This window comes from Vicugna pacos, unplaced genomic scaffold (genome assembly GCF_048564905.1).
Source record: "Vicugna pacos unplaced genomic scaffold, VicPac4 scaffold_20, whole genome shotgun sequence".
NCBI lineage: Eukaryota > Metazoa > Chordata > Mammalia > Artiodactyla > Camelidae > Vicugna > Vicugna pacos.
The window spans coordinates 395,132-467,220 of NW_027328741.1; positions in this window are offsets into that span (position 1 = coordinate 395,132).

Genomic DNA, 72,089 nt, shown 5'->3' on the forward strand with positions numbered 1-72,089 from the left:
TGGAAGTAACAGACCTCTCTTCGGCAAGTGTCCTGTGCCAAAGGCTGGGTGAGTGGGGTTTTACATGTCTCTGTACAAGGGAGCGCGTGAGTGCAGGTTGCACTTCTTCTCTGCCAACTGGGCATCGATGAATCAACACTATCCAGATACATTTCACAGAAATGTGATATTTGCTTAGCTCTTGGTTTCTATACAGCCGTGGTGGGAGGGGTTGACAAAGAAAACTGTTTTGACATTGTGTTGATATCTCATTTGCAGTGTTTAAGAATTTTAACAGAATTCATTTCCATGTTTTGGGAGTTATACGAAAATGAAGTTATTTTTTGAAACACACTAAATCGACCTAGAAGCCAGACTTGTCAATTTTGGTAACATTGTGTCAGCTCTACGGAAAACCTAGACAGATATAATGCAAACTAGCAGTCCAAACTGTTAAAGGGATCATGTCAGCTCTATACGGTTGAAGCCTCCGAGACCAACAGGAACCATGAAATAAATATTGGAAACATTATATAACCCCCAAACTTGGATACACTTGGGCATGTGGTGCCATTTAGCCCTATTTGTCACCTACTGGCCAATGTTGGCATTTCAATGGGTAACATACCTCTCTAGGAAAATACAAGAGGAAACAAACCAAATATATACATTTAGGTTTGAATCCAAAAGCACCTAGAGGCATTATAGCTAGGAGAACCCTGCTGCACTTATGCTTGTCTATGGAGAACCAGGTGTTCTTCTATCAGTGATGAGAATAGTTAATCTTCCGATCATGTTGGCTAAAGCCATTTAACGCAACCAAGTCTGCACCCACATGATATAGTGCCCCCGGGGGCTTGACTCAAGTGAAAGACGATCCACATAAGCTGTGTCTTTAATGTCATTGGCGACTTTTACTGTACACTTCACTTTCTGACTTGTACTATTTACCTATACTGTCTTGAAAAACTGAGGCCTAATACAGATTCAAGGTCAGTCAAAGATTCCCCTCACTTACCACACTCCCTTCACCCCAGGGAAGACATAAACACAACATTTGCTGAATCTAGCGGAAGGCCATCGTTTCTAGGTGTGAGCTAATTATTCAATTCCTATCTATTTCAGCCGAGACTATTTGACCTTTAAGGAGTTCACTGTTGTTCACAGAGTGTGAAGCTGGAGGAACTCTGATTCTAGGAGGGACTTGCCCTTCTCCTAATGGATTCATTGCCTCTCAGGTACTGAACCTTCAAAATGGATGCGTGAGTGGAGGGGAGGGAAGGGCAAGTGCTTGCTAGCTAGGCCCAAACCTGGGAAAAGGCTTACCTGGGCTTGGTGAATTTTGGTCTGAATGGCTTGGGAAGGCCCCTTGGGACGTGTGGATTCTCACGACCTCTTCCAAGAACAGGAGCGTTTTGATCATCTCTGCCATCTCTTCTCTTGCACACGTCAGGGACCTTGGACCCGTTCTTGGAGAAGAGAATTGAGGAACTTCCTCAAGTCCACGTTGGCACTCCGTATGTTTCTGCCAGTATCAGCGAGGTTCAATATGTCTCCTGAATGTCTTTTGAGCCTGGTATCCTCTACAGCTGTCTCCACGCCAGTATTCTCCATTGTAGCAGAACGTCTCTCATCCATGTGTTCGCATCTCTCCTCAATCCGTGCAGCCAGCTTTTCGGCCAGCTTCTCTTCGTGACTCCCCTAAAGTCGACTTCACCAGGACTGGGCAAGTCTGAAAGTACCTCGGAGCCTCACCAGTAAGCTGATGACAGGCAGATCTTCCACTGTCTGCCCTTTCAGGTTCTGGAAACTGACCTGTGAACTCAGGTCTTTGGGCAGCAGAAGTATCTCGAACTTACACAGCTTCCCGGAACAAACACCTAAGCCAAGCTCCACAGAGGCCTGCAGACCCTCCATCACACTGATCCACCCACAGAACTCGGCCCGGTTACCTAGGATCCAACAGCCACAACAAGCCTCGTGGAACACACCAACATTCCACCTGGAATCCAACCGGTAACTGCCATCCCCAATGGCTGCTGCATCTTGTCAGTGTTGGGGGAGGGGCTGCATCCGACGAGAGGTTCCTAAAGTAAATGTGGTTCTGCCCACTAGCGTCCCATGGGCCTTTCTTCTTCCCTCTTTCCTTTTGTTCAGATCTGTATGCACAGTACCAATGGAGAGAAGTGTGTCCCTTTTCAGTTGAAGGTTTCACACGTCTTTAAACTTTCTAAGAGTTCACAGTACACAGAGACCCATAAAGGAGACTTATGTTCCTATAATATCCGTACAACCGGAATACATATGCGTCGCATGATTTCTGCTGAAAAACCCACACTCTCAGGACATGGATCTATTGGTTTCATGGGGGCTGAATTTCCAAGAAATGAAACCAACCCCAATGTGCACTTTACTGTCTGTCTCTTTTGCTCTTAGTACACTTTGGCAGAGCTACTTGCCTTTGTTATAGGCTTCTTACAATTCTTCTCTACGTAGCATACAATATGGCATTCCTTCTTTCTGTTGGAAGACATACAAGACTACATCACGGACTAGGAATCCATTGGATTCCAAATCGGCATTTGGGTGAGGTCACGATATGCTCTTATGAATCTATATTTACGAATATGAATGCACGCCTCTGATTTCCGAATACAAGTGTGCTGAGTACATGCAAGCCGCAATACTGGGTCGATGCGTGCTGAATGATCCTTGACATCACCTTGAGTATTTTCTTTTGAATAATCATGTTTCCCATGGTATATGTCAGCCAGCCGTACCATTTTGGTGCATGTTTGTTGGTTTGATTCTTTGTTGGTCTGCTTCTCGCTTGTTTTGCAAACACGTCAGGACATGCATCTCTCCTTTCGCTTCAAACAGAGAGTCAAATAAGCTGATTCACTTAAGAGAGTGCTTCCAATCACCTATGATTTCCTGCTTCCCTCTCCAATCTTTAAGGTTTTGATGTCCTCCTTGCCTTCTTCTTGTTTCTTCTTTGCCACTCATGCTCTTCTTGCATTTCCAATAATGGTTTTCTTCTTTCCATTTCATCTTGCTGCTTTTCTATTCCGGGGAGTATTCTCAACCTTCCTTTTAGAAGAAGTTTTGAACTGCTGAATTCTTTTATGATTTGCCGGTCTGTGAATTGCTCTAGCTCTGCCGTTATTAGAAATGGTGCTCATGTGGCATAGGCTACCCTAGGTGGCAGCATTTGGCCATTCAGGATATGGTCTGTGTCCTGGCACTCCTCCCTGTCCTGCAATATTGCTGCCGAGTTATAAGTTGAAACCCCTCTGGAGGTTCCCTTGTGACTATGTTGTTTCCTCCAGGTGCATTTTAAATCACTGTGATATTCGTGAACTTTGTTGATTGGAATCATACAGCTGCTTGTAGGTCTATTGGGATTCCACCTCCTTTGGATGCTGTGTAATTCCTGAATTCGCATAGATGATTTTTTCTTGGCTTTCAACAAGTTTCAGTCTGATATTTCTACAGATAAATTTTCAGACACATTTTATTTCTTTATCTTTTGCTTTTCCATCTGGGACTCTTATGAATTCTAGTCTTTCATGCCCTGTCTTAACCCAGGATACAACAGCAATATTTTCATTGTTTTGCACTTGCTTTCCTATGTCCGAATCTGACCGAGGGATTTCTGTTCCCCGGACTTCACAGTCATTCACGCGTCCCTCTGCATTATCTAGTCTGCTAAGGACTGAATATTAGCCCTGATATTATCACATCCACTGAGTTTTCTGATATCTTTTGGCTCGTCTTTAGACTTTCTCTTCCCCTTTTCTGGTATTCTGCCTTTTGTGATTCTGAGACCCTTTTGTTCTTCAGTGTTTTCCTGACCTCCATTTTCAACACTTGGACTGCATAGCGTTTTGCAGTCTAGTTGTTTGAAAGCTTATCTTTTGGGCCTTCAATATCTTTGGAACTGAAAATGGTACTTCCTATTTCTTTTACTGTACTTCTTCATCTCTTCTGGTCAGGTAATATCAGGTATCTAATGTAGATTTTTAGGGCTATGTTAAGTGAAAATTTTAGACTCTTGTCTCTACGCAATTCCAAGGGATTTCTGTGAGGACAATTTCTCCTAGACATTGATGCCATATTCTGTTCCTGTGTGTGTTGTCTGGTATATCTCCAATTGCTGTTGTTGAATTTGTTGTGATGAACAACCCATACTATTTCGATTAGCATAACTTCATTTTGATTACGCTTATCTTACAATTCTGAAAGTGCGCAGGACACGGCCTCTTGTGGAAATGAGGATTCTAAAGGTTCTCAGCTCTGCATTCTGCTCTATGTCATTTTGGAGTGTTTCCAAAACAGCAAACTGAGAGTGCGCTTGTGCTTTGTAGTGCCACGGGAAAGTCCCAATGAAAGCAGTTCTTCCCAGAGCTTCTCTGTCTACTGAAACACCAGTGGAAGCACATCCATGGATGTCACACATCAGGGCCTGCTGGAATGATCCCGCAGACCGACCTTGGTGTCCTCGCTGCCGTACCGTGCCGGTGCCATCCAAAATGTAGCATCCGATTTTGGGAGATAGTGCTGAAGGAAATGCTTCCTCTTCTCACGCTGTGGACTTGGACCACTATAACTTGTCCTATCATCCTTGTGGCACGGGTGCACGAAGGCCACCACAGAGCTGTTGCGCATCCTGTGCCTCAAACCAAACCATAATCCCAGCCCAGGTTATGAATGTAGCAGATCCTAAGGCTTTTCATTCTGATTTCAAACCCAAGGCCCCCTGGATCCCTCAGACCAGATGCACGATAGCTCTGATTCAGCCCCACACGTGCTCTATTGGCAAAATGCCCAATTGGTCCCTGGTCCTGCAGATGCACTGGGTGTGGCCATGGGACAGATCGGTAATCTCAAACGCGCGACCAGTGTGGTTGATTTATCATTGGTAAACTGTTCGGTTTGCTCTCTTGATTAGACCCACCACATCCCACAACGCACTCCAGATCCCTGAGACTCAGCGTATGCCATCAACCGAAGCCCTATACCTCACTTACCGATGCCCCTGCTAAATGTAGTTTGGCATCACGGATCTTGGTCTCAGAATCAACTGTGGGGATATTTTGCGCTGGTTTCTTTGAGTTCTGTCAGCCAAGCATCTGCTGTGCACTCTTGTAAATCTCAGCACATCACCTTCAATCTCATGTCTCCAGTCCGCTTGGGAGGGTGCGTCCAAGTTAAAAAGGGTTTCACCCTTGTTGGTCAGACCCTGCACTGGTTTCCATTCCCTGCTTTGCCTTCTCCTGCTTCCAGGTGTCCTGAGGCCTAATCCTGTCTTTGAAAGTAACAGACCTCTCTTCAGCAAGTGTCCTGTGCCAAAGGCTGGGTGAGTGGAGTTTTACATTTCTCTGTACAAGGGAGCACGTGAGTGCAGGTTGCACTTCTTCTCTGCCAACTGGGCATCGATGAATCAACACTATCCAGATACATTTCACAGAAATGTGATATTTGCTTAGCTCTTGGTTTCTATACAGCCGTGGTGGGAGGGGTTGTCCAAAGAAACCTGTTTTGACATTGGGTTGATATCACATTTTCAGTCTTTAAGAATTTTAACAGAATTCATTTCCATGTTTTGGGAGTTATACGAAAATGAAGTTATTTTTTGAAACACACTCAATCGACCTAGAAGCCAGACTTGTCAATTTTGGTAACATTGTGTCAGCTCTACGGAAAACCTAGACAGATAGAATGCAAACTAGCAGTCCAAACTGTTAAAGGGGTCATGTCAGCTCTTTACGGTTGAAGCCTCCGAGACCAACAGGAACCATGAAATAACTATTGGAAACATGAAATAACCCCCAACCTTGGATACACTATGGCATATGGTGCCCTTTAGTCCTATTTGACACCTACTGGCCAATGTTGGCATTTCAAGGGGTAACATCCCTCTCTAGGAAAATACAAGAGAAAACAAACCAAATATATACATTTTGGTTTGAATCCAAAAGCACCTAGAGGCATTATAGCTAGGAGATCCCTGCTGCAGTTATGCTTGTCTATGGAGAACCAGGTGTTCTTCTATCAGTGATGAGAACAGTTAATCTTCCGATCATGTTGGGTAAAGCCATTTAACGCAACCAAATCTGCCATCACATGATATAGTGCCCCCGGGGGCTTGACTCAAGTGAAAGACTATCCACATAAGCTGTGTCTTTAATGTCATTGGCGACTTTTACAGTACACTTCACTTTCTGACTTGTACTATTTACCTATACTGTCTTGAAAAACTGAGGCCTAATACAGATTCAAGTTCAGTCAAAGATTCCCCTCACTTACCACACTCCCTTCACCCCAGGGAAGACATAAACACAACATTTGCTGAATCTAGCGGAAGGCCATCGTTTCTAGGTGTGAGCTAAGTATTCAATTCCTATCTATTTCAGCCGAGACTATTTGACCTTTAAGGAGTTCACTGTTGTTCACAGAGTGTGAAGCTTGAGGAACTCTGATTCTAGGAGGGACTTGCCCTTCTCCTAATGGCTTCATTGCTGCTCAGGTACTGAACCTTCAAAATGGATGCGTGAGTGGAGGGGAGGGAAGGGCAAGTGCTTGCTAGCTAGGCCCAAACCTGGGAAAAGGCTTACCTGGGCTTGGTGAATTTTGGTCTGAATGGCTTGGGAAGGCCCCTTGGGACGTGTGGATTCTCACGACCTCTTCCAAGAACAGGAGCGTTTTGATCATCTCTGCCATCTCTTCTCTTGCACACGTCAGGGACCTTGGACCCGTTCTTGGAGAAGAGAATTGAGGAACTTCCTCAAGTCCACGTTGGCACTCCGTATGTTTCTGCCAGTATCAGCGAGGTTCAATATGTCTCCTGAATGTCTTTTGAGCCTGGTATCCTCTACAGCTGTCTCCACGCCAGTATTCTCCATTGTAGCAGAACATCTCTCATCCATGTGTTCGCATCTCTCCTCAATCCGTGCAGCCAGCTTTTCGGCCAGCTTCTCTTCGTGACTCCCCTAAAGTCGACTTCACCAGGACTGGGCAAGTCTGAAAGTACCTCGGAGCCTCACCAGTAAGCTGATGACAGGCAGATCTTCCACTGTCTGCCCTTTCAGGTTCTGGAAACTGACCTGTGAACTCAGGTCTTTGGGCAGCAGAAGTATCTCGAACTTACACAGCTTCCCGGACCAAACACCTAAGCCAAGCTCCAAAGAGGCCTGCAGCCCCTCCATCACACTGATCCACCCACAGAACTCGGCCCGGTTACCTAGGATCCAACAGCCACAACAAGCCTCGTGGAACACACCAACATTCCACCTGGAATCCAACTGGTAACTGCCATCCCCAATGGCTGCTTCATCTTGTCAGTGTTGGGGGAGGGGCTGCATCCGACGAGAGGTTACTAAAGTAAATGTGGTTCTGCCCACTAGCGTCCCATGGGACTTTCTTCTTCCCTCTTTCCTTTTGTTCAGATCTGTATGCACAGTACCAATGGAGAGAAGTGTGTCCCTTTTCAGTTGAAGGTTTCACACGTCTTTAAACTTTCTAAGAGTTCACAGTACACAGAGACCCAGTAAAGGAGACTTCTGTTCCTATAATATCCGTACAACCGGAATACATATGCATCGCATGATTTCTGCTGAAAAACCCACACTCTCAGGACATGGATCTATTGGTTTCATGGGGGCTGAATTTCCAAGAAATGAAACCAACCCCAATGTGCACTTTACTGTCTGTCTCTTTTGCTCTTAGTACACTTTGGCAGAGCTAGTTGCCTTTGTTATAGGTTTCTTACAATTCTTCTCTACGTATCGTAGAATATGGCATTCCTTCGTCCTGTTGGAAGACATACAAGACTACATCACGGACTAGGAATCCATTGGATTCCAAATCGGCATTTGGGTGAGGTCACGATATGCTCTTATGAATCTATATTTACGAATATGAATGCACGCCTCTGATTTCCGAATACAAGTGTGCTGAGTACATGCAAGCCGCAATACTGGGTCGATGCGTGCTGAATGATCCTTGACATCACCTTGAGTATTTTCTTTTGAATAATCATGTTTCCCATGGTATATGTCAGCCAACCGTACCATTTTGGTGCATGTTTGTTGGTTTGATTCTTTGTTGGTCTGCTTCTCGCTTGTTTTGCAAACACGTCAGGACATGCATCTCTCTTTCGCTTCAAACAGAGAGTCAAATAAGCTGATTCACTTAAGAGAGTGCTTCCAATCACCTATGATTTCCTGCTTCCCTCTCCAATCTTTAAGGTTTTGATGCCCTCCTTGCCTTCTTCTTGTTTCTTCTTTGCCACTCATGCTCTTCTTGCATTTCCAATAATGGTTTTCTTCTTTCCATTTCATCTTGCTGCTTTTCTATTCCGGGGAGTATTCTCAACCTTCCTTTTAGAAGAAGTTTTGAACTGCTGAATTCTTTTATGATTTGCCGGTCTGTGGATTGCTCTAGCTCTGCCGTTATTAGAAACGGTGGTCATGTGGCATAGGCTACCCTAGGTGGCAGCCTTTGGCCATTCAGGATATGGTCTGTGTCCTGGCACTCCTCCCTATCCTGCAATATTGCTGCCGAGTTATAAGCTGAAACCCCTCTGGAGATTCCCTTGTAACTATGTTGTTTCCTCCAGGTGCATTTTAAATCACTGTGATATTCGTGAACTTTGTTGATTGGAATCATACAGCTGCTTGTAAGTCTATTGGGATTCCACCTCCTTTGGATGCTGTGTAATTCCTGAATTCGCATAGATGATTTTTTCTTGGCTTTCAACAAGTTTCAGTCTGATATTTCTACAGATAAATTTTCAGACATATTTTATTTCTTTATCTCTTGCTTTTCCATCTGGGACTCTTATGAATTCTAGTCTTTCATGCCCTGTCTTAACCCAGGATACAACAGCAATATTTTCATTGTTTTGCACTTGCTTTCCTATGTCCGAATCTGACCGAGGGATTTCTGTTCCCCTGTCTTCACAGTCATTCACGCGTCCCTCTGCATTATCTAGTCTGCTATGGACTGAATTTTAGCCCTGATATTATCACATCCACTGAGTTTTCTGATGTCTTTTGGCTCGTCTTTAGACTTTCTCTTCCCCTATTCTGGTATTCTGCCTTTTGTGATTCTGAGACCCTTTTGTTCTTCAGTGTTTTCCTGACCTCCATTTTCAACACTTGGTCTGCATAGCATTTTGCAGTCTAGTTGTTTGAAAGCTTATCTTTTGGGCCTTCAATATCTTTGGAACTGTAAATGGTACTTCCTATTTCTTTTACTGTACTTCTTCATCTCTACTGGTCAGGTAATATCAGGTATCTAATGTAGATTTTTAGGGCTATGTTAAGTGAAAATTTTAGACTCTTGTCTCTACGCAATTCCAAGGGATTTCTGTGAGGACAATTTCTCCTAGACATTGATGCCATATTCTCTTCCTGTGTGTGTTGTCTGGTATATCTCCAATTGCTGGTGTTGCATTTGTTGTGATGAACAACCCATACTATTTCGATTAGCATAACTTCATTATGATTACGCTTATCTCACAATTCTGAAAGTGCGCAGGACACGGCCTCTTGTGGAAATGAGGATTCTAAAGGTTCTCAGCTCTTCATTCTGCTCTATGTCATTTTGGAGTGTTTCCAAAACAGCAAACTGAGAGTGCGCTTGTGCTTTGTAGTGCCACGGGAAAGTCCCAATGAAAGCAGTTCTTCCCAGAGCTTCTCTGTCTACTGAAACACCAGTGGAAGCACATCCATGGATGTCACACATCAGGGCCTGCTGGAATGATCCCGCAGACCGACCTTGGTGTCCTCGCTGCCGTACCGTGCCGGTGCCATCCAAAATGTAGCATCCGATTTTGGGAGATAGTGCTGAAGGAAATGCTTCCTCTTCTCACGCTGTGGACTTGGACCACTATAACTTGTCCTATCATCCTTGTGGCACGGGTGCACGAAGGCCACCACAGAGCTGTTGCGCATCCTGTGCCTCAAACCAAACCATAATCCCAGCCCAGGTTATGAATGTAGCAGATCCTAAGGCTTTTCATTCTGATTTCAAACCCAAGGCCCCCTGGATCCCTCAGACCAGATGCACGATAGCTCTGATTCAGCCCCACACGTGCTCTATTGGCAAAATGCCCAATTGGTCCCTGGTCCTGCAGATGCACTGGGTGTGGCCATGGGACAGATCGGTAATCTCAAACGCGCGACCAGTGTGGTTGATTTATCATTGGTAAACTGTTCGGTTTGCTCTCTTGATTAGACCCACCACATCCCACAACGCACTCCAGATCCCTGAGACTCAGCGTATGCCATCAACCGAAGCCCTATACCTCACTTACCGATGCCCCTGCTAAATGTAGTTTGGCATCACGGATCTTGGTCTCAGAATCAACTGTGGGGATATTTTGCGCTGGTTTCTTTGAGTTCTGTCAGCCAAGCATCTGCTGTGCACTCTTGTAAATCTCAGCACATCACCTTCAATCTCAAGTCTCCAGTCCGCTTGGGAGGGTGCGTCCAAGTTAAAAAGGGTTTCACCCTTGTTGGTCAGACCCTGCACTGGTTTCCATTCCCTGCTTTGCCTTCTCCTGCTTCCAGGTGTCCTGAGGCCTAATCCTGTCTTTGAAAGTAACAGACCTCTCTTCAGCAAGTGTCCTGTGCCAAAGGCTGGGTGAGTGGAGTTTTACATTTCTCTGTACAAGGGAGCGCGTGAGTGCAGGTTGCACTTCTTCTCTGCCAACTGGGCATCGATGAATCAACACTATCCAGATACATTTCACAGAAATGTGATATTTGCTTAGCTCTTGGTTTCTATACAGCCGTGGTGGGAGGGGTTGTCCAAAGAAACCTGTTTTGACATTGGGTTGATATCTCATTTTCAGTCTTTAAGAATTTTAACAGAATTCATTTCCATGTTTTGGGAGTTATACGAAAATGAAGTTATTTTTTGAAACACACTAAATCGACCTAGAAGCCAGACTTGTCAATTTTGGTAACATTGTGTCAGCTCTACGGAAAACCTAGACAGATAGAATGCAAACTAGCAGTCCAAACTGTTAAAGGGGTCATGTCAGCTCTTTACGGTTGAAGCCTCCGAGACCAACAGGAACCATGAAATAACTATTGGAAACATGAAATAACCCCCAACCTTGGATACACTATGGCATATGGTGCCCTTTAGTCCTATTTGACACCTACTGGCCAATGTTGGCATTTCAAGGGGTAACATCCCTCTCTAGGAAAATACAAGAGAAAACAAACCAAATATATACATTTTGGTTTGAATCCAAAAGCACCTAGAGGCATTATAGCTAGGAGATCCCTGCTGCAGTTATGCTTGTCTATGGAGAACCAGGTGTTCTTCTATCAGTGATGAGAACAGTTAATATTCCGATCATGTTGGGTAAAGCCATTTAACGCAACCAAATCTGCCATCACATGATATAGTGCCCCCGGGGGCTTGACTCAAGTGAAAGACGATCCACATAAGCTGTGTCTTTAATGTCATTGGCGACTTTTACAGTACACTTCACTTTCTGACTTGTACTATTTACCTATACAGTCTTGAAAAACTGAGGCCTAATACAGATTCAAGTTCAGTCAAAGATTCCCCTCACTTACCACACTCCCTTCACCCCAGGGAAGACATAAACACAACATTTGCTGAATCTAGCGGAAGGCCATCGTTTCTAGGTGTGAGCTAAGTATTCAATTCCTATCTATTTCAGCCGAGACTATTTGACCTTTAAGGAGTTCACTGTTGTTCACAGAGTGTGAAGCTTGAGGAACTCTGATTCTAGGAGGGACTTGCCCTTCTCCTAATGGCTTCATTGCTGCTCAGGTACTGAACCTTCAAAATGGATGCGTGAGTGGAGGGGAGGGAAGGGCAAGTGCTTGCTAGCTAGGCCCAAACCTGGGAAAAGGCTTACCTGGGCTTGGTGAATTTTGGTCTGAATGGCTTGGGAAGGCCCCTTGGGACGTGTGGATTCTCACGACCTCTTCCAAGAACAGGAGCGTTTTGATCATCTCTGCCATCTCTTCTCTTGCACACGTCAGGGACCTTGGACCCGTTCTTGGAGAAGAGAATTGAGGAACTTCCTCAAGTCCACGTTGGCACTCCGTATGTTTCTGCCAGTATCAGCGAGGTTCAATATGTCTCCTGAATGTCTTTTGAGCCTGGTATCCTCTACAGCTGTCTCCACGCCAGTATTCTCCATTGTAGCAGAACATCTCTCATCCATGTGTTCGCATCTCTCCTCAATCCGTGCAGCCAGCTTTTCGGCCAGCTTCTCTTCGTGACTCCCCTAAAGTCGACTTCACCAGGACTGGGCAAGTCTGAAAGTACCTCGGAGCCTCACCAGTAAGCTGATGACAGGCAGATCTTCCACTGTCTGCCCTTTCAGGTTCTGGAAACTGACCTGTGAACTCAGGTCTTTGGGCAGCAGAAGTATCTCGAACTTACACAGCTTCCCGGACCAAACACCTAAGCCAAGCTCCAAAGAGGCCTGCAGCCCCTCCATCACACTGATCCACCCACAGAACTCGGCCCGGTTACCTAGGATCCAACAGCCACAACAAGCCTCGTGGAACACACCAACATTCCACCTGGAATCCAACTGGTAACTGCCATCCCCAATGGCTGCTTCATCTTGTCAGTGTTGGGGGAGGGGCTGCATCCGACGAGAGGTTACTAAAGTAAATGTGGTTCTGCCCACTAGCGTCCCATGGGACTTTCTTCTTCCCTCTTTCCTTTTGTTCAGATCTGTATGCACAGTACCAATGGAGAGAAGTGTGTCCCTTTTCAGTTGAAGGTTTCACACGTCTTTAAACTTTCTAAGAGTTCACAGTACACAGAGACCCAGTAAAGGAGACTTCTGTTCCTATAATATCCGTACAACCGGAATACATATGCATCGCATGATTTCTGCTGAAAAACCCACACTCTCAGGACATGGATCTATTGGTTTCATGGGGGCTGAATTTCCAAGAAATGAAACCAACCCCAATGTGCACTTTACTGTCTGTCTCTTTTGCTCTTAGTACACTTTGGCAGAGCTAGTTGCCTTTGTTATAGGTTTCTTACAATTCTTCTCTACGTATCGTAGAATATGGCATTCCTTCGTCCTGTTGGAAGACATACAAGACTACATCACGGACTAGGAATCCATTGGATTCCAAATCGGCATTTGGGTGAGGTCACGATATGCTCTTATGAATCTATATTTACGAATATGAATGCACGCCTCTGATTTCCGAATACAAGTGTGCTGAGTACATGCAAGCCGCAATACTGGGTCGATGCGTGCTGAATGATCCTTGACATCACCTTGAGTATTTTCTTTTGAATAATCATGTTTCCCATGGTATATGTCAGCCAACCGTACCATTTTGGTGCATGTTTGTTGGTTTGATTCTTTGTTGGTCTGCTTCTCGCTTGTTTTGCAAACACGTCAGGACATGCATCTCTCCTTTCGCTTCAAACAGAGAGTCAAATAAGCTGATTCACTTAAGAGAGTGCTTCCAATCACCTATGATTTCCTGCTTCCCTCTCCAATCTTTAAGGTTTTGATGCCCTCCTTGCCTTCTTCTTGTTTCTTCTTTGCCACTCATGCTCTTCTTGCATTTCCAATAATGGTTTTCTTCTTTCCATTTCATCTTGCTGCTTTTCTATTCCGGGGAGTATTCTCAACCTTCCTTTTAGAAGAAGTTTTGAACTGCTGAATTCTTTTATGATTTGCCGGTCTGTGGATTGCTCTAGCTCTGCCGTTATTAGAAACGGTGGTCATGTGGCATAGGCTACCCTAGGTGGCAGCCTTTGGCCATTCAGGATATGGTCTGTGTCCTGGCACTCCTCCCTATCCTGCAATATTGCTGCCGAGTTATAAGCTGAAACCCCTCTGGAGATTCCCTTGTAACTATGTTGTTTCCTCCAGGTGCATTTTAAATCACTGTGATATTCGTGAACTTTGTTGATTGGAATCATACAGCTGCTTGTAGGTCTATTGGGATTCCACCTCCTTTGGATGCTGTGTAATTCCTGAATTCGCATAGATGATTTTTTCTTGGCTTTCAACAAGTTTCAGTCTGATATTTCTACAGATAAATTTTCAGACATATTTTATTTCTTTATCTCTTGCTTTTCCATCTGGGACTCTTATGAATTCTAGTCTTTCATGCCCTGTCTTAACCCAGGATACAACAGCAATATTTTCATTGTTTTGCACTTGCTTTCCTATGTCCGAATCTGACCGAGGGATTTCTGTTCCCCTGTCTTCACAGTCATTCACGCGTCCCTCTGCATTATCTAGTCTGCTATGGACTGAATTTTAGCCCTGATATTATCACATCCACTGAGTTTTCTGATGTCTTTTGGCTCGTCTTTAGACTTTCTCTTCCCCTTTTCTGGTATTCTGCCTTTTGTGATTCTGAGACCCTTTTGTTCTTCAGTGTTTTCCTGACCTCCATTTTCAACACTTGGTCTGCATAGCATTTTGCAGTCTAGTTGTTTGAAAGCTTATCTTTTGGGCCTTCAATATCTTTGGAACTGTAAATGGTACTTCCTATTTCTTTTACTGTACTTCTTCATCTCTACTGGTCAGGTAATATCAGGTATCTAATGTAGATTTTTAGGGCTATGTTAAGTGAAAATTTTAGACTCTTGTCTCTACGCAATTCCAAGGGATTTCTGTGAGGACAATTTCTCCTAGACATTGATGCCATATTCTCTTCCTGTGTGTGTTGTCTGGTATATCTCCAATTGCTGGTGTTGCATTTGTTGTGATGAACAACCCATACTATTTCGATTAGCATAACTTCATTATGATTACGCTTATCTCACAATTCTGAAAGTGCGCAGGACTCGGTCTCTTGTGGAAATGAGGATTCTAAAGGTTCTCAGCTCTGCATTCTGCTCTATGTCATTTTGGAGTGTTTCCAAAACAGCAAACTGAGAGTGCGCTTGTGCTTTGTAGTGCCACGGGAATGTCCCAATGAAAGCAGTTCTTCCCAGAGCTTCTCTGTCTACTGAAACACCAGTGGAAGCACATCCATGGATGTCACAAATCAGGGCCTGCTGGAATGATCCCGCAGACCGACCTTGGTGTCCTCGCTGCCGTACCGTGCCGGTGCCATCCAAAATGTAGCATCCGATTTTGGGAGATAGTGCTGAAGGAAATGCTTCCACTTCTCACGCTGTGGACTTGGACCACTCTACCTTGTCCTATCATCCTTGTGGCACGGGTGTACGAAGGCCACCACAGAGCTGTTGCGCATCCTGTGCCTCAAACCAAATCATAATCCCAGCCCAGGTTATGAATGTAGCAGATCCTAAGGCTTTTCATTCTGATTTCAAACCCAAGGCCCCCTGAATCCCTCAGACCAGATGCACGATAGCTCTGATTCAGCCCCACACGTGCTCTATTGGCAAAATGCCCAATTGGTCACTGGTCCTGCAGATGCACTGGGTGTGGCCATGGGACATATCGGTAATCTCAACCGCGCGACCAGTTTGGTTGATTTATCATTGGTACACTGTTCGGTTTGCTCTCTTGATTAGACCCACCACATCCCACAACGCACTCCAGATCTCTGAGACTCAGCGTATGCCATCAACCGTAGCCCTATACCTCACTTACCGATGCTCCTGCTAACTGTAATTTGGCATCACGGATCTTGGTCTCAGAATCAACTGTGGGGATATTCTGCGCTGGTTTCTTTGAGTTCTGTCAGCCAAGCATCTGCTGTGCACTCTTGTAAATCTCAGCACATCACCTTCAATCTCATGTCTCCTGTCCGCTTGAGAGGGTGCGTCCAAGTCAAACAGGGTTTCACAATTGTTGGTCTGACCCTGCACTGGTTTCCATTCCCTGCTTTGCCTTCTCCTGCTTCCAGGTGTCCTGAGGCCTCATCCTGTCTTTGGAAGTAACAGACCTCTCTTCGGCAAGTGTCCTGTGCCAAAGGCTGGGTGAGTGGGTTTTACATTTCTCTGTACAAGGAAGCGCGTGAGTGCAGGTTGCACTTCTTCTCTGCCAACTGGGCATCGATGAATCAACACTATCCAGATACATTTCACAGAAATGTGATATTTGCTTAGCTCTTGGTTTCTATAAAGCCGTGGCGGGTGGGGTTGTCCAAAGAAACCTGTTTTGACATTGTGTTGATATCTCATTTGCAGTCTTTAAGAATTTTAACAGAATTCATTTCCATGTTTTGGGAGTTATACGAAAATGAAGTTATTTTTTGAAACACACTTAATCGACCTAGAAGCCAGACTTGTCAATTTTGGTAACATTTTGTCAGCTCTACGGAAAACCTAGACAGATAGAATGCAAACTAGCAGTCCAAACTGTTAAAGGGGTCATGTCAGCTCTTTACGGTTGAAGCCTCCGAGACCAACAGGAACCATGAAATAACTATTGGAAACATGAAATAACCCCCAACCTTGGATACACTTGGGCATGTGGTGCCCTTTAGTCCTATTTGTCACCGACTGGACAATTTTGGCATTTCAAGGGGTAACATCCCTCTCTAGGAAAATACAAGAGGAAACAAACCAAATATATATATTTAGGTTTGAATCCAAAAGCACCTAGAGGCATTAGAGCTAGGAGAACCCTGCTGCAGTTATGCTTGTCTATGGAGAACCAGGTGTTCTTCTATCAGTGATGAGAACAGTTAATCTTCCGATCATGTTGGGTAAAGCCATTTAACGCAACCAAGTCTGCACCCACATGATATAGTGCCCCCGGGGGCTTGACTCAAGTGAAAGACGATCCACATAAGCTGTGTCTTTAATGTCATTGGCGACTTTTACAGTACACTTCACTTTCTGACTTGTACTATTTACCTATACTGTCTTGAAAAACTGAGGCCTAATACAGATTCAAGTTCAGTCACATATTCCCCTCACTTACCACACTCCCTTCACCCCAGGGAAGACATAAACACAACATTTGCTGAATCTAGCGGAAGGCCATCTTTTCTATGTGTGAGCTATGTATTCAATTCCTAACTATTTCAGCCGAGACTATTTGACCTTTAAGGAGTTCACTGTTGTTCACAGAGTGTGAAGCTGGAGGAACTCTGATTCTAGGAGGGACTTGCCCTTCTCCTAATGGCTTCATTGCTGCTCAGGTACTGAACCTTCAAAATGGATGCGTGAGTGGAGGGGAGGGAAGGGCAAGTGCTTGCTAGCTAGGCCCAAACCTGGGAAAAGGCTTACCTGGGCTTGGTGAATTTTGGTCTGAATGGCTTGGGAAGGCCCCTTGGGACGTGTGGATTCTCACGACCTCTTCCAAGAACAGGAGCGTTTTGATCATCTCTGCCATCTCTTCTCTTGCACACGTCAGGGACTTTGGACCCGTTCTTAGAGAAGAGAATTGAGGAACTTCCTCAAGTCCACGTTGGCACTCCGTAAGTTTCTGCCAGTATCAGCGAGGTTCAATATGTCTCCTGAATGTCTTTTGAGCCTGGTATCCTCTACAGCTGTCTCCACGCCAGTATTCTCCATTGTAGCAGAACATCTCTCATCCATTTGTTCGCATCTCTCCTCAATCCGTGCAGCCAGCTTTTCGGCCAGCTTCTCTTCGTGACTCCCCTAAAGTCGACTTCACCAGGACTGGGCAAGTCTGAAAGTACCTCGGAGCCTCACCAGTAAGCTGATGACAGGCAGATCTTCCACTGTCTGCCCTTTCAGTTTCTGGAAACTGATCTGTGAACTCAGGTCTTTGGGCAGCAGAAGTATCTCGAACTTACACAGCTTCCCGGACCAAACACCTAAGCCAAGCTCCACAGAGGCCTGCAGCCCCTCCATCACACTGATCCACCCACAGAACTCGGCCCGGTTACCTAGGATCCAACAGCCACAACAAGCCTCGTGGAACACACCAACATTCCACCTGGAATCCAACCGGTAACTGCCATCCAAAATGGCTGCTGCATCTTGTAAGTGTTGGGGGAGGGGCTGCATCCGACGAGAGGTTCCTAAAGTTAATGTGGTTCTGCCCACTAGCGTCCCATGGGCCTTTCTTCTTCCCTCTTTCCTTTTGTTCAGATCTGAATGAACTGTACCAATGGAGAGAAGTGTGTCCCTTTTCAGTTGAAGGTTTCACACGTCTTTAAACTTTCTAAGAGTTCACAGTACACAGAGACCCAGTAAAGGAGACTTATGTTCCTATAATATCCGTACAACCGGAATACATATGCGTCGCATGATTTCTGCTGAAAAACCCACAGTCTCAGGACATGGATCTATTGGTTTCATGGGGGCTGAAGTTCCAAGAAATGAAACCAACCCCAATGTGCACTTTACTGTCTGTCTCTTTTGCTCTTAGTACACTTTGGCAGAGCTACTTGCCTTTGTTATAGGCTTCTTACAATTCTTCTCTACGTAGCGTAGAATATGGCATTCCTTCATCCTGTTGGAAGTCATACAAGACTACATCACGGACTAGGAATCCAGTGGATTCCAAATCGGCATTTGGGTGAGGTCACGATATGCTCTTATGAATCTATATTTACGAATATGAATGCACGCCTCTGATTTCCGAATACAAGTGTGCTGAGTACATGCAAGCCGCAATACTGGGTCGATGCGTGCTGAATGATCCTTGACATCACCTTGAGTATTTTCTTTTGAATAATCATGTTTCCCATGGTATATGTCAGCCAACCGTACCATTTTGGTGCATGTTTGTTGGTTTGATTCTTTGTTGGTCTGCTTCTCGCTTGTTTTGCAAACACGTCAGGACATGCATCTCTCCTTTCGCTTCAAACAGAGAGTCAAATAAGCTGATTCACTTAAGAGAGTGCTTCCAATCACCTATGATTTCCTGCTTCCCTCTCCAATCTTTAAGGTTTTGATGTCCTCCTTGCCTTCTTCTTGTTTCTTCTTTGCCACTCATGCTCTTCTTGCATTTCCAATAATGGTTTTCTTCTTTCCATTTCATCTTGCTGCTTTTCTATTCCGGGGAGTATTCTCAACCTTCCTTTTAGAAGAAGTTTTGAACTGCTGAATTCTTTTATGATTTGCCGGTCTGTGGATTGCTCTAGCTCTGCCGTTATTAGAAATGGTGGTCATGTGGCATAGGCTACCCTAGGTGGCAGCCTTTGGCCATTCAGGATATGGTCTGTGTCCTGGCACTCCTCCCTGTCCTGCAATATTGCTGCCGAGTTATAAGCTGAAACCCCTCTGGAGGTTCCCTTGTGACTATGTTGTTTCCTCCAGGTGCATTTTAAATCACTGTGATATTCGTGAACTTTGTTGATTGGAATCATACAGCTGCTTGTAGGTCTATTGGGATTCCACCTCCTTTGGATGCTGTGTAATTCCTGAATTCGCATAGATGATATTTCTTGGCTTTCAACAAGTTTCAGTCTGATATTTCTACAGATAAATTTTCAGACATATTTTATTTCTTTATCTCTTGCTTTTCCATCTCGGACTCTTATGAATTCTAGTCTTTCATGCCCTGTCTTAACCCAGGATACAACAGCAATATTTTCATTGTTTTGCACTTGCTTTCCTATGTCCGAATCTGACCGAGGGATTTCTGTTCCCCTGTCTTCACAGTCATTCACGCGTCCCTCTGCATTATCTAGTCTGCTAAGGACTGAATTTTAGCCCTGATATTATCACATCCACTGAGTTTTCTGATATCTTTTGGCTCGTCTTTAGACTTTCTCTTCCCCTTTTCTGGTATTCTGCCTTTTGTGATTCTGAGACCCTTTTGTTCTTCAGTGTTTTCCTGACCTCCATTTTCAACACTTGGACTGCATAGCGTTTTGCAGTCTAGTTGTTTGAAAGCTTATCTTTTGGGCCTTCAATATCTTTGGAACTGAAAATGGTACTTCCTATTTCTTTTACTGTACTTCTTCATCTCTACTGGTCAGGTAATATCAGGTATCTAATGTAGATTTTTAGGGCTATGTTAAGTGAAAATTTTAGACTCTTGTCTCTACGCAATTCCAAGGGATTTCTGTGAGGACAATTTCTCCTAGACATTGATGCCATATTCTCTTCCTGTGTGTGTTGTCTGGTATATCTCCAATTGCTGGTGTTGCATTTGTTGTGATGAACAACCCATACTATTTCGATTAGCATAACTTCATTATGATTACGCTTATCTCACAATTCTGAAAGTGCGCAGGACTCGGTCTCTTGTGGAAATGAGGATTCTAAAGGTTCTCAGCTCTGCATTCTGCTCTATGTCATTTTGGAGTGTTTCCAAAACAGCAAACTGAGAGTGCGCTTGTGCTTTGTAGTGCCACGGGAATGTCCCAATGAAAGCAGTTCTTCCCAGAGCTTCTCTGTCTACTGAAACACCAGTGGAAGCACATCCATGGATGTCACAAATCAGGGCCTGCTGGAATGATCCCGCAGACCGACCTTGGTGTCCTCGCTGCCGTACCGTGCCGGTGCCATCCAAAATGTAGCATCCGATTTTGGGAGATAGTGCTGAAGGAAATGCTTCCACTTCTCACGCTGTGGACTTGGACCACTCTACCTTGTCCTATCATCCTTGTGGCACGGGTGTACGAAGGCCACCACAGAGCTGTTGTGCATCCTGTGCCTCAAACCAAACCATAATCCCAGCCCAGGTTATGAATGTAGCAGATCCTAAGGCTTTTCATTCTGATTTCAAACCCAAGGCCCCCTGAATCCCTCAGACCAGATGCACGATAGCTCTGATTCAGCCCCACACGTGCTCTATTGGCAAAATGCCCAATTGGTCACTGGTCCTGCAGATGCACTGGGTGTGGCCATGGGACATATCGGTAATCTCAACCGCGCGACCAGTTTGGTTGATTTATCATTGGTACACTGTTCGGTTTGCTCTCTTGATTAGACCCACCACATCCCACAACGCACTCCAGATCTCTGAGACTCAGCGTATGCCATCAACCGTAGCCCTATACCTCACTTACCGATGCTCCTGCTAACTGTAATTTGGCATCACGGATCTTGGTCTCAGAATCAACTGTGGGGATATTCTGCGCTGGTTTCTTTGAGTTCTGTCAGCCAAGCATCTGCTGTGCACTCTTGTAAATCTCAGCACATCACCTTCAATCTCATGTCTCCTGTCCGCTTGAGAGGGTGCGTCCAAGTCAAACAGGGTTTCACAATTGTTGGTCTGACCCTGCACTGGTTTCCATTCCCTGCTTTGCCTTCTCCTGCTTCCAGGTGTCCTGAGGCCTCATCCTGTCTTTGGAAGTAACAGACCTCTCTTCGGCAAGTGTCCTGTGCCAAAGGCTGGGTGAGTGGAGTTTTACATTTCTCTGTACAAGGAAGCGCGTGAGTGCAGGTTGCACTTCTTCTCTGCCAACTGGGCATCGATGAATCAACACTATCCAGATACATTTCACAGAAATGTGATATTTGCTTAGCTCTTGGTTTCTATAAAGCCGTGGTGGGAGGGGTTGTCCAAAGAAACCTGTTTTGACATTGTGTTGATATCTCATTTGCAGTCTTTAAGAATTTTAACAGAATTCATTTCCATGTTTTGGGAGTTATACGAAAATGAAGTTATTTTTTGAAACACACTAAATCGACCTAGAAGCCAGACTTGTCAATTTTGGTAACATTTTGTCAGCTCTACGGAAAACATAGACAGATAGAATGCAAACTAGCAGTCCAAACTGTTAAAGGGGTCATGTCAGCTCTTTACGGTTGAAGCCTCCGAGACCAACAGGAACCATGAAATTACTATTGGAAACATGAAATAACCCCCAACCTTGGATACACTTGGGCATGTGGTTCCCTTTAGTCCTATTTGTCACCGACTGGCCAATGTTGGCATTTCAAGGGGTAACATCCCTCTCTAGGAAAATACAAGAGGAAACAAACCAAATATATACATTTAGGTTTGAATCCAAAAGCACCTAGAGGCATTATAGCTAGGAGAACCCTGCTGCACTTATGCTTGTCTATGGAGAACCAGGTGTTCTTCTATCAGTGATGAGAACAGTTAATCTTCCGATCATGTTGGGTAAAGCCATTTAACGCAACCAAGTCTGCACCCACATGATATAGTGCCCCCGGGGGCTTGACTCAAGTGAAAGACGATCCACATAAGCTGTGTCTTTAATGTCATTGGCGACATTTACCGTACACTTCACTTTCTGACTTGTACTATTTACCTATACTGTCTTGAAAAACTGAGGCCTAATACAGATTCAAGTTCAGTCAAAGATTCCCCTCACTTACCACACTCCCTTCACCCCAGGGAAGACATAAACACAACATTTGCTGAATCTAGCAGAAGGCCATCGTTTCTAGGTGTGAGCTATGTATTCAATTCCTATCTATTTCAGCCGAGACTATTTGACCTTTAAGGAGTTCACTGTTGTTCACAGAGTGTGAAGCTGGAGGAACTCTGTTTCTAGGAGGGACTTGCCCTTCTCCTAATGGCTTCATTGCCGCTCAGGTACTGAACCTTCAAAATGGATGCGTGAGTGGAGGGGAGGGAAGGGCAAATGCTTGCTAGCTAGGCCCAAACCTGGGAAAAGGCTTACCTGGGCTTGGTGAATTTTGGTCTGAATGGCTTGGGAAGGCCCCTTGGGACGTGTGGATTCTCACGACCTCTTCCAAGAACAGGAGCGTTTTGATCATCTCTGCCATCTCTTCTCTTGCACACGTCAGGGACCTTGGACCCGTTCTTGGAGAAGAGAATTGAGGAACTTCCTCAAGTCCACGTTGGCACTCCGTATGTTTCTGCCAGTATCAGCGAGGTTCAATATGTCTCCTGAATGTCTTTTGAGCCTGGTATCCTCTACAGCTGTCTCCACGCCAGTATTCTCCATTGTAGCAGAACATCTCTCATCCATGTGTTCGCATCTCTCCTCAATCCGTGCAGCCAGCTTTTCGGCCAGCTTCTCTTCGTGACTCCCCTAAAGTCGACTTCACCAGGACTGGGCAAGTCTGAAAGTACCTCGGAGCCTCACCAGTAAGCTGATGACAGGCAGATCTTCCACTGTCTGCCCTTTCAGGTTCTGGAAACTGACCTGTGAACTCAGGTCTTTGGGCAGCAGAAGTATCTCGAACTTACACAGCTTCCCGGACCAAACACCTAAGCCAAGCTCCACAGAGGCCTGCAGCCCCTCCATCACACTGATCCACCCACAGAACTCGGCCCGGTTACCTAGGATCCATCAGCCACAACAAGCCTCGTGGAACACACCAACATTCCACCTGGAATCCAACCGGTAACTGCCATCCCCAATGGCTGCTGCATCTTGTCAGTGTTGGGGGAGGGGCTGCATCCGACGAGAGGTTCCTAAAGTAAATGTGGTTCTGCCCACTAGCGTCCCATGGGCCTTTCTTCTTCCCTCTTTCCTTTTGTTCAGATCTGTATGCACAGTACCAATGGAGAGAAGTGTGTCCCTTTTCAGTTGAAGGTTTCACACGTCTTTAAACTTTCTAAGAGTTCACAGTACACACAGACCCAGTAAAGGAGACTTATGTTCCTATAATATCCGTACAACCGGAATACATATGCGTCGCATGATTTCTGCTGAAAAACCCACACTCTCAGGACATGGATCTATTTGTTTCATGGGGGCTGAATTTCCAAGAAATGAAACCAACCCCAATGTGCACTTTACTGTCTGTCTCTTTTGCTCTTAGTACACTTTGGCAGAGCTACTTGCCTTTGTTATAGGCTTCTTACAATTCTTCTCTACGTAGCGTAGAATATGGCATTCCTTCATCCTGTTGGAAGACATACAAGACTACATCACGGACTAGGAATCCAGTGGATTCCAAATCGGCATTTGGGTGAGGTCACGATATGCTCTGCTGAATCTATATTTACGAATATGAATGCACGCCTCTGATTTCCGAATACAAGTGTGCTGAGTACATGCAAGCCGCAATACTGGGTCGATGCGTGCTGAATGATCCTTGACATCACCTTGAGTATTTTCTTTTGAATAATCATGTTTCCCATGGTATATGTCAGCCAACCGTACCATTTTGGTGCATGTTTGTCGGTTTGATTCTTTGTTGGTCTGCTTCTCGCTTGTTTTGCAAACACGTCAGGACATGCATCTCTCCTTTCGCTTCAAACAGAGAGTCAAATAAGCTGATTCACTTAAGAGAGTGCTTCCAATCACCTATGATTTCCTGCTTCCCTCTCCAATCTTTAAGGTTTTGATGTCCTCCTTGCCTTCTTCTTGTTTCTTCTTTGCCACTCATGCTCTTCTTGCATTTCCAATAATGGTTTTCTTCTTTCCATTTCATCTTGCTGCTTTTCTATTCCGGGGAGTATTCTCAACCTTCCTTTTAGAAGAAGTTTTGAACTGCTGAATTCTTTTATGATTTGCCGGTCTGTGGATTGCTCTAGCTCTGCCGTTATTAGAGATGGTGGTCATGTGGCATAGGCTACCCTAGGTGGCAGCATTTGGCCATTCAGGATATGGTCTGTGTCCTGGCACTCCTCCCTGTCCTGCAATATTGCTGCCGAGTTATAAGCTGAAACCCCTCTGGAGGTTCCCTTGTGACTATGTTGTTTCCTCCAGGTGCATTTTAAATCACTGTGATATTCGTGAACTTTGTTGATTGGAATCATACAGCTGCTTGTAGGTCTATTGGGATTCCACCTCCTTTGGATGCTGTGTAATTCCTGAATTCGCATAGATGATTTTTTCTTGGCTTTCAACAAGTTTCAGTCTGATATTTCTACAGATAAATTTTCAGACATATTTTATTTCTTTATCTCTTGCTTTTCCATCTGGGACTCTTATGAATTATAGTCTTTCATGCCCTGTCTTAACCCAGGATACAACAGCAATATTTTCATTGTTTTGCACTTGCTTTCCTATGTCCGAATCTGACCGAGGGATTTCTGTTCCCCTGTCTTCACAGTCATTCACGCGTCCCTCTGCATTATCTAGTCTGCTAAGGACTGAATTTTAGCCCTGATATTATCACATCCACTGAGTTTTCTGATATCTTTTGGCTCGTCTTTAGACTTTCTCTTCCCCTTTTCTGGTATTCTGCCTTTTGTGATTCTGAGACCCTTTTGATCTTCAGTGTATTCCTGACCTCCATTTTCAACACTTGGACTGCATAGCGTTTTGCAGTCTAGTTGTTTGAATACTTATCTTTTGGGCCTTCTATATCTTTGGAACTGAAAATGGTACTTCCTATTTCTTTTACTGTACTTCTTCATCTCTACTGGTCAGGTAATATCAGGTATCTAATGTAGATTTTTAGGGCTATGTTAAGTGAAAATTTTAGACTCTTGTCTCTACGCAATTCCAAGGGATTTCTGTGAGGACAATTTCTCCTAGACATTGATGCCATATTCTCTTCCTGTGTGTGTTGTCTGGTATATCTCCAATTGCTGGTGTTGCATTTGTTGTGATGAACAACCCATACTATTTCGATTAGCATAACTTCATTATGATTACGCTTATCTCACAATTCTGAAAGTGCGCAGGACACGGTCTCTTGTGGAAATGAGGATTCTAAAGGTTCTCAGCTCTGCATTCTGCTCTATGTCATTTTGGAGTGTTTCCAAAACAGCAAACTGAGAGTGCGCTTGTGCTTTGTAGTGCCACGGGAATGTCCCAATGAAAGCAGTTCTTCCCAGAGCTTCTCTGTCTACTGAAACACCAGTGGAAGCACATCCATGGATGTCACACATCAGGGCCTGCTGGAATGATCCCGCAGACCGACCTTGGTGTCCTCGCTGCCGTACCGTGCCGCTGCCATCCAAAATGTAGCATCCGATTTTGGGAGATAGTGCTGAAGGAAATGCTTCCTCTTCTCACGCTGTGGACTTGGACCACTCTACCTTGTCCTATCATCCTTGTGACACGGGTGCACGAAGGCCACCACAGAGCTGTTGCGCATCCTGTGCCTCAAACCAAACCATAATCCCAGCCCAGGATATGAATGTTGCAGATCCTAAGGATTTTCATTCTGATTTCAAACCCAAGGCCCCCTGAATCCCTCAGACCAGATGCACGATAGCTCTGATTCAGCCCCACACGTGCTCTATTGGCAAAATGCCCAATTGGTCACTGGTCCTGCAGATGCACTGGGTGTGGCCATGGGACATATCGGTAATCTCAACCGCGCGACCAGTGTGGTTGATTTATCATTGGTACACTGTTCGGTTTGCTCTCTTGATTAGACCCACCACATCCCACAACGCACTCCTGATCCCTGAGACTCAGCGTATGCCATCAACCGTAGCCCTATACCTCACTTACCGATGCTCCTGCTAACTGTAATTTGGCATCACGGATCTTGGTCTCAGAATCAACTGTGGGGATATTTTGCGCTGGTTTCTTTGAGTTCTGTCAGCCAAGCATCTGCTGTGCACTCTTGTAAATCTCAGCACATCACCTTCAATCTCATGTCTCCTGTCCGCTTGAGAGGGTGCGTCCAAGTTAAACAGGGTTTCACCCTTGTTGGTCAGACCCTGCCCTGGTTTCCATTCCCTGCTTTGCCTTCTCCTGCTTCCAGGTGTCCTGAGGCCTCATCCTGTCTTTGGAAGTAACAGACCTCTCTTCGGCAAGTGTCCTGTGCCAAAGGCTGGGTGAGTGGAGTTTTACATTTCTCTGTACAAGGGAGCGCGTGAGTGCAGGTTGCACTTCTTCTCTGCCAACTGGGCATCGATGAATCAACACTATCCAGATACATTTCACAGAAATGTGATATTTGCTTAGCTCTTGGTTTCTATACAGCCGTGGTGGGTGGGGTTGTCCAAAGAAACCTGTTTTGACATTGTGTTGATATCTCATTTGCAGTCTTTAAGAATTTTAACAGAATTCATTTCCATGTTTTGGGAGTTATACGAAAATGAAGTTATTTTTTGAAACACACTAAATCGACCTAGAAGCCAGACTTGTCAATTTTGGTAACATTTTGTCAGCTCTACGGAAAACCTAGACAGATAGAATGCAAACTAGCAGTCCAAACTGTTAAAGGGGTCATGTCAGCTCTTTACGGTTGAAGCCTCCGAGACCAACAGGAACCATGAAATTACTATTGGAAACATGAAATAACCCCCAACCTTGGATACACTTGGGCATGTGGTGCCCTTTAGCCCTATTTGTCACCTACTGGCCAATGTTGGCATTTCAAGGGGTAACATCCCTCTCTAGGAAAATACAAGAGGAAACAAACCAAATATATACATTTAGGTTTGAATCCAAATGCACCTAGAGGCATTATAGCTAGGAGAACCCTGCTGCAGTTATGCTTGTCTATGGAGAACCAGGTGTTCTTCTATCAGTGATGAGAACAGTTAATCTTCCGATCATGTTGGGTAAAGCCATTTAACGCAACCAAGTCTGCACCCACATGATATAGTGCCCCCGGGGGCTTGACTCAAGTGAAAGACGATCCACATAAGATGTGTCTTTAATGTCATTGGCGACTTTTACAGTACACTTCACTTTCTGACTTGTACTATTTACCTATACTGTCTTGAAAAACTGAGGCCTAATACAGATTCAAGTTCAGTCAAAGATTCCCCTCACTTACCACACTCCCTTCACCCCAGGGAAGACATAAACACAACATTTGCTGAATCTACCTGAAGGCCATCGTTTCTAGGTGTGAGCTAAGTATTCAATTCCTATCTATTTCAGCCGAGACTATTTGACCTTTAAGGAGTTCACTGTTGTTCACAGAGTGTGAAGCTTGAGGAACTCTGATTCTAGGAGGGACTTGCCCTTCTCCTAATGGCTTCATTGCCGCTCAGGTACTGAACCTTCCAAATGGATGCGTGAGTGGAGGGGAGGGAAGGGCAAGTGCTTGCTAGCTAGGCCCAAACCTGGGAAAAAGCTTACCTGGGCTTGGTTAATTTTGGTCTGAATGGCTTGGGAAGGCCCCTTGGGACGTGTGGATTCTCACGACCTCTTCCAAGAACAGGAGCATTTTGATCATCTCTGCCGTCTCTTCTCTTGCACACGTCAGGGACCTTGGACCCGTTCTTGGAGAAGAGAATTGAGGAACTTCCTCAAGTCCACGTTGGCACTCCGTATGTTTCTGCCAGTATCAGCGAGGTTCAATATGTCTCCTGAATGTCTTTTGAGCCTGGTATCCTCTACAGCTGTCTCCACGCCAGTATTCTCCATTGTAGCAGAACATCTCTCATCCATGTGTTCGCATCTCTCCTCAATCCGTGCAGCCAGCTTTTCGGCCAGCTTCTCTTCGTGACTCCCCTAAAGTCGACTTCACCAGGACTGGGCAAGTCTGAAAGTACCTCGGAGCCTCACCAGTAAGCTGATGACAGGCAGATCTTCCACTGTCTGCCCTTTCAGGTTCTGGAAACTGACCTGTGAACTCAGGTCTTTGGGCAGCAGAAGTATCTCGAACTTACACAGCTTCCCGGACCAAACACCTAAGCCAAGCTCCACAGAGGCCTGCAGCCCCTCCATCACACTGATCCACCCACAGAACTCGGCCCGGTTACCTAGGATCCAACAGCCACAACAAGCCTCGTGGAACACACCAACATTCCACCTGGAATCCAACCGGTAACTGCCATCCCCAATGGCTGCTGCATCTTGTCAGTGTTGGGGGAGGGGCTGCATCCGACGAGAGGTTCCTAAAATAAATGTGGTCTGCCCACTAGCGTCCCATGGGCCTTTCTTCTTCCCTCTTTCCTTTTGTTCAGATCTATATGCACAGTACCTATGGAGAGAAGTGTGTCCATTTTCAGTTGAAGGTTTCACACGTCTTTAAACTTTCTAAGAGTTCACAGTACACAGAGACCCAGTAAAGGAGACTTATGTTCCTATAATATCCGTACAACCGGAATACATATGCGTCGCATGATTTCTGCTGAAAAACCCACACTCTCAGGACATGGATCTATTGGTTTCATGGGGGCTGAATTTCCAAGAAATGAAACCAACACCAATGTGCACTTTACTGTCTGTCTCTTTTGCTCTTAGTACACTTTGGCAGAGCTACTTGCCTTTGTTATAGGCTTCTTACAATTCTTCTCTACGTAGCGTAGAATATGGCATTCCTTCATCCTGTTGGAAGACATACAAGACTACATCACGGACTAGGAATCCAGTGGATTCCAAATCGGCATTTGGGTGAGGTCACGATATGCTCTGATGAATCTATATTTACGAATATGAATGCACGCCTCTGATTTCCGAATACAAGTGTGCTGAGTACATGCAAGCCGCAATACTGGGTCGATGCGTGCTGAATGATCCTTGACATCACCTTGAGTATTTTCTTTTGAATAATCATGTTTCCCATGGTATATGTCAGCCAACCGTACCATTTTGGTGCATGTTTGTTGGTTTGATTCTTTGTTGGTCTGCTTCTCGCTTGTTTGGCAAACACGTCAGGACATGCATCTCTCCTTTCGCTTCAAACAGAGAGTCAAATAAGCTGATTCACTTAAGAGAGTGCTTCCAATCACCTATGATTTCCTGCTTCCCTCTCCAATCTTTAAGGTTTTGATGTCCTCCTTGCCTTCTTCTTGTTTCTTCTTTGCCACTCATGCTCTTCTTGCATTTCCAATAATGGTTTCCTTCTTTCCATTTCATCTTGCTGCTTTTCTATTCCGGGGAGTATTCTGAACCTTCCTTTTAGAAGAAGTTTTGAACTGCTGAATTCTTTTATGATTTGCCGGTCTGTGGATTGCTCTAGCTCTGCCGTTATTAGAAATGGTGGTCATGTGGCATAGGCTACCCTAGGTGGCATCATTTGGCCATTCAGGATATGGTCTGTGTCCTGGCACTCCTCCCTGTCCTGCAATATTGCTGCCGAGTTATAAGCTGAAACCCCTCTGGAGGTTCCCTTGTGACTATGTTGTTTCCTCCAGGTGCATTTTAAATCACTGTGATATTCGTGAACTTTGTTGATTGGAATCATACAGCTGCTGGTAGGTCTATTAGGATTCCACCTCCTTTGGATGCTGTGTAATTCCTGAATTCGCATAGATGATTTTTTCTTGGTTTTCAACAAGTTTCATTCTGATATTTCTACAGATAAATTTTCAGACATATTTTATTTCTTTATCTCTTGCTTTTCCATCTGGGACTCTTATGAATTCTAGTCTTTCATTCCGTGTCTTAACCCAGGATACAACAGCAATATTTTCATTGTTTTGCACTTGCTTTCCTATGTCCGAATCTGACCGAGGGATTTCTGTTCCCCTGTCTTCACAGTCATTCACGCGTCCTTCTGTATTATCTAGTCTGCTAAGGACTGAATTTTAGCCCTGATATTATCACATCCACTGAGTTTTCTGATATCTTTTGGCTCGTCTTTAGACTTTCTCTTCCCCTTTTCTGGTATTCTGCCTTTTGTGATTCTGAGACCCTTTTGTTCTTCAGTGTTTTCCTGACCTCCATTTTCAACACTTGGACTGCATAGCGTTTTGCAGTCTAGTTGTTTGAAAGCTTATCTTTTGGGCCTTCAATATCTTTGGAACTGAAAATGGTACTTCCTATTTCTTTTACTGTACTTCTTCATCTCTACTGATCAGGTAATATCAGGTATCTAATGTAGATTTTTAGGGCTATGTTAAGTGAAAATTTTAGACTCTTGTCTCTACGCAATTCCAAGGGATTTCTGTGAGGACAATTTCTCCTAGACATTGATGCCATATTCTGTTCCTGTGTGTGTTGTCTGGTATATCTCCAATTGCTGGTGTTGCATTTGTTGTGATGAACCACCCATACTATTTCGATTAGCATAACTTCATTTTGATTACGCTTATCTCACAATTCTGAAAGTGCGCAGGACACGGCCTCTTGTGGAAATGAGGATTCTAAAGGTTCTCAGCTCTGCATTCTGCTCTATGTCATTTTGGAGTGTTTCCAAAACAGCAAACTGAGAGTGCGCTTGTGCTTGTAGTGCCACGGGAATGTCCCAATGAAAGCAGTTCTTCCCAGAGCTTCTCTGTCTACTGAAACACCAGTGGAAGCACATCCATGGATGTCACACATCAGGGCCTGCTGGAATGATCCCGCAGACCGACCTTGGTGTCCTCGCTGCCGTACCGTGCCGGTGCCATCCAAAATGTAGCATCCGATTTTGGGAGATAGTGCTGAAGGAAATGCTTCCTCTTCTCACGCTGTGGACTTGGACCACTCTAGCTTGTCCTATCATCCTTGTGGCACGGGTGCACGAAGGCCACCACAGAGCTGTTGCGCATCCTGTGCCTCAAACCAAACCATAATCCCATCCCAGGTTATGAATGTAGCAGATCCCAAGGCTTTTTATTCTGATTTCAAACCCAAGGCCCCCTGGATCCCTCAGACCAGATGCACGATAGCTCTGATTCAGCCCCACACGTGCTCTATTGGCAAAATGCCCAATTGGTCCCTGGTCGTGCAGATGCACTGGGTGTGGCCATGAGACAGATCGGTAATCTCAACCGCGCGACCAGTGTGGTTGATTTATCATTGGTACACTGTTCGGTTTGCTCTCTTGATTAGACACACCACATCGCACAACGCACTCCAGATCCCTGAGACTCAGCGTATGCCATCAACCGTAGCCCTATACCTCACTTACCGATGCTCCTGCTAACTGTAATTTGGCATCACGAATCTTGGTCTCAGAATCAACTGTGGGGATATTTTGCGCTGGTTTCTTTGAGTTCTGTCAGCCAAGAATCTGCTGTGCACTCTTGTAAATCTCAGCACATCACCTTCAATCTCATGCCTCCTGTCCGCTTGAGAGGGTGCGTCCAAGTTAAACAGGTTTTCACCCTTATTGGTCAGACCCTGTACTGGTTTCCATTCCCTGCTTTGCCTTCTCCTGCTTCCAGGTGTCCTGAGGCCTCATCCTGTCTTTGGAAGTAATAGACCTCTCTTCGGCAAGTGTCCTGTGCCAAAGGCTGGGTGAGTGGAGTTTTACATTTCTCTGTACAAGGGAGCGCGTGAGTGCAGGTTGCACTTCTTCTCTGCCAACTGGGCATCGATGAATAAACACTATCCAGATACATTTCACAGAAATGTGATATTTGCTTAGCTCTTGGTTTCTATACAGCCGTGGTGGGAGGGGTTGTCCAAAGAAACCTGTTTTGACATTGTGTTGATATCTCATTTGCAGTCTTTAAGAATTTTAACAGAATTCATTTCCATGTTTTGGGAGTTATACGAAAATGAAGTTATTTTTTGAAACACACTAAATCGACCTAGATGCCAGACTTGTCAATTTTGGTAACATTGTGTCAGCTCTACGGAAAACCTAGACAGATAGAATGCAAACTAGCAGTCCAAACTGTTAAAGGGGTCATGTCAGCTCTTTACGGTTGAAGCCTCCGAGACCAACAGGAACCATGAAATAACTATTGGAAACATGAAATAACCCCCAACCTTGGATACACTTGGGCATGTGGTGCCCTTTAGTCCTATTTGTCACCTACTGGCCAATGTTGGCATTTCAAGGGGTAACATCCCTCTCTAGGAAAATACAAGAGGAAACAAACCAAATATATACATTTAGGTTTGAATCCAAAAGCTCCTAGAGGCATTATAGCTAGGAGAACCCTGCTGCACTTATGCTTGTCTATGGAGAACCAGGTGTTCTTCTATCAGTGATGAGAACAGTTAATCTTCCGATCATGTTGGGTAAAGCCATTTAACGCAACCAAGTCTGCACCCACATGATATAGTGCCCCCGGGGGCTTGACTCAAGAGAAAGACAATCCACATAAGCTGTGTCTTTAATGTCATTGGCGACTTTTACAGTACACTTCACTTTCTGACTTGTACTATTTACCTATACTGTCTTGAAAAACTGAGGCCTAATACAGATTCAAGTTCAGTCAAAGATTCCCCTCACTTACCACACTCCCTTCACCCCAGGGAAGACATAAACACAACATTTGCTGAATCTAGCGGAAGGCCATCGTTTCTAGGTGTGAGCTAAGTATTCAATTCCTATCTATTTCAGCCGAGACTATTTGACCTTTAGGGAATTCACGGTTGTTCACAGAGTGTGAAGCTGGAGGAACTCTGATTCTAGGAGGGACTTGCCCTTCTCCTAATGGCTTCATTGCCGCTCAGGTACTGAACCTTCAAAATGGATGCGTGAGTGGAGGGGAGGGAAGGGCAAGTGCTTGCTAGCTAGGCCCAAACCTGGGAAAAGGCTTACCTGGGCTTGGTGAATTTTGGTCTGAATGGCTTGGGAAGGCCCCTTGGGACGTGTGGATTCTCACGACCTCTTCCAAGAACAGGAGCGTTTTGATCATCTCTGCCATCTCTTCTCTTGCACACGTCAGGGACCTTGGACCCGTTCTTGGAGAAGAGAATTGAGGAACTTCCTCAAGTCCACGTTGGCACTCCGTATGTTTCTGCCAGTATCAGCGAGGTTCAATATGTCTCCTGAATGTCTTTTGAGCCTGGTATCCTCTACAGCTGTCTCCACGCCAGTATTCTCCATTGTAGCAGAACATCTCTCATCCATGTGTTCGCATCTCTCCTCAATCCGTGCCGCCAGATTTTCGGCCAGGTTCTCTTCGTGACTCCCCTAAAGTCGACTTCACCAGGACTGGGCAAGTCTGAAAGTACCTCGGAGCCTCAGCAGTAAGCTGATGACAGGCAGATCTTCCACTGTCTGCCCTTTCAGGTTCTGGAAACTGACCTGTGAACTCAGGTCTTTGGGCAGCAGAAGTATCTCGAACTTACACTGCTTCCCGGACCAAACACCTAAGCCAAGCTCCACAGAGGCCTGCAGCCCCTCCATCACACTGATCCACCCACAGAACTCGGCCCGGTTACCTAGGATCCAACAGCCACAACAAGCCTCGTGGAACACACCAACATTCCACCTGGAATCCAACCGGTAACTGCCATCCCCAATGGCTGCTGCATCTTGTCAGTGTTGGGGGAGGGGCTGCATCCGACGAGAGGTTCCTAAAGTAAATGTGGTTCTGCCCACTAGCGTCCCATGGGCCTTTCTTCTTCCCTCTTTCCTTTTGTTCAGATCTGTATGCACAGTACCAATGGAGAGAAGTGTGTCCCTTTTCAGTTGAAGGTTTCACACGTCTTTAAACTTTCTAAGAGTTCACAGTACACAGAGACCCAGTAAAGGAGACTTATGTTCCTATAATATCCGTACAACCGGAATACATATGCGTCGCATGATTTCTGCTGAAAAACCCACACTCTCAGGACATGGATCTATTGGTTTCATGGGGGCTGAATTTCCAAGAAATGAAACCAACCCCAATGTGCACGTTACTGTCTGTCTCTTTTGCTCTTAGTACACTTTGGCAGAGCTACTTGCCTTTGTTATAGGCTTCTTACAATTCTTCTCTACGTAGCGTAGAATATGGCATTCCTTCATCCTGTTGGAAGACATACAAGACTACATCACGGACTAGGAATCCAGTGGATTCCAAATCGGCATTTGGTGAGGTCACGATATGCTCTTATGAATCTATATTTACGAATATGAATGCACGCCTCTGATTTCCGAATACAAGTGTGCTGAGTACATGCAAGCCGCAATACTGGGTCGATGCGTGCTGAATGATCCTTGACATCACCTTGAGTATTTTCTTTTGAATAATCATGTTTCCCATGGTATATGTCAGCCAACCGTACCATTTTGGTGCATGTTTGTTGGTTTGATTCTTTGTTGGTCTGCTTCTCGCTTGTTTTGCAAACACGTCAGGACATGCATCTCTCCTTTCGCTTCAAACAGAGAGTCAAATAAGCTGATTCACTTAAGAGAGTGCTTCCAATCACCTATGATTTCCTGCTTCCCTCTCCAATCTTTAAGGTTTTGATGTCCTCCTTGCCTTCTTCTTGTTTCTTCTTTGCCACTCATGCTCTTCTTGCATTTCCAATAATGGTTTTCTTCTTTCCATTTCATCTTGCTGCTTTTCTATTCCGGGGAGTATTCTCAACCTTCCTTTTAGAAGAAGTTTTGAACTGCTGAATTCTTTTATGATTTGCCGGTCTGTGGATTGCTCTAGCTCTGCCGTTATTAGAAATGGTGCTCATGTGGCATAGGCTACCCTTGGTGGCAGCCTTTGGCCATTCAGGATATGGTCTGTGTCCTGGCACTCCTCCCTGTCCTGCAATATTGCTGCCGAGTTATAAGCTGAAACCCCTCTGGAGGTTCCCTTGTGACTATGTTGTTTCCTCCAGGTGCATTTTAAATCACTGTGATATTCGTGAACTTTGTTGAATGGAATCATACAGCTGCTGGTAGGTCTATTGGGATTCCACCTCCTTTGGATGCTGTGTAATTCCTGAATTCGCATAGATGATTTTTTCTTGGCTTTCAACAAGTTTCAGTCTGATAATTCAACAGATAAATTTTCAGACATATTTTATTTCTTTATCTCTTGCTTTTCCATCTGGGACTCTTATGAATTCTAGTCTTTCATGCCATGTCTTAACCCAGGATACAACAGCAATATTTTCATTGTTTTGCACTTGCTTTCCTATGTCCGAATCTGACCGAGGGATTTCTGTTCCCCTGTCTTCACAGTCATTCACGCGTCCCTCTGCATTATCTAGTCTGCTAAGGACTGAATTTTAGCCCTGATATTATCACATCCACTGAGTTTTCTGATATCTTTTGGCTCGTCTTTAGACTTTCTCTTCCCCTTTTCTGGTATTCTGCCTTTTGTGATTCTGAGACCCTTTTGTTCTTCAGTGTTTTCCTGACCTCCATTTTCAACACTTGGACTGCATAGCGTTTTGCAGTCTAGTTGTTTGAAAGCTTATCTTTTGGGCCTTCAATATCTTTGGAACTGAAAATGGTACTTCCTATTTCTTTTACTGTACTTCTTCATCTCTACTGGTCAGGTAATATCAGGTATCTAATGTTGATTTTTAGGGCTATGTTAAGTGAAAATTTTAGACTCTTGTCTCTACGCAATTCCAAGGGATTTCTGTGAGGACAATTTCTCCTAGACATTGATGCCATATTCTCTTCCTGTGTGTGTTGTCTGGTATATCTCCAATTGCTGGTGTTGCATTTGTTGTGATGAACAACCCATACTATTTCGATTAGCATAACTTCATTTTGATTACGCTTATCTCACAGTTCTGAAAGTGCGCAGGACACGGCCTCTTGTGGAAATGAGGATTCTAAAGGTTCTCAGCTCTGCATTCTGCTCTATGTCATTTTGGAGTGTTTCCAAAACAGCAAACTGAGAGTGCGCTTGTGTTTTGTAGTGCCACGGGAATGTCCCAATGAAAGCAGTTCTTCCCAGAGCTTCTCTGTCTACTGAAACACCAGTGGAAGCACATCCATGGATGTCACAAATCAGGGCCTGCTGGAATGATCCCGCAGACCGACCTTGGTGTCCTCGCTGCCGTACCGTGCCGCTGCCATCCAAAATGTAGCATCCGATTTTGGGAGATAATGCTGAAGGAAATGCTTCCTCTTCTCACGCTGTGGACTTGGACCACTCTACCTTGTCCTATCATCCTTGTGGCACGGGTGCACGAAGGCCACCACAGAGCTGTTGCGCATCCTGTGCCTCAAACCAAACCATAATCCCAGCCCAGGTTATGAATGTAGCAGATCCTAAGGCTTTTCATTCTGATTTCAAACCCAAGGCCCCCTGGATCCCTCAGACCAGATGCACGATAGCTCTGATTCAGCCCCATACGTGCTCTATTGGCAAAATGCCCAATTGGTCCCTGGTCCTGCAGATGCACTGGGTGTGGCCATGGGACATATCGGTAATCTCAACCGCGCGACCAGTGTGGTTGATTTATCATTGGTACACTGTTCGGTTTGCTCTCTTGATTAGACCCACCACATCCCACAACGCACTCCAGATCCCTGAGACTCAGCGTATGCCATCAACCGTAGCCTTATACATCACTTACCGATGCCCCTGCTAACTCTAATTTGGCATCACAGATCTTGGTCTCAGAATCAACTGTGGGGATATTTTGCGCTGGTTTCTTTGAGTTCTTTCAGCCAAGCATCTGCTGTGCACTCTTGTAAATCTCAGCACATCACCTTCAATCTCATGCCTCCTGTCCGCTTGAGAGGGTGCGTCCAAGTTAAACAGGGTTTCACCCTTGTTGGTCAGACCCTGTACTGGTTTCCATTCCCTGCTTTGCCTTCTCCTGCTTCCAGGTGTCCTGAGGCCTCATCCTGTCTTTGGAAGTAACAGACCTCTCTTCGGCAAGTGTCCTGTGCCAAAGGCTGGGTGAGTGGAGTTTTACATTTCTCTGTACAAGGGAGCGCGTTAGTGCAGGTTGCACTTCTTCTCTGCCAACTGGGCATCGATGAATCAACACTATCCAGATACATTTCACAGAAATGTGATATTTGCTTAGCTCTTGGTTTCTATACAGCCGTGGTGGGAGGGGTTGTCCAAAGAAACCTGTTTTGACATTGTGTTGATATCTCATTTGCAGACTTTAAGAATTTTAACAGAATTCATTTCCATGTTTTGGGAGTTTTACGAAAATGAAGTTATTTTTTGAAACACACTAAATCGACCTAGAAGCCAGACTTGTCAATTTTGGTAACATTTTGTCAGCAATACGGAAAACCTTGACAGATAGAATGCAAACTAGCAGTCCAAACTGTTAAAGGGGTCATGTCAGCTCTTTACGGTTGAAGCCTCCGAGTCCAACAGGAACCATGAAATAACTATTGGAAACATGAAATAACCCCCAACCTTGGATACACTTGGGCATGTGGTGCCCTTTAGTCCTATTTGTCACCTACTGGCCAACGTTGGCATTTCAAGGGGTAACATCCCTCTCTAGGAAAATACAAGAGGAAACAAACCAAATATATACATTTAGGTTTGTATCCAAAAGCACCTAGAGGCATTATAGCTAGGAGAATCCTGCTGCACTTATGCTTGTCTATGGAGAACCAGGTGTTCTTCTATCAGTGATGAGAACAGTTAATCTTCCGATCATGTTGGGTAAAGCCATTTAACGCAACCAAGTCTGCACCCACATGATATAGTGCCCCCGGGGGCTTGACTCAAGTGAAAGACGATCCACATAAGCTGTGTCTTTAATGTCATTGGCGACTTTTACAGTACACTTCACTTTCTGACTTGTACTATTTACCTATACTGTCTTGAAAAACTGAGGCCTAATACAGATTCAAGTTCAGTCAAAGATTCCCCTCACTTACCACACTTCCTTCACCCCAGGGAAGACATAAACACAACATTTGCTGAATCTAGCGGAAGGCCATCGTTTCTAGGTGTGAGCTAAGTATTCAATTCCTATCTATTTCAGCCGAGACTATTTGACCTTTAAGGAGTTCACTGTTGTTCACAGAGTGTGAAGCTGGAGGAACTCTGATTCTAGGAGGGACTTGCCCTTCTCCTAATTACTTCATTTCCGCTCAGGTACTGAACCTTCAAAATGGATGCGTGAGTGGAGGGGAGGGAAGGACAAGTGCTTGCTAGCTAGGCCCAAACCTGGGAAAAGGCTTACCTGGGCTTGGTGAATTTTGGTCTGAATGGCTTGGGAAGGCCCCTTGGGACGTGTGGATTCTCACGACCTCTTCCAAGAACAGGAGCGTTTTGATCATCTCTGCCATCTCTTCTCTTGCACACGTCAGGGACCTTGGACCCGTTCTTGGAGAAGAGAATTGAGGAACTTCCTCAAGTCCACGTTGGCACTCCGTATGTTTCTGCCAGTATCAGCGAGTTTCAATATGTCTCCTGAATGTCTTTTGAGCCTGGTATCCTCTACAGCTGTCTCCACGCCAGTATTCTCCATTGGAGCAGAACATCACTCATCCATGTGTTCGCATCTCTCCTCAATGCGTGCAGCCAGCTTTTCGGCCAGCTTCTCTTCGTGACTCCCCTAAAGTCGACTTCACCAGGACTGGGCAAGTCTGAAAGTAACTCGGAGCCTCACCAGTAAGCTGATGACAGGCAGATCTTCCACTGTCTGCCCTTTCAGGTTCTGGAAACTGACCTGTGAACTCAGGTCTTTGGGCAGCAGAAGTATCTCGAACTTACACAGCTTTCCGAACCAAACACCTAAGCCAAGCTCCACAGAGGCCTGCAGCCCCTCCATCACACTGATCCACCCACAGAACTCGGCCCGTTTACCTAGGATCCAACAGCCACAACAAGCCTCGTGGAACACACCAACATTCCACCTGGAATCCAACCGGTAACTGCCATCCCCAATGGCTGCTGCATCTTGTCAGTGTTGGGGGAGGGGCTGCATCCGACGAGAGGTTCCTAAAGTAAATGTGGTTCTGCCCACTAGCGTCCCATGGGCCTTTCTTCTTCCCTCTTTACTTTTGTTCAGATCTGTATGCACAGTACCAATGGAGAGAAGTGTGTCCCTTTTCAGTTGAAGATTTCACACGTCTTTAAACTTTCTAAGAGTTCACAGTACACAGAGACCCAGTAAAGGAGACTTATGTTCGTATAATATCCGTACAACCGGAATACATATGCGTCGCATGATTTCTGCTGAAAAACCCACACTCTCAGGACATGGATCTATTGGTTTCATGGGGGCTGAATTTCCAAGAAATGAAACCAACCCCAATGTGCACTTTACTGTCTGTCTCTTTTGCTCTTAGTACACTTTGGCAGAGCTACTTGCCTTTGTTATAGGCTTCTTACAATTCTTCTCTACGTAGCGTAGAATATGGCATTCCTTCATCCTGTTGGAAGACATACAAGACTACATCACGGACTAGGAATCCAGTGGATTCCAAATCGGCATTTGGGTGAGGTCACGATATGCTCTTATGAATCTATATTTACGAATATGAATGCACGCCTCTGATTTCCGAATACAAGTGTGCTGAGTACATGCAAGCCGCAATACTGGGTCGATGCGTGCTGAATGATCCTTGACATCACCTTGAGTATTTTCTTTTGAATAATCATGTTTCCCATGGTATATGTCAGCCAACCGTACCATTTTGGTGCATGTTTGTTGGTTTGATTCTTTGTTGGTCTGCTTCTCGCTTGTTTGGCAAACACGTCAGGACATGCATCTCTCCTTTCGCTTCAAACAGAGAGTGAAATAAGCTGATTCACTTAAGAGAGTGCTTCCAATCACCTATGATTTCCTGCTTCCCTCTCCAATCTTTAAGGTTTTGATGTCCTCCTTGCCTTCTTCTTGTTTATTCTTTGCCACTCATGCTCTTCTTGCATTTCCAATAATGGTTTTCTTCTTTCCATTTCATCTTGCTGCTTTTCTATTCCGGGGAGTATTCTCAACCTTCCTTTTAGAAGAAGTTTTGAACTGCTGAATTCTTTTATGATTTGCCGGTCTGTGGATTGCTCTAGCTCTGCCATTATTAGAAATGGTGGTCATGTGGCATAGGCTACCCTAGGTGGCAGCATTTGGCCATTCAGGATATGGTCTGTGTCCTGGCACTCCTCCCTGTCCTGCAATATTGCTGCCGAGTTATAAGCTGAAACCCTTCTGGAGGTTCCCTTGTGACTATGTTGTTTCCTCCAGGTGCATTTTTAATCACTGTGATATTCGTGAACTTTGTTGATTGGAATCATACAGCTGCTGGTAGGTCTATTGGGATTCCACCTCCTTTGGATGCTGTGTTATTCCTGAATTCGCATAGATGATTTTTTCTTGGCTTTCAACAAGTTTCAGTCTGATATTTCTACAGATAAATTTTCAGACATATTTTATTTCTTTATCTCTTGCTTTTCCATCTGGGACTCTTATGAATTCTAGTCTTTCATGCCCTGTCTTAATCCAGGATACAACAGCAATATTTTCATTGTTTTGCACTTGCTTTCCTATGTCCGAATCTGACCGAGGGATTTCTGTTCCCCTGTCTTCACAGTCATTCACGCGTCCCTCTGCATTATCTAGTCTGCTAAGGACTGAATTTTAGCCCTGATATTATCACATCCACTGAGTTTTCTGATATATTTTGGCTCGTCTTTAGACTTTCTCTTCCCCTTTTCTGGTATTCTGCCTTTTGTGATTCTGAGACCATTTTGTTCTTCAGTGTTTTCCTGACCTCCATTTTCAACACTTGGACTGCATAGCGTTTTGCAGTCTAGTTGTTTGAAAGCTTATCTTTTGGGCCTTCAATATCTTTGGAACTGAAAATGGTACTTCCTATTTCATTTACTGTACTTCTTCATCTCTACTGGTCAGGTAATATCAGGTATCTATTGTAGATTTTTAGGGCTATGTTAAGTGAAAATTTTAGACTCTTGTCTCTACGCAATTCCAAGGGATTTCTGTGAGGACAATTTCTCCTAGACATTGATGCCATATTCTGTTCCTGTGTGTGTTGTCTGGTATTTCTCCAATGGCTGGTGTTGCATTTGTTGAGATGAACAACCCATACTATTTCGATTAGCATAACTTCATTTTGGTTACGCTTATCTCACATTTCTGAAAGTGCGCAGGACACGGCGTCTTGTGGAAATGAGGATTCTAAAGGTTCTCAGCTCTGCATTCTGCTCTATGTCATTTTGGAGTGTTTCCAAAACAGCAAACTGAGAGTGCGCTTGTGCTTTGTAGTGCCACGGGAATGTCCCAATGAAAGCAGTTCTTCCCAGAGCTTCTCTGTCTACTGAAACACCAGTGGAAGCACATCCATGGATGTCACAAATCAGGGCCTGCTGGAATGATCCCGCAGACCGACCTTGGTGTCCTGGCTGCCGTACCGTGCCGGTGCCATCCAAAATGTAGCATCCGATTTTGGGAGATAGTGCTGAAGGAAATGCTTCCTCTTCTCACGCTGTGGACTTGGACCACTCTACCTTGTCCTATCATCCTTGTGGCACGGGTGCACGAAGGCCACCACAGAGCTTTTGTGCATCCTGTGCCTCAAACCAAACCATAATCCCAGCCCAGGTTATGAATGTAGCAGATCCTAAGGCTTTTCATTCTGATTTCAAACCCAAGGCCCCCTGGATCCCTCAGACCAGATGCACAATAGCTCTGATTCAGCCCCACACGTGCTCTATTGGCAAAATGCCCAGTTGGTCCCTGGTCCTGCAGATGCACTGGGTGTGGCCATGGGACATATCGGTAATCTCAACCGCGCGACCAGTGTGGTTGATTTATCATTGGTACACTGTTCGGTTTGCTCTCTTGATTAGACCCACCACATCCCACAACGCACTCCAGATCCCTGAGACTCAGCGTATGCCATCAACCGTAGCCCTATACCTCACTTACCGATACTCCTGCTAACTGTAATTTGGCATCACGGATCTTGGTCTCAGAATCAACTTTGGGGATATTTTGCGCTGGTTTCTTTGAGTTCTGTCAGCCAAGCATCTGCTGTGCACTCTTGTTAATCTCAGCACATCACCTTCAATCTCATGTCTCCTGTCCGCTTGAGAGGGTGCGTCCAAGTTAAACAGGGTTTCACCTTTTTTGGTCAGACCCTGCACTGGTTTCCATTCCCTGCATTGCCTTCTCCTGCTTCCAGGTGTCCTGAGGCCTCATCCTGTCTTTGGAAGTATCAGACCTCTCTTCGGCAAGTGTCCTGTGCCAAAGGATGGGTGAGTGGAGTTTTACATTTCTCTGTACAAGGGAGCGCGTGAGTGCAGGTTGCACTTCTTCTCTGCCAACTGGGCATCGATGAATCAACACTATCCAGATACATTTCACAGAAATGTGATATTTGCTTAGCTCTTGGTTTCTATACAGCCGTGGTGGGAGGGGTTGTCCAAAGAAACCTGTTTTGACATTGTGTTGATATCTCATTTGCAGTCTTTAAGAATTTTAACAGAATTCATTTCCATGTTTTGGGAGTTATAAGAAAATGAAGTTACTTTGAAACACACTAAATCGACCTAGAAACCAGACTTGTCAATTTTGGTAACATTTTGTCAGCTCTACGGAAAACCTAGACAGATAGAATGCAAACTAGCAGTCCAAACTGTTAAAGGGGTCATGTCAGCTCTTTACGGTTGAAGCCTCCGAGACCAACAGGAACCATGAAATAACTATTGGAAACATGAAATAACCCCCAACCTTGGATACACTTGGGCATGTGGTGCCCTTTAGTCCTATTTGTCACCTACTGGCCAATGTTGGCATTTCAAGGGGTAACATCCCTCTCTAGGAAAATACAAGAGGAAACAAACCAAATATATACATTTAGGTTTGAATCCAAAGGCACCTAGGGGCATTATAGCTAGGAGAACCCTGCTGCAGTTATGCTTGTCTATGGAGAACCAGGTGTTCTTCTATCAGTGATGAAAACAGTTAATCTTCCGATCATGTTGGGTAAAGCCATTTAACGCAACCAAGTCTGCACCCACATGATATAGAGCCCCCGGGGGCTTGACTCAAGTGAAAGACGATCGACATAAGCTGTGTCTTTAATGTCATTGGCGACTTTTACAGTACACTTCACTTTCTGACTTGTACTATTTACCTATACAGTCTTGAAAAACTGAGGCCTAATACAGATTCAAGTTCAGTCAAAGATTCCCCTCACTTACCACACTCCCTTCAACCCAAGGGAAGACATAAACAGAACATTTGCTGAATCTAGCGGAAGGCCATCGTTTCTAGGTGTGAGCTAATTATTCAATTCCTATCTATTTCAGCCGAGACTATTTGACCTTTAAGGAGTTCACTGTTGTTCACAGAGTGTGAAGCTGGAGGAACTCTGATTCTAGGAGGGACTTGCCCTTCTCCTAATGGCTTCATTGCCGCTCAGGTACTGAACCTTCAAAATGGATGCGTGAGTGGAGGGGAGGGAAGGGCAAGTGCTTGCTAGCTAGGCCCAAAACTGGGAAAAGGCTTACCTGGGCTTGGTGAATTTTGGTCTGAATGGCTTGGGAAGGCCCCTTGGGACGTGTGGATCCTCACGACCTCTTCCAAGAACAGGAGCGTTTTGATCATCTCTGCCATCTCTTCTCTTGCACACGTCAGGGACCTTGGACCCGTTCTTGGAGAAGAGAATTGAGGAACTTCCTCAAGTCCACGTTGGCACTCCGTATGTTTCTGCCAGTATCAGCGAGGTTCAATATGTCTCCTGAATGTCTTTTGAGCCTGGTATCCTCTACAGCTGTCTCCACGCCAGTATTCTCCATTGTAGCAGAACATCACTCATCCATGTGTTCGCATCTCTCCTCAATCCGTGCAGCCAGCTTTTCGGCCAGCTTCTCTTCGTGACTCCCCTAAAGTCGACTTCACCAGGACTGGGCAAGTCTGAAAGTACCTCGGAGCCTCACCAGTAAGCTGATGACAGGCAGATCTTCCACTGTCTGCCCTTTCAGGTTCTGGAAACTGACCTGTGAACTCAGGTCTTAGGGCAGCAGAAGTATCTCGAACTTACACAGCTTCCCGGACCAAACAACTAAGCCAAGCTCCACAGAGGCCTGCAGCCCCTCCATCACACTGATCCACCCACAGAACTCGGCCCGGTTACCTAGGATCCAACAGCCACAACAAGCCTCGTGGAACACACCAACATTCCACCTGGAATCCAACCGGTAACTGCCATCCCCAATGGCTGCTGCATCTTGTCAGTGTTGGGGGAGGGGCTGCATCCGACGAGAGGTTCCTAAAGTAAATGTGGTTCTGACCACTAGCGTCCCATGGGCCTTTTTCTTCCCTCTTTATTATGTTCAGATCTGTATGCACAGTACCAATGGAGAGAAGTGTGTCCCTTTTCAGTTGAAGGTTTCACACGTCTTTAAACTTTCTAAGAGTTCACAGTACACAGAGACCCAGTAAAGGAGACTTATGTTCGTATAATATCCGTACAACCGGAATACATATGCGTCGCATGATTTCTGCTGAAAAACCCACACTCTCAGGACATGGATCTATTGGTTTCATGGGGGCTGAATTTCCAAGAAATGAAACCAACCCCAATGTGCACTTTACTGTCTGTCTCTTTTGCTCTTAGTACACTTTGGCAGAGCTACTTGCCTTTGTTATAGGCTTCTTACAATTCTTCTCTACGTAGCGTAGAATATGGCATTCCTTCATCCTGTTGGAAGACATACAAGACTACATCATGGACTAGGAATCCATTGGATTCCAAATCGGCATTTGGGTGAGGTCACGATATGCTCTTATGAATCTATATTTACGAATATGAATGCACGCCTCTGATTTCCGAATACAAGTGTGCTGAGTACATGCAAGCCGCAATACTGGGTCGATGCGTGCTGAATGATCCTTGACATCACCTTGAGTATTTTCTTTTGAATAATCATGTTTCCCATGGTATATGTCAGCCAACCGTACCATTTTGGTGCATGTTTGTTGGTTTGATTCTTTGTTGGTCTGCTTCTCGCTTGTTTTGCAAACACATCAGGACATGCATCTCTCCTTTCGCTTCAGAGAGTCAAATAAGCTGAATCACTTAAGAGAGTGCTTCCAATCACCTATGATTTCCTGCTTCCCTCTCCAATATTTAAGGTTTTGATGTCCTCCTTGCCTTCTTCTTGTTTCTTCTTTGCCACTCATGCTCTTCTTGCATTTCCAATAATGGTTTTCTTCTTTCCATTTCATCTTGCTGCTTTTCTATTCCGGGGAGTATTCTCAACCTTCCTTTTAGAAGAAGTTTTGAACTGCTGAATTCTTTTATGATTTGCCGGTCTGTGGATTGCTCTAGCTCTGCCGTTATTAGAAATGGTGGTCATGTGGCATAGGCTACCCTAGGTGGCAGCCTTTGACCATTCAGGATATGGTCTGTGTCCTGGCACTCCTCCGTTTCCTGCAATACTGCTCCCGAGTTATAAGCTGAAACCCCTCTGGAGGTTCCCTTGTGACTATGTTGTTTCCTCCAGGTGCATTTTAAATCACTGTGATATTCGTGAACTTTGTTGATTGGAATCATACAGCTGCTTGTAGGTCTATTGTGATCCCACCTCCTTTGGATGCTGTGTAATTCCTTAATTCGCATAGATGATTTTTTCTTGGCTTTCAACAAGTTTCAGTCTGATATTTCAACAGATAAATTTTCAGACATATTTTATTTCTTTATCTCTTGCTTTTCCATCTGGGACTCTTATGAATTCTAGTCTTTCATGCCCTGTCTTAACCCAGGATACAACAGCAATATTTTCATTGTTTTGCACTTGCTTTCCTATGTCCGAATCTGACCGAGGGATTTCTGTTCCCCTGTCTTCACAGTCATTCACGCGTCCCTCTGCATTATCTAGTCGGCTAAGGACTGAATTTTAGCCCTGATATTATCACATCCACTGAGTTTTCTGATATCTTTTGGCTCGTCTTTAGACTTTCTCTTCCCCTTTTCTGGTATTCTGCCTTTTGTGATTCTGAGACCCTTTTGTTCTTCAGTGTTTTCCTGACCTCCATTTTCAACACTTGGACTGCATAGCGTTTTGCAGTCTAGTTGTTTGAAAGCTTATCTTTTGGGCCTTCAATATCTTTGGAACTGAAAATTGTACTTCCTATTTCTTTTACTGTACTTCTTCATCTCTACTGGTCAGGTAATATCAGGTATCTAATGTAGATTTTTAGGGCTATGTTAAGTGAAAATTTTAGACACTTGTCTCTACGCAATTCCAAGGGATTTCTGTGAGGACAATTTCTCCTAGACATTGATGCCATATTCTGTTCCTGTGTGTGTTGTCTGGTATATCTCCAATTGCTGGTGTTGCATTTGTTGTGATGAACAACCCATACTATTTCGATTAGCATAACTTCATTTTGATTACGCTTATCTCACAATTCTGAAAGTGCGCAGGACACGGCCTCTTGTGGAAATGAGGATTCTAAAGGTTCTCAGCTCTGCATTCTGCTCTATGTCATTTTGGAGTGTTTCCAAAACAGCAAACTGAGAGTGCGCTTGTGCTTTGTAGTGCCACGGGAATATCCCAATGAAAGCAGTTCTTCCCAGAGCTTCTCTGTCTACTGAAACAACAGTGGAAGCCCATCCATGGATGTCACAAATCAGGGGCTGCTGGAATGATCCCGCAGACCGACCTTGGTGTCCTCGCTGCTGTACCGTGCCGGTGCCATCCAAAATGTAGCATCCGATTTTGGGAGATAGTGCTGAAGGTAATGCTTCCTTTTCTCACGATGTGGACTTGGACCACTCTACCTTGTCCTATCATCCTTGTGGCACGGGTGCACGAAGGCCACCACAGAGCTCTTGCGCATCCTGTGCCTCAAACCAAACCATAATCCCAGCCCAGGTTATGAATGTAGCAGATCCTAAGGCTTTTCATTCTGATTTCAAACACAAGGCCCCCTGGATCCCTCAGACCAGATGTACAATAGCTCTGATTCAGCCCCACACGTGCTCTATTGGCAAAATGCCCAATTGGTCCCTGGTCCTGCAGATGCACTGGGTGTGGCCATGGGACATATCGGTAATCTCAACCGTGCGAACAGTGTGGTTGATTTATCATTGGTACACTGTTCGGTTTGCTCTCTTGATTAGACCCACCACATCCCACAACGCACTCCAGATCCCTGAGACTCAGCGTATGCCATCAACCGTAGCCCTATACCTCACTTACCGATGCTCCTGCTAACTGTAATTTGGCATCACGGATCTTGGTCTCAGAATCAACTTTGGGGATATTTTGCGCTGGTTTCTTTGAGTTCTGTCAGCCAAGCATCTGCTGTGCACTCTTGTAAATCTCAGCACATCACCTTCAATCTCATGTCTCCTGTCCGCTTGAGAGGGTGCGTCCAAGTTAAACAGGGTTTCACCCTTGTTGGTCAGACCGTGCCCTGGTTTCCATTCCCTGCTTTGCCTTCTCCTGCTTCCAGGTGTCCTGAGGCCTCATCCTGTCTTTGGAAGTAACAGACCTCTCTTCGGCAAGTGTCCTGTGCCAAAGGCTGGGTGAGTGGAGTTTTACATTTCTCTGTACAAGGGAGCGCGTGAGTGCAGGTTGCACTTCTTCTCTGCCAACTGGGCATCGATGAATCAACACTATCCAGATACATTTCACAGAAATGTGATATTTGCTTAGCTCTTGGTTTCTATACAGCCGTGGTGGGAGGGGTTGTCCAAAGAAATCTCTTTTGACATTGTGTTGATATCTCATTTGCTGTCTTTAAGAATTTTAACAGAATTCATTTCCATGTTTTGGGAGTTATACGAAAATGAAGTTATTTTTTGAAACACACTAAATCGACCTAGAAGCCAGACTTGTCAATTTTGGTAACATTTTGTCAGCTCTACGGAAAACCTAGACAGATAGAATGCAAACTAGCAGTCCAAACTTTTAAAGGGGTCATGTCAGCTCTTTACGGTTGAAGCCTCCGAGACCAACAGGAACCATGAAATAACTATTGGAAACATGAAATAACCCCCAACCTTGGATACACTTGGGCATGTGGTGCCCTTTAGTCCTATTTGTCACTGACTGGCCAATGTTGGCATTTCACGGGGTAACATCCCTCTCTAGGAAAATAAAAGAGGAAACAAACCAAATATATACATTTAGGTTTGAATCCAAAAGCAACTAGAGGCATTATAGCTAGGAGAACCCTGCTGCAGTTATGCTTGTCTATGGAGAACCAGGTGTTCTTCTATCAGTGATGAGAACAGTTAATCTTCCGATCATGTTGGGTAAAGCCATTTAACGCAACCAAGTCTGCACCCACATGATATAGTGCCCCCGGGGGCTTGACTCAAGTGAAAGACGATCCACATAAGCTGTGTCTTTAATGTCATTGGCGACTTTTACAGTACACTTCACTTTCTGACTTGTACTATTTACCTATACTGTCTTGAAAAACTGAGGCCTAATACAGATTCAAGTTCAGTCAAAGATTCCCCTCACTTACCACACTCCCTTCACCCCAGGGAAGACATAAACACAACATTTGCTGAATCTAGCGGAAGGCCATCGTTTCTAGGTGTGAGCTAATTATTCAATTCCTATCTATTTCAGCCGAGAATATTTGACCTTTAAGGAGTTCACTGTTGTTCACAGAGTGTGAAGCTGGAGGAACTCTGATTCTAGGAGGGACTTGCCCTTCTCCTAATGGCTTCATTGCCGCTCAGGTACTGAACCTTCAAAATGGATGCGTGAGTGGAGGGGAGGGAAGGGCAAGTGCTTGCTAGCTAGGCCCAAACCTGGGAAAAGGCTTACCTGGGCTTGGTGAATTTTGGTCTGAATGGCTTGGGAAGGCCCCTTGGGAAGTGTGGATCCTCACGACCTCTTCCAAGAACAGGAGCGTTTTGATCATCTCTGCCATCTCTTCTCTTGCACACGTCAGGGACCTTGGACCCGTTCTTGGAGAAGAGAATTGAGGAACTTCCTCAAGTCCACGTTGGCACTCCGTATGTATCTGCCAGTATCAGCGAGGTTCAATATGTCTCCTGAATGTCTTTTGAGCCTGGTATCCTCTACAGCTGTCTCCACGCCAGTATTCTCCATTGTAGCAGGACATCTCTCATCCATGTGTTCGCATCTCTCCTCAATGCGTGCAGCCAGCTTTTCGGCCAGCTTCTCTTCGTGACTCCCCTAAAGTCGACTTCACCAGGACTGGGCAAGTCTGAAAGTACCTCGGAGCCTCACCAGTAAGCTGATGACAGGCAGATCTTCCACTGTCTGCCCTTTCAGGTTCTGGAAACTGACCTGTGAACTCAGGTCTTAGGGCAGCAGAAGTATCTCGAACTTACACAGCTTCCCGGACCAAACAACTAAGCCAAGCTCCACAGAGGCCTGCAGCCCCTCCATCACACTGATCCACCCACAGAACTCGGCCCGGTTACCTAGGATCCAACAGCCACAACAAGCCTCGTGGAACACACCAACATTCCACCTGGAATCCAACCGGTAACTGCCATCCCCAATGGCTGCTGCATCTTGTCAGTGTTGGGGGAGGGGCTGCATCCGACGAGAGGTTCCAAAAGTAAATGTGGTTCTGCCCACTAGCGTCCCATGGGCCTTTCTTCTTCCCTCTTTCCTTTTGTTCAGATCTGTATGCACAGTACCAATGGAGAGAAGTGTGTCCCTTTTCAGTTGAAGGTTTCGCACGTCTTTAAACTTTCTAAGAGTTCACAGTACACAGAGACCCAGTAAAGGAGACTTATGTTCATATAATATCCGTACAACCGGAATACATATGCGTCGCATGATTTCTGCTGAAAAACCCACACTCTCAGGACATGGATCTATTGGTTTCATGGGGGCTGAATTTCCAAGAAATGAAACCAACCCCAATGTGCACTTTACTGTCTGTCTCTTTTGCTCTTAGTACACTTTGGCAGAGCTACTTGCCTTTGTTATAGGCTTCTTACAATTCTTCTCTACATAGCGTAGAATATGGCATTCATTCATCCTGTTGGAAGACATACAAGACTACATCACGGACTAGGAATCCATTGGATTCCAAATCGGCATTTGGGTGAGGTCACGATATGCTCTTATGAATCTATATTTACGAATATGAATGCACGCCTCTGATTCCCGAATACAAGTGTTCTGAGTACATGCAAGCCGCAATACTGTGTCGATGCGTGCTGAATGATCCTTGACATCACCTTGAGTATTTTCTTTTGAATAATCATGTTTCCCATGGTATATGTCAGCCAACCGTACCATTTTGGTGCATGTTTGTTGGTTTGATTCTTTGTTGGTCTGCTTCTCGCTTGTTTTTCAAACACGTCAGGACATGCATCTCTCCTTTCGCTTCAAACAGAGAGTCAAATAAGCTGATTCACTTAAGAGAGTGCTTCCAATCACCTATGATTTCCTGCTTCCCTCTCCAATCTTTAAGGTTTTGATGTCCTCCTTGCCTTCTTCTTGTTTCTTCTTTGCCACTCATGCTCTTCTTGCCTTTCCAATAATGCTTTTCTTCTTTCCATTTCATCTTGCTGCTTTTCTATTCCGGGGAGTATTCTCAACCTTCCTTTTAGAAGAAGTTTTGAACTGCTGAATTCTTTTATGATTTGCCGGTCTGTGGATTGCTCTAGCTCTACCGTTATTAGAAATGGTGGTCATGTGGCATAGGCTACCCTAGGTGGCAGCATTTGGCCATTCAGGATATGGTCTGTGTCCTGGCACTCCTCCCTGTCCTGCAATATTGCTGCCGAGTTATAAGCTGAAACCCCTCTGGAGGTTCCCTTGTGACTATGTTGTTTCCTCCAGGTGCATTTTAAATCACTGTGATATTCGTGAACTTTGTTGATTGGAATCATACAGCTGCTTGTAGGTCTATTGGGATTCCACCTCCTTTGGATGCTGTGTAATTCCTGAATTCGCATAGATGATTTTTTCTTGGCTTTCAACAAGTTTCAGTCTGATATTTCTACAGATAAATTTTCAGACATATTTTATTTCTTTATCTCTTGCTTTTCCATCTGGGACTCTTATGAATTCTAGTCTTTCATTCCCTGTCTTAACCCAGGATACAACAGCAATATTTTCATTGTTTTGCACTTGCTTTCCTATGTCCGAATCTGACCGAGGGATTTCTGTTCCCCTGTCTTCACAGTCATTCACGCGTCCCTCTGCATTATCTAGTCTGCTAAGGACTGAATTTTAGCCCTGATATTATCACATCCACTGAGTTTTCTGATATCTTTTGGCTCGTCTTTAGACTTTCTCTTCCCCTTTTCTGGTATTCTGCCTTTTGTGATTCTGAGACCCTTTTGTTCTTCAGTGTTTTCCTGACCTCCAATTTCAACACTTGGACTGCATAGGGTTTTGCATTCTAGTTGTTTGAAAGCTTATCTTTTGGGCCTTAAATATCTTTGGAACTGAAAATGGTACTTCCTATTTCTTTTACTGTACTTCTTCATCTCTACTGGTCAGGTAATATCAGGTATATAATGTAGATTTTTAGGGCTATGTTAAGTGAAAATTTTAGACTCTTGTCTCTACGCAATTCCAAGGGATTTCTGTGAGGACAATTTCTCCTAGACATTGATGCCATATTCTGTTCCTGTGTGTGTTGTCTGGTATATCTCCAATTGCTGGTGTTGCATTTGTTGTGATGAACAACCCATACTATTTCGATTAGCATAACTTCATTTTGATTACGCTTATCTCACAATTCTGAAAGTGCGCAGGACACGGCCTCTTGTGGAAATGAGGATTCTAAAGGTTCTCAGCTCTGCATTCTGCTCTATGTCATTTTGGAGTGTTTCCAAAACAGCAAACTGAGAGTGCGCTTGTGCTTTGTAGTGCCACGGGAATGTCCCAATGAAAGCAGTTCTTCCCAGAGCTTCTCTGTCTACTGAAACACCAGTGGAAGCACATCCATGGATGTCACACATCAGGGCCTGCTGGAATGATCCCGCAGACCGACCTTGGTGTCCTCGCTGCCGTACCGTGCCGGTGCCATCCAAAATGTAGCATCCGAATTTGGGAGATAGTGCTGAAGGATATGCTTCCTCTTCTCACGCTGTGGACTTGGACCACTCTACCTTGTCCTATCATCCTTGTGGCACGGGTGCACGAAGGCCACCACAGAGCTGTTGCGCATCCTGTGCCTCAAACCAAACCATAATCCCAGCCCAGGTTATGAATGTAGCAGATCCTTAGGCTTTTCATTCTGATTTCAAACCCAAGGCCCCCTGGATCCCTCAGACCAGATGCACGATAGCTCTGATTCAGCCCCACACGTGCTCTATTGGCAAAATGCACAATTGGTCCCTGGTCCTGCAGATGCACTGGGTGTGGCCATGGGACAGATCGATAATCTCAACCGCGCGACCAGTGTGGTTGATTTATCATTGGTACACTGTTCGGTTTGCTCTCTTGTTTAGACCCACCACATCCCACAACGCACTCCAGATCCCTGAGATTCAGTGTATGCCATCAACCGTAGCCCTATACCTCACTTACCGATGCTCCTGCTATCTGTAATTTGGCATCACGGATCTTGGTCTCAGAATCATCTGTCGGGATATTTTGCGCTGGTTTCTTTGAGTTCTGTCAGCCAAGCATCTGCTGTGCACTCTTGTAAATCTCAGCACATCACCTTCAATCTCATGTCTCCTGTCTGCTTGAGAGGGTGCGTCCAAGTTAAACAGGGTTTCACCCTTGTTGGTCAGACCCTGCACTGGTTTCCATTCCCTGCTTTGCCTTCTCCTGCTTCCAGGTGTCCTGAGGCCTCATCCTGTCTTTGGAAGTAACAGACCTCTCTTCGGCAAGTGTCCTGTGCCAAAGGCTGGGTGAGTGGAGTTTTACATTTCTCTGTACAAGGGAGCGCGTGAGTGCAGGTTGTACTTCTTCTCTGCCAACTGGGCATCGATGAATCAACACTATCCAGATACAATTCACAGAAATGTGATATTTGCTTAGCTCTTTGTATTTATACAGCCGTGGTGGGAGGGGTTGTCCAAAGAAACCTATTTTGACATTGTGTTGATATCTCACTTGCAGTCTTTAAGAATTTTAACAGAATTCATTTCCATGTTTTGGGAGTTATACGAAAATGAAGTTATTTTTTGAAACACACTAAATCGACCTAGAAGCCAGACTTGTCAATTTTGGTAACATTTTGTCAGCTCTACGGAAAACCTAGACAGATATAATGCAAACTAGCAGTCCAAACTGTTAAAGGGGTCATGTCAGCTCTTTACGGTTGAAGCCTCCGAGACCAACAGGAACCATGAAATAACTATTGGAAACATGAAATAACCCCCAACCTTGGATAAACTTGGGCATGTGGTGCCCTTTAGCCCTATTTGTCACCTACTGGCCAATGTTGGCATTTCAATGGGTAACATCCCTCTCTAGGAAAATACAAGAGGAAACAAACCAAATATATACATTTAGGTTTGAATCCAAGAGCACCTAGAGGCATTATAGCTAGGAGAACCCTGCTGCAGTTATGCTTGTCTATGGAGAACCAGGTGTTCTTCTATCAGTGATGAGAACAGTTAATCTTCCGATCATGTTGGGTAAAGCCATTTAACGCAACCAAGTCTGCACCCACATGATATAGTGCCCCCGGGGGCTTGACTCAAGTGAAAGACGATCCACATAAGCTGTGTCTTTATTGTCATTGGCGACTTTTACAGTACACTTCACTTTCTGACTTGTACTATTTACCTATACTGTCTTGAAAAACTGAGGCCTAATACAAATTCAAGTTCAGTCAAAGATTCCCCTCACTTACCACACTCCCTTCACCCCAGGGAAGACATAAACACAATATTTGCTGAATCTAGCGGAAGGCCATCGTTTCTATGTGTGAGCTAAGTATTCAATTCCTATCTATTTCAGCCGAGACTATTTGACCTTTAAGGAGTTCACTGTTGTTCACAGAGTGTGAAGCTGGAGGAACTCTGATTCTAGGAGGGACTTGCCCTTCTCCTAATGGCTTCATTGCCGCTCAGGTTTTGAACCTTCAAAATGGATGCGTGAGTGGAGGGGAGGGAAGGGCATGTGCTTGCTAGCTAGGCCCAAACCTGGGAAAAGGCTTACCTGGGCTTGGTGAATTTTGGTCTGAATGGCTTGGGAAGGCCCCTTGGGACGTGTGGATTCTCACGACCTCTTCCAAGAACAGGAGCGTTTTGATCATCTCTGCCATCTCTTCTCTTGCACACGTCAGGGACCTTGGACCCGTTCTTGGAGAAGAGAATTGAGGAACTTCCTCAAGTCCACGTTGGCACTCCGTATGTTTCTGCCAGTATCAGTGAGGTTCAATATGTCTCCTGAATGACTTTTGAGCCTGGTATCCTCTACAGCTGTTTCCACGCCAGTATTCTCCATTGTAGCAGAACATCACTCATCCATGTGTTCGCATCTCTCCTCAATCCGTGCCGCCAGCTTTTCGGCCAGCTTCTCTTCGTGACTCCCCTAAAGGCGACTTCACCAGGACTGGACAAATCTGAAAGTACCTCGGAGCCTCACCAGTAAGCTGATGACAGGCAGATCTTCCACTGTCTGCCCTTTCAGGTTCTGGAAACTGACCTATGAACTCAGGTCTTTGGGCAGCAGGAGTATCTCGAACTTACACAGCTTCCCGGACCCAACACCTAAGCCAAGCTCCACAGAGGCCTGCAGCCCCTCCATCACACTGATCCTCCCACAGAACTCGGCCCGGTTACCTAGGATCCAACAGCCACAACAAGCCTCGTGGAACACACCAACATTCCACCTGGAATCCAACCGGTAACTGCCATCCCCAATGGCTGCTGCATCTTGTCAGTGTTGGGGGAGGGGCTGCATCCGAAGAGAGGTTCCTAAAGTAAATGTGGTTCTGCCCACTAGCGTCCCATGGGCCTTTCTTCTTCCCTCTTTCCTTTTGTTCAGATCTGTATGCACAGAACCAATGGAGAGAAGTGTGTCCCTTTTCAGTTGAAGGTTTCACACGTCTTTAAACTTTCTAAGAGTTCACAGTACACAGAGACCCAGTAAAGGAGACTTATGTTCCTATAATATCCGTACAACCGGAATACATATGCGTCGCATGATTTCTGCTGAAAAACCCACACTCTCAGGACATGGATCTATTGGTTTCATGGGGGCTGCATTTCCAAGAAATTAAACCAACCCCAATGTGCACTTTACTGTCTGTCTCTTTTGCTCTTAGTACACTTTGGCAGAGCTACTTGCCTTTGTTATAGGCTTCTTACAATTCTTCTCTGCGTAGCGTAGAATATGGCATTCATTCATCCTGTTGGAAGACATACAAGACTACATCACGGACTAGGAATCCATTGGATTCCAAATCGGCATTTGGGTGAGGTCACGATATGCTCTTATGAATCTATATTTACGAATATGAATGCACGCCTCTGATTTCCGAATACAAGTGTGCTGAGTACATGCAAGCCGCAATACTGGGTCGATGCGTGCTGAATGATCCTTGACATCACCTTGAGTATTTTCTTTTGAATAATCATGTTTCCCATGGTATATGTCAGCCAACCGTACCATTTTGGTGCATGTTTGTTGGTTTGATTCTTTGTTGGTCTGCTTCTCGCTTGTTTTGCAAACACGTCAGGACATGCATCTCTCCTTTCGCTTCATACAGAGAGTCAAATTAGCTGATTCACTTAAGAGAGTGCTTCCAATCACCTATGATTTCCTGCTTCCCTCTCCAATCTTTAAGGTTTTGATGTCCTCCTTGCCTTCTTCTTGTTTCTTCTTTGCCACTCATGCTCTTCTTGCATTTCCAATAATGGTTTTCTTCTTTCCATTTCATCTTGCTGCTTTTCTATTCCGGGGAGTATTCTCAACCTTCCTTTTAGAAGAAGTTTTGAACTGCTGAATTCTTTTATGATTTGCCGGTCTGTGGATTGCTCTAGCTCTACCGTTATTAGAAATGGTGGTCATGTGGCATAGGCTAACCTAGGTGGCAGCCTTTGGCCATTCAGGATATGGTCTGAGTCCTGGCACTCCTCCCTGTCCTGCAATATTGCTGCCGATTTATAAGTTGAAACCCCTCTGGAGTTTCCCTTGTGACTATGTTGTTTCCTCCAGGTGCATTTTAAATCACTGAGATATTCGTGAACTTTGTTGATTGGAATCATACAGCTGCTTGTAGGTCTATTGGGATTCCACCTCCTTTGGATGCTGTGTAATTCCTGAATTCGCATAGATGATTTTTTCTTGGCTTTCAACAAGTTTCAGTCTGATATTTCTACAGATAAATTTTCAGACATATTTTATTTCTTTATCTCTTGCTTTTCCATCTGGGACTCTTATGAATTCTAGTCTTTCATGCCCTGTCTTAACCCAGGATACAACAGCAATATTTTCATTGTTTTGCACTTGCTTTCCTATGTCCGAATCTGACCGAGGGATTTCTGTTCCCCTTTCTTCACAGTCATTCACGCGTCCCTCTGCATTATCTAGTCTGCTAAGGACTGAATTTTAGCCCTGATATTATCACATCCACTGAGTTTTCTGATTTTTTTTGGCTCGTCTTTAGACTTTCTCTTCCCCTTTTCTGGTATTCTGCCTTTTGTGATTCTGAGACCCTTTTGTTCTTCAGTGTTTTCCTGACCTCCATTTTCAACACTTGGACTGCATAGCGTTTTGCAGTCTAGTTGTTTGAAAGCTTATCTTTTGGGCCTTCAATATCTTTGGAACTGAAAATGGTACTTCCTATTTCTTTTACTGTACTTCTTCATCTCTACTGGTCAGGTAATATCAGGTATCTAATGTAGATTTTTAGGGCTATGTTAAGTGAAAATTTTAGACTCTTGTCTCTACGCAATTCCAAGGGATTTCTGTGAGGACAATTTCTCCTAGGCATTGATGCCATATTCTGTTCCTGTGTGTGTTGTCTGGTATATCTCCAATTGCTGGTGTTGCATTTGTTGGGATGAACAACCCATACTATTTCGATTAGCATAACTTCATTTTGATTATGCTTATCTCACAATTCTGAAAGTGCGCAGGACACGGCCTCTTGTGGAAATGAGGATTCTAAAGGTTCTCAGCTCTGCATTCTGCTCTATGTCATTTTGGAGTGTTTCCAAAACAGAAAACTGAGAGTGCGCTTGTGCTTTGTAGTGCCACGGGAATGTCCCAATGAAAGCAGTTCTTCCCAGAGCTTCTCTGTCTACTGAAACACCAGTGGAAGCACATCCATGGATGTCACAAATCAGGGCCTGCTGGAATGATCCCGCAGACCGACCTTGGTGTTCTCGCTGCCGTACCGTGCCGGTGCCATCCAAAATGTAGCATCCGATTTTGGGAGATTGTGCTGAAGGAAATGCTTCCTCTTCTCACGCTGTGGACTTGGACCACTCTACCTTGTCCTATCATCCTTGTGGCACGGGTGCACGATGGCCACCACAGAGCTGTTGCGCATCCTGTGCCTCAAACCAAACCATAATCCCAGCCCAGGTTATGAATGTAGCAGATCCTAAGGCTTTTCATTCTGATTTCAAACCCAAGGCCCCCTGGATCCCTCAGACCAGATGCACGATAGCTCTGATTCAGCCCCACACGTGCTCTATTGGCAAAATGCCCAATTGGTCCCTGGTCCTGCAGATGCACTGGGTGTGGCCATGGGACATATCGGTAATCTCAACCGCGCGACCAGTGTGGTTGATTTATCATTGGTACACTGTTCGATTTGCTCTCTTGATTAGACCCACCACATCCCACAACGCACTCCAGATCCCTGAGACTCAGCGTATGCCATCAACCGTAGCCCTATACCTCACTTACCGATGCCCCTGCTAACTGTAATTTGGCATCACGGATCTTGGTCTCAGAATCAACTGTGGGGATATTTTGCGCTGGTTTCTTTGAGTTCTGTCAGCCAAGCATCTGCTGTGCACTCTTGTTAATCTCAGCACATCACCTTCAATCTCATGTCTCCTGTCCGCTTGAGAGGGTGCGTCCAAGTTAAACAGGGTTTCACCCTTGTTGGTCAGACCCTGCACTGGTTTCCATTCCCTGCTTTGCCTTCTCCTGCTTCCAGGTGTCCTGAGGCCTCATCCTGTCTTTGGAAGTAACAGACATCTCTTCGGCAAGTGTCCTGTGCCAAAGGCTGGTTGAGTGGAGTTTTACATTTCTCTGTACAAGGGAGCGCATGAGTGCAGGTTGCACTTCTTCTCTGCCAACTGGGCATCGATGAATCAACACTATCCAGATACATTTCACAGAAATGTGATATTTGCTTAGCTCTTTGTTTATACAGCCGTGGTGGGAGGGGTTGTCCAAAGAAAACTGTTTTGACATTGTGTTGATATCTCATTTGCAGTCTTTAAGAATTTTAACAGAATTCATTTCCATGTTTTGGGAGTTATACGAAAATGAAGTTATTTTTTGAAACACACTAAATCGACCTAGAAGCCAGACTTGTCAATTTTGGTAACATTTTGTCAGATCTACGGAAAACCTAGACAGATAGAATGCAAACTAGCAGTCCAAACTGTTAAAGGGGTCATGTCAGCTCTTTACGGTTGAAGCCTCCGAGACCAACAGGAACCATGAAATAACTATTGGAAACATGAAATAACCCCCAACCTTGGATACACTTGGGCATGTGGTGCCCTTTAGTCCTATTTGTCACCTACTGGCCAATGTTGGCATTTCAAGGGGTAACATCCCTCTCTAGGAAAATACAAGAGGAAACAAACCAAATATATACATTTAGGTTTGAATCCAAAAGCACCTAGAGGCATTATAGCTAGGAGAACCCTGCTGCACTTATGCTTGTCTATGGAGAACCAGGTGTTCTTCTATCAGTGATGAGAACAGTTAATCTTCCGATCATGTTGGGTAAAGCAATTTAACGCAACCAAGTCTTCACCCACATGATATAGTGCCCCCGGGGGCTTGACTCAAGTGAAAGACGATCCACATAAGTTGTGATTTAATGTCATTGGCGACTTTTACAGTACACTTCACTTTCTGACTTTTACTATTTACTTAGACTGTCTTGAAAAACTGAGACCTGATACAGATTCAAGTTCAGTCAAAGATTCCCCTCACTTACCACACTCCCTTCACCCCAGGGAAGACATAAACACAACATCTGCTGAATCTAGCGGAAGGCCATCGTTTCTAGGTGTGAGCTAATTTTTCAATTCCTATCTATTTCAGCCGAGATTATTTGACCTTTAAGGAGTTCACTGTTGTTCACAGAGTGTGAAGCTGGAGGAACTCTGATTCTAGGAGGGACTTGCCCTTCTCCTAATAGCTTCATTGCCGCTCAAGTACTGAACCTTCAAAATGGATGCGTGAGTGGAGGGGAGGGAAGGGCTAGTGCTTGCTAGCTAGGCCCAAACCTGGGAAAAGGCTTACCTGGGCTTGGTGAATTTTGGTCTGAATGGCTTGGGAAGGCCCCTTGGGACGTGTGGATCCTCAAGACCTCTTCCAAGAACAGGAGCGTTTTGATCATCTCTGCCATCTCTTCTCTTGCACACGTCAGGGACCTTGGACCCGTTCTTGGAGAAGAGAATTGAGGAACTTCCTCAAGTCCACGTTGGCACTCCGTATGTTTCTGCCAGTATCAGCGAGGTTCAATATGTCTCCTGAATATCTTTTGAGCCTGGTATCCTCTATAGCTGTCTCCACGCCAGTATTCTCCATTGTAGCAGAACATCTCTCATCCATGTGTTCGCATCTCTCCTCAATCCGTGCAGCCAGCTTTTCGGCCAGCTTCTCTTCGTGACTCCCATAAAGTCGACTTCACCAGAACTGGGCAAGTCTGAAAGTACCTCGGAGCCTCACCAGTAAGCTGATGACAGGCAGATCTTCCACTGTCTGCCCTTTCAGGTTCTGGAAACTGACCTGTGAACTCAGGTCTTTGGGCAGCAGAAGTATCTCGAACTTACACAGCTTCCCGGACCAAACACCTAAGCCAAGCTCCACAGAGGCCTGCAGCCCCTCCATCACACTGATCCACCCACAGAACTCGGCCCGGTTACCTAGGATCCAACAGCCACAACAAGCCTCGTGGAACACACCAACATTCCACCTGGAATCCAACCGGTAACTGCCATCCCCAATGGCTGCTGCATCTTGTCAGTGTTGGGGGAGGGGCTGCATCCGACGAGAGGTTCCTAAAGTAAATGTGGTTCTGCCCACTAGCGTCCCATGGGCCTTTCTTCTTCCCTCTTTCCTTTTGTTCAGATCTGTATGCACAGTACCAATGGAGAGAAGTGTGTCCCTTTTCAGTTGAAGGTTTCACACGTCTTTAAACTTTCTAAGAGTTCACAGTACACAGAGACCCAGTAAAGGAGACTTATGTTCCTATAATATCCGTACAACCGGAATACATATGCGTCGCATGATTTCTGCTGAAAAACCCACACTCTCAGGACATGGATCTATTGGTTTCATGGGGGCTGAATTTCCAAGAAATGAAACCAACCACAATGTGCACTTTACTGTCTGTCTCTTTTGCTCTTAGTACACTTTGGCAGAGCTACTTGCCTTTGTTATAGGCTTCTTACAATTCTTCTCTACGTAGCGTAGAATATGGCATTCCTTCATCCTGTTGGAAGACATACAAGACTACATCACGGACTAGGAATCCAGTGGATTCCAAATCGGCATTTGGGTGAGGTCACGATATGCTCTTATGAATCTATATTTACGAATATGAATGCACGCCTCTGATTTCCGAATACAAGTGTGCTGAGTACATGCAAGCCGCAATACTGGGTCGATGCGTTCTGAATGATCCTTGACATCACCTTGAGTATTTTCTTTTGAATAATCATGTTTCCCATGGTAAATGTCAGCCAACCGTACCATTTTGGTGCATGTTTGTTGGTTTGATTCTTTGTTGGTCTGCTTCTCGCTTGTTTTGCTAACACGTCAGGACATGCATCTCTCCTTTCGCTTCAAACAGAGAGTCAAATAAGCTGATTCACTTAAGAGAGTGCTTCCAATCACCTATGATTTCCTGCTTCCCTCTCCAATCTTTAAGGTTTTGATGTCCTCCTTGCCTTCTTCTTGTTTCTTCTTTGCCACTCATGCTCTTCTTGCATTTCCAATAATGGTTTTCTTCTTTCCTTTTCATCTTGCTGCTTTTCTATTCCGGGGAGTATTCTCAACCTTCCTTTTAGAAGAAGTTTTGAACTGCTGAATTCTTTTATGATTTGCCGGTCTGTGGATTGCTCTAGCTCTGCCGTTATTAGAAATGGTGGTCATGTGGCATAGGCTACCCTAGGTGGCAGCCTTTGGCCATTCAGGATATGGTCTGTGTCCTGGCACTCCTCCCTGTCCTGCAATATTGCTGCCGAGTTATAAGCTGAAACCCCTCTGGAGGTTCCCTTGTGACTATGTTGTTTCCTCCAGGTGCATTTTAAATCACTGTGATATTCGTGAACTTTGTTGATTGGAATCATACAGCTGCTTGTAGGTCTATTGGGATTCCACCTCCTTTGGATGCTGTGTAATTCCTGAATTCGCATAGATGATTTTTTCTTGGCTTTCAACAAGTTTCAGTCTGATATTTCTACAGATAAATTTTCAGACATATTTTATTTCTTTATCTCTTGCTTTTCCATCTGGGACTCTTATGAATTCTAGTCTTTCATGCCCTGTCTTAACCCAGGATACAACAGCAATATTTTCATTGTTTTGCACTTGCTTTCCTATGTCCGAATCTGACCGAGGGATTTCTGTTCCCCTGTCTTCACAGTCATTCACGCGTCCCTCTGCAATATCTAGTCTGCTAAGGACTGAATTTTAGCCCTGATATTATCACATCCACTGAGTTTTCTGATATTTTTTGGCTCGTCTTTAGACTTTCTCTTCCCCTTTTCTTGTATTCTGCCTTTTGTGATTCTGAGACCCTTTTGTTCTTCAGTGTTTTCCTGACCTCCATTTTCAACACTTGGACTGCATAGCGTTTTGAAGTCTAGTTGTTAGAAAGCTTATCTTTTGGGCCTTCAATATCTTTGGAACTGAAAATGGTACTTCCTGTTTCTTTTACTGTACTTATTCATCTCTACTGGTCAGGTTATATCAGGTATCTAATGTAGATTTTTAGGGCTATGTTAAGTGAAAATTTTAGACTCTTGTCACTACGCAATTCCAAGGGATTTCTGTGAGGACAATATCTCCTAGACATTGATGCCATATTCTGTTCCTGTGTGTGTTGTCTGGTATATCTCCAATTGCTGGTGTTGCATTTGTTGAGATGAAAAACCCATACTCTTTCGATTAGCATAAGTTCATTTTGATTAGGCTTATCTCACAATTCTGAAAGTGTGCAGGACACGGCCTCTTGTGGAAATGAGGATTCTAAAGGTTCTCAGCTCTGCATTCTGCTCTATGTCATTTTGGAGTGTTTCCAATACAGCAAACTGAGAGTGCGCTTGTGCTTTGTAGTGCCACGGGAATGTCCCAATGAAAGCAGTTCTTCCCAGAGCTTCTGTGTCTACTGAAACACCAGTGGAAGCACATCCATGGATGTCACACATCAGGGCCTGCTGGAATGATCCCGCAGACCGACCTTGGTGTCCTCGCTGCCGTACCGTGCCGGTGCCATCCTAAATGTAGCATCCGATTTTGGGAGATAGTGCTGAAGGAAATGCTTCCTCTTCTCACGCTGTGGACTTGAACCACTCTACCTTGTCCTATCATCCTTGTGGCACGGGTGCACGAAGGCCACCACAGAGCTGTTGCGCATCCTGTGCCTCAAACCAAGCCATAATCCCAGCCCAGGTTATGAATGTAGCAGATCCTAAGGCTTTTCATTCTGATTTCAAACCCAAGGCCCCCTGGATCCCTCAGACCAGATGCACGTAGCTCTGATTCAGCCCCACACGTGCTCTATTGGCAAAATGCCCAATTGGTCCCTGGTCCTGCAGATGCACTGGGTGTGGCCATGGGACATATCGGTAATCTCAACTGCGCGACCAGTGTGGTTGATTTATCATTGGTAAACTGTTCGGTTTGCTCTCTTGATTAGACCCACCACATCCCACAACGCACTCCAGATCCCTGAGACTCAGCGTATGCCATCAACCGTAGCCCTATACCTCACTTACCGATGCTCCTGCTAACTGTAATTTGGCATCACGGATCTTGGTCTCAGAATCAACTGTGGGGATATTTTGCGCTGGTTTCTTTGATTTCTGTCAGCCAAGCATCTGCTGTGCACTCTTGTAAATCTCAGCACATCACCTTCAATCTCATGCCTCCTGTCCGCTTGAGAGGTTGCGTCCAAGTTAAACAGGGTATCAATTTTTGGTCAGACCCTGCCCTGGTTTCCATTCCCTGCTTTGCCTTCTCCTGCTTCCAGGTGTCCTGAGGCCTCATCCTGTCTTTGGAAATAACAGACCTCTCTTCGGCAAGTGTCCTGTGCCAAAGGCTGGGTGAGTGGAGTTTTACATTTCTCTGTACAAGGGAGCGCGTGAGTGCAGGTTGCACTTCTTCTCTGCCAACTGGGCATCGATGAATCAACACTATCCAGATACATTTCACAGAAATGTGATATTTGCTTAGCTCTTGGTTTCTATACAGCCGTGGTGGGAGGGGTTGTCCAAAGAAACCTGTTTTGACATTGTGTTGATATCTCATTTGCAGTCTTTAAGAATTTTAACAGAATTCATTTCCATGTTTTGGGAGTTATACGAAAATGAAGTTATTTTTTGAAACACACTAAATCGACTTGGAAGCCAGACTTGTCAATTTTGGTAACATTTGGTCAGCTCTACGGAAAACCTAGACAGATAGAATGCAAACTAGCAGTCCAAACTGTTAAAGGGGTCATGTCAGCTCTTTACGGTTGAAGCCTCCGAGACCAACAGGAACCATGAAATAACTATTGGAAACATGAAATAACCCCCAACCTTGGATACACTTGGGCATGTGGTGCCCTTTAGCCCTATTTGTCACCTACTGGCCAATGTTGGCATTTCAAGGGGTAACATCCCTCTCTAGGAAAATACAAGAGGAAACAAACCAAATATATACATTTAGGATTGAATCCAAATGCACCTAGAGGCATTATAGCTAGGAGAACCCTGCTGCAGTAATGCTTGTCTATGGAGAACCAGGTGTTCTTCTATCAGTGATGAGAACAGTTAATCTTCCGATCATGTTGGGTAAAGCCATTTAACGCAACCAAGTCTGCACCCACATGATATAGTGCCCCCGGGGGCTTGACTCAAGTGAAAGACGATCCACGTAAGCTGTGTCTTTAATGACATTGGCGACTTTTACAGTACACTTCACTTTCTGACTTGTACTATTTACTTAGACTGTCTTGAAAAACTGAGGCCTAATACAGATTCAAGTTCAGTCAAAGATTCCCCTCACTTACCACACTCCCTTCACCCCAGGGAAGACATAAACACAACATTTGCTGAATCTAGCGGAAGGCCATCGTTTCTAGGTGTGAGCTAAGTATTCAATTCCTATCTATTTCAGCCGAGACTATTTGACCTTTAAGGAGTTCACTGTTGTTCACAGAGTGTGAAGCTGGAGGAACTCTGATTCTAGGAGGGACTTGCCCTTCTCCTAATGGCTTCATTGCCGCTCAGGTACTGAACCTTCAAAATGGATGCGTGAGTGGAGGGGAGGGAAGGGCAAGTGCTTGCTAATTAGGCCCAAACCTGGGAAAAGGCTTACCTGGGCTTGGTGAATTTTGGTCTGAATGGCTTGGGAAGGCCCCTTGGGACGTGTGGATTCTCACGACCTCTTCCAAGAACACGAGCGTTTTGATCATCTCTGCCATCTCTTCTCTTACACACGTCAGGGACCTTGGACCCGTTCTTGGAGAAGAGAATTGAGGAACTTCCTCAAGTCCACGTTGGCACTCCGTATGTTTCTGCCAGTATCAGCGAAGTTCAATATGTCTCCTGAATGTCTTTTGAGCCTGGTATCCTCTACAGCTGTCTCCACGCCAGTATTCTCCATTGTAGCAGAACATCTCTCATCCATGTGTTCGCATCTCTCCTCAATGCGTGCAGCCAGCTTTTCGGCCAGCTTCTCTTCGTGACTCCCCTAAAGTCGACTTCACCAGGACTGGGCAAGTCTGAAAGTACCTCGGAGCCTCACCAGTAAGCTGATGACAGGCAGATCTTCCACTGTCTGCCCTTTCAGGTTCTGGAAACTGACCTGTGAACTCAGGTCTTTGGGCAGCAGAAGTATCTCGAACTTACACAGCTTCCCGGACCAAACACCTAAGCCAAGCTCCACAGAGGCCTGCAGCCCCTCCATCACACTGATCCACCCACAGAACTCGGCCCGGTTACCTAGGATCCAACAGCCACAACAAGCCTCGTGGAACACACCAACATTCAACCTGGAATCCAACAGGTAACTGCCATCCCCAATGGCTGCTGCATCTTGTCAGTGTTGGGGGAGGGGCTGCATCCGACGAGAGGTTCCTAAAGTAAATGTGGTCTGCCCACTAGCGTCCCATGGGCCTTTCTTCCTCCCTCTTTCCTTTTGTTCATATCTGTATGCACAGTACCAAAGGAGAGAAGTGTGACCCTTTTCAGTTGAAGGTTTCACACGTCTTTAAACTTTCTAAGAGTTCACAGTACACAGAGACCCAGTAAAGGAGACTTATGTTCCTATAATATCCGTACAACCGGAATACATATGCGTCGCATGATTTCTGCTGAAAAACCCACACTCTCAGGACATGGATCTATTGGTTTCATGGGGGCTGAATTTCCAAGAAATGAAACCAACCCCAATGTGCAATTTACTGTCTGTCTCTTTTGCTCTTAGTACACTTTGGCAGAGCTACTTGCCTTTGTCATAGGCTTCTTACAATTCTTCTCTACGTAGCGTAGAATATGGCATTCCTTCATCCTGTTGGAAGACATACAAGACTACATCACGGACTAGGAATCCATTGGATTCCAAATCGGCATTTGGGTGAGGTCACGATATGCTCTTATGAATCTATATTTACGAATATGAATGCACGCCTCTGATTTCCGAATACAAGTGTGCTGAGTACATGCAAGCCGCAATACTGGGTCGATGCGTGCTGAATGATCCTTGACATCACCTTGAGTATTTTCTTTTGAATAATCATGTTTCCCATGGTATATGTCAGCCAACCGTACCATTTTGGTGCATGTTTGTTGTTTTGATTCTTTGTTGGTCTGCTTCTCGCTTGTTTTGCAAACACGTCAGGACATGCATCTCTCCTTTCGCTTCAAACAGAGAGTCAAATAAGCTGATTCACTTAAGAGAGTGCTTCCAATCACCTATGATTTCCTGCTTCCCTCTCCAATCTTTAAGGTTTTGATGTCCTCCTTGCCTTCTTCTTGTTTCTTCTTTGCCACTCATGCTCTTCTTGCATTTCCAATAATGGTTTTCTTCTTTCCATTTCATCTTGCTGCTTTTCTATTCCGGGGAGTATTCTCAACCTTCCTTTTAGAAGAAGTTTTGAACTGCTGAATTCTTTTATGATTTGCCGGTCTGTGGATTGCTCTAGCTCTGCCGTTATTAGAAATGGTGGTCATGTGGCATAGGCTACCCTAGGTGGCAGCATTTGGCCATTCAGGATATGGTCTGTGTCCTGGCACTCCTCCCTGTCCTGCAATATTGCTGCCGAGTTATATGCAGAAACCCCTCTGGAGGTTCCCTTGTGACTATGTTGTTTCCTCCAGGTGCATTTTAAATCACTGTGATATTCGTGAACTTTGTTGATTGGAATCATACAGCTGCTTGTAGGTCTATTGGGATTCCACCTTCTTTGGATGCTGTGTGATTCCTGAATTCGCATAGATGATTTTTTCTTGGCTTTCAACAAGTTTCAGTCTGATATTTCTACAGATAAATTTTCAGACATATTTTATTTCTTTATCTCTTGCTTTTCCATCTGGGACTCTTATGAATTCTAGTCTTTCATGCCGTGTCTTAACCCAGGATACAACAGCAATATTTTCATTGTTTTGCACTTGCTTTCCTATGTCCGAATCTGACCGAGGGATTTCTGTTCCCCTGTCTTCACAGTCATTCACGCGTCCCTCTGCATTATCTAGTCTGCTAAGGACTGAATTTTAGCCCTGATATTATCAAATTCACTGAGTTTTCTGATATCTTTTGGCTCGTCTTTAGACTTTCTCTTCCCCTTTTCTGGTATTCTGCCTTTTGTGATTCTGAGACCCTTTTGTTCTTCAGTGTTTTCCTGACCTCCATTTTCAACACTTGGACTGCATAGCGTTTTGCAGTCTAATTGTTTGAAAGCTTATCTTTTGGGCCTTCAATATCTTTGGAACTGAAAATGGTACTTCCTATTTCTTTTACTGTACTTCTTCATCTCTACTGGTCAGGTAATATCAGGTATCTAATGTAGATTTTTAGGGCTATGTTAAGTGAAAATTTTAGACTCTTGTCTCTATGCAATTCCAAGGGATTTCTGTGAGGACAATTTCTCCTAGACATTGATGCCATATTCTCTTCCTTTGTGTGTTGTCTGGTATATCTCCAATTGCTGGTGTTGCATTTGTTGTGATGAACAACCCATACTATTTCGATTAGCATAATTTCATTTTGATTACGCTTATCTCACAATTCTGAAAGTGTGCAGGACACGGCCTCTTGTGGAAATGAGGATTCTAAAGGTTCTCAGCTCTGCATTCTGCTCTATGTCATTTTGGAGTGTTTCCAAAACAGCAAACTGAGAGTGCGCTTGTGCTTTGTAGTGCCACGGGAAAGTCCCAATGAAAGCAGTTCTTCCCAGAGCTTCTCTGTCTACTGAAACACCAGTGGAAGCACATCCATGGATGTCACAAATCAGGGCCTGCTGGAATGATACCGCAGACCGACCTTGGTGTCCTCGCTGCCGTACCGTGCCGGTGCCATCCAAAATGTAGCATCCGATTTTGGGAGATAGTGCTGAAAGAAATGCTTCCTTTTCTCACGCTGTGGACTTGGACCACTCTACCTTGTCCTATCATCCTTGTGGCACGGGTGCACGAAGGCCACCACAGAGCTGTTGCCCATCCTGTGCCTCAAACCAAACCATAATCCCAGCCCAGGTTATGAATGTAGCAAATCCTAAGGCTTTTCATTCTGATTTCAAACACAAGGCCCCCTGGATCCCTCAGACCAGATGCACAATAGCTCTGATTCAGCCCCACACGTGCTCTATTGGCAAAATCCCCAATTGGTCCCTGGTCCTGCAGATGCACTCGGTGTGGCCATGGGACATATCGGTGATCTCAACCACGCGACCAGTGTGGTTGATTTATCATTGGTACACTGTTCGGTTTGCTCTCTTGATTAGACACACCACATCCCACAACGCACTCCAGATCCCTGAGACTCAGCGTATGCCATCAACCGTAGCTCTATACCTCACTTACCGATGCCCATGCTAACTGTAATTTGGCATCATGGATCTTGGTCTCAGAATCAACTGTGGGGATATTTTGCGCTGGTTTCTTTGAGTTCTGTCAGCCAAGCATCTGCTGTGCACTCTTGTAAATCTCAGCACATCACCTTCAATCTCATGTCTCCTGTCCGCTTGAGAGTGTGCATCCAAGTTAAACAGGGTTTCACCCTTGTTGGTCAGACCCTGCCCTGGTTTCCATTCCCTGCTTTGCCTGCTCCTGCTTCCAGGTGTCCTGAGGCCTCATCCTGTCTTTGGAAGTAACAGACCTCTCTTCGGCAAGTGTCCTGTGCCAAAGGCTGGGTGAGTGGAATTTTACATTTCTCTGTACAAGGGAGCGTGTGAGTGAAGGTTGCACTTCTTCTCTGCCAACTGGGCATCGATGAATCAACACTATCCAGATACATTTCACAGAAATGTGATATTTGCTTAGCTCTTGGTTTCTATACAGCCGTGGTGGGAGGGGTTGTCCAAAGAAACCTGTTTTGACATTGTGTTGATATCTCATTTGCTGTCTTTAAGAATTTTAACAGAATTCATTTACATGTTTTGGGAGTTATACGAAAATGAATTTATTTTTTGAAACACACTAAATCGACCTAGAAGCCAGACTTGTCAATTTTGGTAACATTTTGTAAGCTCTACGGAAAACCTAGACAGATAGAATGCAAACTAGCAGTCCAAACTGTTAAAGGGGTCATGTCAGCTCTTTACGGTTGAAGCCTCCGAGACCAACAGGAACCATGAAATAACTATTGGAAACATGAAATAACCCCCAACCTTGGATACACTTGGGCATGTGGTGCCCTTTAGTCCTATTTGTCACCTACTGGCCAATGTTGGCATTTCAATGGGTAACATCCCTCTCTAGGAAAATACAAGAGGAAACAAACCAAATATATACATTTAGGTTTGAATCCAAAAGCACCTAGAGGCATTATAGCTAGGAGAACCCTGCTGCTGTAATGCTTGTCTATGGAGAACCAGGTGTTCTTCTATCAGTGATGAGAACAGTTAATCTTCCGATCATGTTGGGTAAAGCCATTTAACGCAACCAAGTCTGCACCCACATGATATAGTGCCCCCGGGGGCTTGACTCAAGTGAAAGACGATCCACATAAGCTGTGTCTTTAATGTCATTGGCGACTTTTACAGTACACTTCACTTTCTGACTTGTACTATTTACCTATACTGTCTTGAAAAACTGAGGCCTAATACAGATTCAAGTTCAGTCAAAGATTCCCCTCACTTACCACACTCCCTTCACCCCAGGGAAGACATAAACACAACATTTGCTGAATCTAGCGGAAGGCCATCGTTTCTAGGTGTGAGCTAAGTATTCAATTCCTATCTATTTCAGCCGAGACTATTTGACCTTTAAGGAGTTCACTGTTGTTCACAGAGTGTGAAGCTGGAGGAACTCTGATTCTAGGAGGGACTTGCCCTTTTCCTAATGGCTTCATTGCCGCTCAGGTACTGAACCTTCAAAATGGATGCGTGAGTGGAGGGGAGGGAAGGGCAAGTGCTTGCTAGCTAGGCCCAAACCTGGGAAAAGATTACCTGGGCTTGGTGAATTTTGGTCTGAATGGCTTGGGAAGGCCCCTTGGGACGTGTGGATTCTCACGACCTCTTCCAAGAACAGGAGCGTTTTGATCATCTCTGCCATCTCTTCTCTTGCACACGTCAGGGACCTTGGACCCGTTCTTGCAGAAGAGAATTGAGGAACTTCCTCAAGTCCACGTTGGCACTCCGTATGTTTCTGCCAGTATCAGCGAGGTTCAATATGTCTCCTGAATGTCTTTTGAGCCTGGTATCCTCTACAGCTGTCTCCACGCCAGTATTCTCCATTGTAGCAGAACATCTCTCATCCATGTGTTCGCATCTCTCCTCAATCCGTGCAGCCAGCTTTTCGGCCAGCTTCTCTTCGTGACTCCCCTAAAGTCGACTTCACCAGGACTGGGCAAGTCTGAAAGTACCTCGGAGCCTCACCAGTAAGCTGATGACAGGCAGATCTTCCACTGTCTGCCCTTTCAGGTTCTGGAAACTGACCTGTGAACTCAGGTCTTTGGGCAGCAGAAGTATCTCGAACTTACACAGCTTCCCGGACCAAACACCTAAGCCAAGCTCCACAGAGGCCTGCAGCCCCTCCATCACACTGATCCACCCACAGAACTCGGCCCGGTTACCTAGGATCCAACAGCCACAACAAGCCTCGTGGAACACACCAACATTCCACCTGGAATCCAACCGGTAACTGCCATCCCCAATGGCTACTGCAGCTTGTCAGTGTTGGGGGAGGGGCTGCATCCAACGAGAGGTTCCTAAAGTAAATGTGGTTCTGCCCACTAGCGTCCCATGGGCCTTTCTTCTTCCCTCTTTCCTTTTGTTCAGATCTGTATGCACAGTACCAATGGAGAGAAGTGTGTCCCTTTTCAGTTGAAGGTTTCACACGTCTTTAAACTTTCTAAGAGTTCACAGTACACAGAGACCCAGTAAAGGAGACTTATGTTCCTATAATATCCGTACAACCGGAATACATATGCGTCGCATGATTTCTGCTGAAAAACCCACACTCTCAGGACATGGATCTATTGGTTTCATGGGGGCTGAATTTCCAAGAAATGAAACCAACCCCAATGTGCACTTTACTGTCTGTCTCTTTTGCTCTTAGTACACTTTGGCAGAGCTACTTGCCTTTGTTTTAGGCTTCTTACAATTCTTCTCTACGTAGCGTATAATATGGCATTCCTTCATCCTGTTGGAAGACATACAAGACTACATCACGGACTAGGAATCCATTGGATTCCAAATCGGCATTTGGGTGAAGTCACGATATGCTCTTATGAATCTATATTTACTAATATGAATGCACGCCTCTGATTTCCGAATACAAGTGTGCTGAGTACATGCAAGCCGCAATACCGGGTCGATGCGTGCTGAATGATCCTTGACATCACCTTGAGTATTTTCTTTTGAATAATCATGTTTCCCATGGTATATGTCAGCCAACCGTACAATTTTGCTGCATGTTTGTTGGTTTGATTCTTTGTTGGTCTGCTTCTCGCTTGTTTTGCAAACACGTCACGACATGCATCTCTCCTTTCGCTTCACACAGAGAGTCAAATAAGCTGATTCACTTAAGAGAGTGCTTCCAATCACCTATGATTTCCTGCTTCCCTCTCCAATCTTTAAGGTTTTGATGTCCTCCTTGCCTTCTTCTTGTTTCTTCTTTGCCACTCATGCTCTTCTTGCATTTCCAATAATGGTTTTCTTCTTTCCATTTCATCTTGCTGCTTTTCTATTCCGGGGAGTATTCTCAACCTTCCTTTTAGAAGAAGTTTTGAACTGCTGAATTCTTTTATGATTTGCCGGTCTGTGGATTGCTCTAGCTCTGCCGTTATTAGAAATGTTGGTCATGTGGCATAGGCTACCCTAGGTGGCAGCATTTGGCCATTCAGGATATGGTCTGTGTCCTGGCACTCCTCCCTGTCCTGCAATATTGCTGCCGAGTTATATGCTGAAACCCCTCTGGAGGTTTCCTTGTGACTATGTTGTTTCCTCCAGGTGCAT